Source organism: Phyllostomus discolor, chromosome 1 (genome assembly GCF_004126475.2).
Source record: "Phyllostomus discolor isolate MPI-MPIP mPhyDis1 chromosome 1, mPhyDis1.pri.v3, whole genome shotgun sequence".
In the NCBI taxonomy this organism is placed as follows: Eukaryota; Metazoa; Chordata; class Mammalia; order Chiroptera; family Phyllostomidae; genus Phyllostomus; species Phyllostomus discolor.
Window position 1 is genome coordinate 74,094,062 of NC_040903.2, and position 71,331 is coordinate 74,165,392.

At 41.1% G+C, this 71,331-nt stretch overlaps 2 protein-coding genes across 5 annotated transcripts; one reads left to right on the forward strand and one right to left on the reverse strand.

The window, feature by feature from the left end:
• The first annotated feature begins 1,636 nt into the window (after window positions 1-1,636).
• UCMA (upper zone of growth plate and cartilage matrix associated) lies at window positions 1,637-10,822 on the forward strand. Of its 3 annotated transcripts, none has more exons than XM_028508060.2 (5): window positions 1,638-1,827; window positions 2,144-2,209; window positions 2,312-2,407; window positions 6,401-6,499; window positions 10,345-10,822. In XM_028508060.2, the coding sequence occupies exons 1-5, from the start codon at window positions 1,767-1,769 to the stop codon at window positions 10,440-10,442; spliced, it is 420 nt and encodes a 139-aa protein (XP_028363861.1). In that variant the 5' UTR covers window positions 1,638-1,766; the 3' UTR covers window positions 10,443-10,822. The 3 variants fall into 3 exon arrangements, with proteins under 3 accessions (XP_035880764.1, XP_028363861.1, XP_035880759.1); XM_036024866.1 differs by lacking the exon at window positions 1,638-1,827 and adding an exon at window positions 1,828-1,864; XM_036024871.1 differs by lacking the exon at window positions 2,144-2,209 and having other exon boundaries at window positions 1,637-1,827.
• An 11,899-nt stretch (window positions 10,823-22,721) lies between these two features.
• Window positions 22,722-56,677, reverse strand: MCM10 (minichromosome maintenance 10 replication initiation factor). 2 transcript variants are annotated; one of them, XM_028506229.2, is made up of 20 exons: window positions 56,616-56,677; window positions 54,921-55,007; window positions 46,870-47,211; window positions 45,969-46,073; window positions 45,684-45,821; window positions 44,473-44,644; window positions 42,506-42,671; window positions 40,248-40,415; window positions 38,947-39,063; window positions 37,486-37,685; window positions 36,045-36,145; window positions 35,271-35,381; window positions 35,067-35,184; window positions 33,319-33,547; window positions 32,083-32,227; window positions 31,351-31,469; window positions 29,307-29,420; window positions 27,263-27,408; window positions 24,623-24,665; window positions 22,722-24,537 (listed from the first exon to the last, which is right to left on the reverse strand). In XM_028506229.2, exons 2-20 carry the CDS (start codon window positions 54,925-54,927, stop codon window positions 24,454-24,456), a joined length of 2,625 nt encoding a protein of 874 aa, XP_028362030.1. In that variant the 5' UTR covers window positions 54,928-55,007; window positions 56,616-56,677; the 3' UTR covers window positions 22,722-24,453. The 2 variants fall into 2 exon arrangements, with proteins under 2 accessions (XP_028362030.1, XP_035880779.1); XM_036024886.1 differs by lacking the exon at window positions 56,616-56,677 and adding an exon at window positions 56,562-56,580.
• Window positions 56,678-71,331: the final 14,654 nt, after the last annotated feature.

The following is a 71,331-nucleotide window of genomic DNA, read 5'->3' on the forward strand; positions in this document are numbered from 1 at the left end:
AATGTCTTGTCTCACCCATAATGCCGTGGACACCACGGGCCACTCTCCACAGCACATAGTCATCACAAAGGTGGAGGCCAAATTCTTTTCTGTGACCTAGGCCCTGCCTAACTCAGCTTCTCCATGTTTCTTATGCTCTGGTATTACAAAACTACCTGCATTTCCTCAAATGGGCCTCACTCCTCTGGGCCCTTGGATAATGCCTTCCCTTCTAATGGGGCTCTGGAAACCCTTGTCCTTCAAGACTTGTCTTTGGAGATGTTGGATAGGTTTACCCAAAGCTGGTTGGCTAGTGATGAGCACAGGTGTCTGCCTTAAAATAGGTGTTCAGTAAATACATGTGATTGAAATAAATGGAACTGAAAACAGCAGCAAGAGGAATTAGTACATCAAGAATGTCACAGGTATTTCACATACCACTTTCTCACCAAAGATTTCCACCGAAACCACCCTGTCCTGTGGCCCTTCCCTCTCCCATGTGACAGACAGTTACTCTGACAGATACATCCTTGTTGTGTCCTCTTGCATGTTGCTCCTCCTGGGTCAATCATGCAGAGCCCACCCCTGTTAAGTGGGGTCAGCCAATGTGGAAGGGGAGCCCTGCATGGACGCTCAGCCACCAGGAGCCTGGACAGGTGTCAGTGGCACTTTCCTCCACTGGAAACCAACTCATATATTTTGTTTACTCAGCCTCAGTTATGTTCCTGCCATTAACATTTCTTTTCTGGGCAGTGGTCTAAGTACACAAAGATGATGCTGTGTAAACCTCCGGAAAGGGGAACTCCAGGAGGGTGTGTGGGTTGTGCCCCAGGTCTGGGCATGATCACCATTAGGGAAATTGTAAAGAATGCCCAAAGTCAACGCTGCAGCTGGTAGCAAAGCATTGAAGATAGTTTGTAATAGATGATGGTATCAAGGCATCTCCAAAGACACTGTGCTCTGATGACCCCATAGAACTCTGATGCCGTCGGCACCCCTATGTCTGGGAACCCATTTTCTCCCCTATGTAGGGTGAGCCTTTGTTTCCGTCTAGAGGAATATGCCAAGCTGGGCGCTCTGCCCACACTGCACACTCTGCCCCCACAGAGGAAGGTTGACTCTGCTCTCTTCCTCAACATCTTGAAGGGGCTCTGGGGCCACAGGCCAAAGGGTCCATGCTTTGCTTGACAGTGGGTGTCAGCTGGGGAGGCAAGTGTCAAGTCAAGGGGTACTCTGGCTATCTTCAGAGTGTCCTACCTGTCTGTGCAAGCATCACCCCGATGGGGGTCTTCCCGCCTTTCTGGCCCCTCCTTGCTTCACTTCTGAGTCAAAGTCCCCCTTGAGCCCCTCTCCCTCCCTTGCACAGGCTGCAGCCTCCAGGACAAGAGTCCCCACCTCCTCTGCGGCAGATGCCAGGAGCCCTTTGAAACTTGCCCTTGGTCTCTGGAATCCTGACTCTGAGGCCGGGCATTCCGACAGCGACTCCTTGGGTGCGGATCTTGGAAAGGTCACTTCAGAACTGTCTCAGCCCAGGCCCCAAGGACAGGCTCTGCTTCTGTGAGGTTTGCAAGGTGCCAAAAACATCTCTGGTGCTCCGGCAGGAGTAGCCAATGGAAGCCAGGACCGGGACCCCTCCCACCCCTCCGCTCAATGGCATCCCAGCCTCCTGAATCTCTCCTCCCTCTCTCCTGACCTGACACCGAAGTGAGGACCCAGAGGCCTCAGGGTCTGCAGAACCCTCTCTGCCTGCCCTGTGGTTCCCAGACAGAGCCTCATCCTCTCTAAGGATGGCCTGGAAACAGCTGCTCCTTGTCTCCTGTTTCTCCACCGCTGTGCTTCTCCTGTCCAGTGAGTATGGGGACGCTCCAGAAGGGATAGATGTTAGGTGAGGCTGCTCAGATGGCTAGCCCAGAGACAAAGGGGGGTATTTATCTATAAGATGGCTGTGCTAAGGGGGGTGGTGTGTGTAACATAATACGACACAGAGAAAACAGCTTGCCTGGTGGTTTCCTAGGGGGATCAGCTCTGGGCTGGTGTGTGTGGGACCCAGGATGCCACACTGGGGCCTGGCAAGTCACAGAGTCTGGGAAAGACTGTCCTGGCCTGGCTGGGGTGAGGGTCCCTTGGGTGTGCTGCAGCCCTCACTCTGTGCTGTTGTCCACAGTGCTGCAGGAGGGGACAGGTGCATCCGTGGGCACCAGGCAGGTGGCTGGACAGGAGGCCCAGGAAGGTCAGTGCTGGGGCCACCCCATGGTGCAGGGTGGGTGTGCCAGCCCCTGCGGTGGCTCTGGTGGGCCCGAGCTGGTTATGACTGGCCTCTTTTGGGTTTCAGGTATGGAACAGAAGATATTCATGCAGGAATCAGATGCCTCGAATTTCCTCAAGAAGCGCAGCAAGCGGTCTTCCAAATCCCGAGACGAGGTCAATGGTAAGCATGCAGGTGACCCACCTTCTGCTGGTCCCTCTGGTTCTTTCTCTCTCCCAGGCAACTGAACTATGGGGACCACCGCAAGAGACTGAGGGCTCAACCTAGGTCCTCGGGCATCAAAGTGGCTACAGCTCTTAATTCGAAATTCCACATTTACTTGATGGCAGGTCACAACTTTTTTGACTGACTATACTGTCAGGGTAAGGAACAAAAAGGGGCAGTGCCACATGAACTTCACAGTGATGAGACACACCCAGGTTTCAGAAAGTTAAAAACATAAAAGGGAGAAACTATGTTCTACGAGCACAGTATGTCAGTGTGTGCTTTTCGGAGTATTGCGAAGTGAGCCAATATATGCAAGAGCAAGAGTATTGTGAGCAGGGAGGGGGCAAATTGGGACTTGGAACTGGGATTGTGGGTTTGGTGACAGTTTTACTGCTAAGTGGCCTTGGCCACTTCCTCTCCCGGGGCCCAAGTTTCCTTATTTACAAGCACCTGAAAGTGTGATGTTCAGTTAGCAATGTTTTTTTAAAGTTTTTGTTTTCGATGCATTCGGGAGGCCTTTGGGCTTGGAGGCCTGTCTCCTTCTCTGCCTGAATGATTCCTGGTGTCACCTGCCTAGCAGGGGCCTCATTTCCATGATCTGCCAATTTTCAAAGGCTTTTGAGTTTTCTGCCCTTGAACTAGATTCTTCCAAGGACTCTGAGCGCTGACTGTCTCTGAGTCTACGGCTTGATTCATTACTTGTGTGTGTGTCTGAATAAACCCTTTGTATTACTCAGCACACTCAGTAAGGTAACTTGTTCCATAAAAATAACAGGAGGGTTTTCAAATGATGGGGAAGAGAAGAGCAGAAAATATCAGGAGATACAATTCCTTTTAAAAATGGATAAATATTAACCACACTGGGAAAATTTCCAGGCCTCACACAATTTGGGATTTAAAAGTTAGCAAATGTCAAGAAACACTAAAAGGACTAATGGAGGTTAGGTAGTTCTTGATAGAAATCTGAGAAGCAACTTTTTGGCAGACTTTCAGTGGGGAACAGGCATGAATTTTAGAGGTAATTAGTTTCCATCCTCGGAAGTTGAGCCAAACAAAGAGGTGCATGACTAATCCAGAGGTTCCTCACCTTAAATACAACCTCAGTAAGTCAGTTGTGGGGGGCCAGGACAGCCTGGAGAATACCTAGGATGCACTTGAGTGAGTGCATCTCTTGTCACCTGGTCAATTTCTATGGATGGGCAGGAGATCAATGCCCACTTATGTCTCAGGTTGAGTAAAAGGCAAGTGATGAACTTGAGTTTGAAACCAGAAAACAAGCATCTGACATCTCTAAGCTTCTGGGTGAAGATGCAGACCACTTTAGGGTGAAAGGAGGAGCCAATCCAATGAAATGCATGTTTCTGAGAAGACTTGTGCACAATGCACAGTGGAAGAATAGCATCCGGTCCCAATAATTTAAATTGTTTTTATTCATTGCCAAGTCAAAGGTTTGATTTGTGGCACCTCCATAAAGGCATTTTGGGAAGATGGTTGTTTTTCTGGAGTAATGCTTCTTTAGGAATTGGTGGTGGCTCATGAAGCACCTGCTTAAAATCTAAACCCCCTGTCCCACTCTCCTTACCTCACCCCTACCACCCTGGCAGCTTATTGGTACCTGAAGCATCATCGGGGCATGTGTGGGTTGTAAGGGCACTCTGCCATGCACAGTGTGGTCTACCCAGCATTGAAGTGTGGGTGCCTGGAGCTCTGGCCCCAGTCCCAGCTCTGCTTTGACCAGCTGTGTGACCTTGCTTAAATCACTTCACTTCTCTGTGTTTGAATCCCCTCCTCAGAAGTGTGTAGATGTGGGGCAAGAAGCAAGGCATGGGGAAGGGCAGGTGTACCAGTCCCTTCTGCTGGACTGAGGATCACTGCAACTATGCAGGTGAAGGGACAAGTGTGGGAAAAGCATGGGATTTACCTAAGGAACCTGCACTGAGACCAATTCAAGTAACTTGATTTTCATCTGAGTTAAGTTAAACAATATAAACCTAATATAAATAACTAATATTTAATCAATTTACTTATTTCCAGGAGGATTTGAGATGGTTTACAGTATAATCATTTCACAAAAACATACCACTTGTTTCTCCCAGCACGCTCATACTGTGGGGTGGGACAGAAACCTAACGGCTTTCCTCAGTTTTCTGCTTCCATCATAAACCCCTACTTCCTCTTGTACTTCCAAGCTGGTGGAAGCAACAGGACCTCAGTCTCCCCACCTTTGAGGTGATGGGAATCATACCTCACATCATGGGGGGGAGTTGAGCCGTACCAAGGAACTGGTTCCCACTGCACCAGACATGGCCTTATTGCTACCATGGATTTTTCCAGCTGACGCCCAGACAAAAGAAATATTTTGAAGTATCTGAGTGTGCTTTAAATGATTTCCACCGGACAACTATACCTCTCACACCAAAGAGGTCAAGGTGAAGATTTGAGGGAAGAAGTGGATGAACTTTGAAACTAATTTATTTTTACATTTAAAAATCTAAAATATGGAGAGATTTTTCCCCCCAGGCTAAATTAGAACAGGTGAGAAATAGTTGTACCTATGATGAGGTGGGATGTGGGTGTTCAGGTAAGATTCTCTTTGGGGTTCAAGGTATTGTTGATGAGCTTCATTGCTCAACCACCAAGGAACAGTCACCATATTTATGTGTTCTCAGGGACAGTTTCAGTTTTCACTGGGAGCATTTCTTCTAACCATAGAGGTGTATCTCCAATTTTATAACGTGGAACTCAGATTCCTCATAAAAAGGTTGACAGCCAGCTTTACTGGAATAATTGGCATACAGAATAAGGCATACCTGTGGTTAGTATTTTCATCAGGAAGTTTGCCTGACCACCTCATATCCTGCACTAGTTATCTGTTGCTGTATAACAATTGACTCCCAATCTACCAGCTTAAGCAAATCGCCCCCCCCCCCAAATTTAGCAGCTTAAAACAACAAACATTTATTGTTTCACATTTGCTAGAGTCAGAAATTTAGGTCTAATTAATTGGTAGCCTCTGGCTCAGGGTTTCTCAATAGGCTGCAGTCATCTCAAAGCCTGATGGCGAGAAGGTTGGTTTTCAAGCTCATTCACATGGCTGTCGGCAAACCTCAGATCCTTGCTATTGGTTAAGGACACCAGTCCCTTGCCATGAGTAGACCTCTTCATAAGACAGGGTACAACATGGCAGCTGGCATTTCTGAGTGAGAGCAAAACTGCGAGAGAGGCTGACCAACCCAAGACAGAAGCCACAGTCTTGTTTGTAACCTATCTGGGAAGTCACGTTCCATCACTTTTGCCACATTCTGTTCATTAGCACCAAGTCACTAGGCCGGCACCACATGAGGGGAGGGAACTACCATACCTATGGGTATGAGTATCAGGAATCATCTTAGATTCCCTACCACAGGCCACTGCTGTATAGATTCCTATCATAACAGCCATAATGCCTCTTAGTAGTGAGACAGAATCTCTCTTCCTTGCTTCTTTAATCCCAGCGCATACCATACATTCTGGCCATGATAGGTGCTCAAGGATGTTGCATGGACTTGAAAGTATTAATTAATGTGAAATGAACTGTAAGTTGGATGACTCACTCTTATAATTTATTTCTGATCACTGGACTTCGTTTCTAAGTGGCCTAGTGTACCTGGACACACCCTAATCTCTAATCTTCACTAATCTTATGAGTGAAGCTAAATTACTTCACCTTCTGGGGTCTCAGTTCTTTTATTTGCACAAAGTGGTGTTGACTGAGAAGATCTCCTAGGTCCTTCAAGTTTGAAAGTCTGTAAGGAATAAACCATTTCAGTGAAGCCCCCCTCCTTAGCCCTTTCAAACAACCCCTTCCCAACCAGATTAAGTTCCTTAGGCAAAATGACTGGTGTTCCCCTAAACATCTGCAGATGCCCCTATTCTAGGGGGCAACTCTCACTTCTTGCCCTTTCACAGCGGAGGACAGGCAGAGGCTGCGGGCTGATGAGCTACGAAGAGAGTATCATGAGGAACAAAGAAACGAGTTTGAAAACTTTGTGGAGGAGCAAAATGATGGTAAGAGCTCTCAGCCAGCATCTCTGGGGAGTGGGGCTTTGTGGGAAAATCATGAGGTGCCTCTACTTCTTCTGCTAAAATTTTAAGTATAGAGTAGAAAGAGAATCTCTACTCTCATGTCTATAGGAATCTTGAAAATAAGGGAGAAAGTCATAAAATGGCCATAGAACTGGAGAAGGGATCGAAAATAATGGTAACCCCTTGGTTACCATGAGCTCAGGGACAGTGGGGCTGGGGGAATTGGGGGCTGACTGCATTTCCCCCTACTTGGGTATCACTGTGGTGGCCAGTGTTCTCTGGCTTAGCACTAGTAGAGTGGGGCTGGGAGGATTTCAAACTCAGTTTCAAGTGTCTTGGATTTATATCAGTGGGATGGCTCTAGGAACTACTCATCCTGGAAAACCAAGGCCTTTGTTTACCTATACACTATAATCAGCATCTTATCTGATTGGTAGAAGCAAACCAGGAAAACTCAGAAAGCACTGGTCACTGGTGCCCTGCCTTGAGCCCCTCCCCACCTCTGACACCAATGTCTACAGATGATACGAGGGCTCCAACACACCCACAGCATCAGGCATCTGCATGTTTCTACATGGCTTGCTTGTGCCCTTACCCCTGCTGTTAGTGTCTTCCCTGCTAAGTGTCTTCTTTGACTCAGTGTGTCTCACCAGGCAATCCACACTTCTCATTCCTGCCCTCAATCCTAGGGCAGACAGGGCTCCTGCCTCTCTCAGGAGTGCTGATTTCATTAAGACCTCAGTGGAGGCAGTGGGGTGAGGGTGTGGGTGAGCGGAAAGGGAGGCCAACTAAGTCTGCGAGGCTCATGTTCTTGTAAATGAAGAGTGATCAAATGCATAGAGGTCTGGAGACCATTGATGCAGAAACTGGCCCGTGAGGATGAGCTAAGAAGGGTAAAACTGAGGGCTCCAGAGGAGGGTCTTCCCACAGCTTCATGAAGGAGGCAGAGAGGTGGAGCAGGCAGCACCCTAAGGGTAAATGTTGACAAAGGGGAACCTTGATCTGATTTTTCTCCTCTTTCCTGGCCTCTGCCTGAGGACATTGACTGGAGCCCTGTGGCCAGGTTGCGGACACCTGCACCAGTGTGGGGGCAGTGCTCAGAGCTCTTCCCGGGGGCCCCCACTTCCCAGCCGCCCACACCCACCATGGGACTCTGGTTTCAGTTAGCTATCTTTATCTGACAATGTAACCAATTCTCAGAATTGGGAGCAGTTGGATATTCGTCCTTTCCCCAAGATTCTTGCTTCAGAAAAGCAAATGTTGAGGGATTGATTAGCACCGGTCACCAGAAAGACTTAGATTTCCAAGGAAGGAACTATAGGCAGGTGGTCTGGAGGGAATTCTCCCTCTGGTCAAGAGTGGCCTCCCTGAGGACCTGCAAAGTCCTCCCAAAGACCTCTGTATCAACCTACCCAGCACATGGTCCTGGTTTGGGGAAGGTGGATAGGAAAGGTTAGAGCCTCGCTCGGCTCTGCCATGGCTGCCCATTGCAACTCTACTCAAAACCACCAGCTTCACAGGGCAAAAATAACAGTTCTGCCTCCGAAAGCTCGGGGATAAACAGTGTGCTGAGCTCCCACTTCTAAGGCCTCAGTGGTAGCATACATCTGCGTCCACCTGCAAAGCCAAAAGCTTAAGTCAGGCCATCCCAGGTTGGCTGCATAACAAAGGATGCCTGGCCACAAGTGGTCCTACAGGAAAGCCACATGGTCAAGGTCTCTGGTCTTTACTAAGCAGGCCTACCCTTTGTCTAAGTTAAAATGGTCTAAGAAGAGTCTGGCATGGCCTGGGGGTAGAATCATACTCTCAAGATTGGCAAAGAGTAGCTGGTCTACCCAGCCTGAGGAAGGTTGGCACGGCCAATAGCTACCCAAAGCTCCAGTCTGGCCTCGACTCTGTGAACTTGATCTCTGGGGTACCAAGTCCCTAAGGGGATTTTCAGCATCTGGAGTAGCACCAATGAGAAGCTCCCATAGGAAGGAAACATTCTCAGCAGCCCCATTGCCTGCACTACCAGAGGTAACAAGGGGCCCTTTCTGTTGAGGTCATCTGGCTCTCACAGGAGCTAAGGGGAATTTTCTCCCCTGCTGAAGCCACCAGGCTGTGCTGTTAGCTGAATGCACAGAGGGTGCATTTCACTGGCACTAAAGTCAATTTCATAGGCTTTTTGACCCTTGATCTTACCTTCTTTTGTTAGGACTTCCCATTCTCCCAACAACATTTTTCAAAAATACTTTAAAATTGTGACAAAATACATAACATTTGCCACCTTAATTAATTTTACGTGTATAATTAATTCAATGGCATTTAGTACGTTCACCATGTTCTGCAACTATCACTGTTTCCAATACCCTTTCATCATCTCAGGATGAAGCTCTGTACCCAATTATGCAATAACTCTCCATTCTACACAGCCTCAGGTAACCTCTGATATATTTTCTGTCTCTATGAATCTGCCTAATCTAGATATTTCACAGAAGTGGACTCACACAATATGTCTTTTTGTGTCTGGCATATTTCACTTAGTATGTTTCAAGGTTCATTGCTGTTGTAGTGTGTATCAGAAGGTAATCCCTTTTTATTGCTGAATAATACTTGCATACATATATGTGTGTGTGTATATATATATATATCTCACTTTAAAAAATTATTTATTTATTTTTTAGGAAGGGGAAGGGAGGGAGACAGAGAGGGAGAGAAACATGAGTATGTGGTTGCCTCTCCTGCACTGCCTACTGGGGACCTGGCTTGCAACCCAGGCATGTGCCCTGACTGGGAATCGAACAGGTGACCCTTTGGTTTGCAGAATGGCACTCAATCCACTGAACTACACCAGCCAGGGCATATCTTACATTTTGTTTATTCACTTATTGGGTCTTGTTTTCTTTTAGATATTTCCTAAGTATATACCTAGTTCTTTTAGGTATATTCTTAGGAGTGGAACTGTTGGCTCACATGGTAATTGCTTAACCTTTTGAGGAGCTGCACACATGATTTTAAACATGGAAGGCCTTGTGCTATCGAGCTTTAATGGTACCTAACAAGAGCAGGCAGGCTTGAAATGGCTTTAGGAGCCTATTTCTACCATTGAACATAGGTGTTCTTCAGAAATAGGTCTTATCAAATACAGTAAAATCAGAACTTTTGGACTCATTAAAAACTCCCTCCTGATCTTTTAACCTTTTCTTATGAAAAATGTCAAATATATGTAGAAGTATAAATAGTATAATAAACCTCCATCAAATAACACCCAGAATCAACAATTATCAAGATTTCCCCACACTTGCTTCATCCATCCCTTTATTTGATTAGTTTTAAAAGCATTTTTAAAGCTTAGAAAACAGAACATGGTAGAGAAAGTAGTTACTCATAATCCCATTATTCGAATTTGACAATTGTTTCCTTCCTTGATTTTTTCAATGGTATGGCTTACAGACTATTTTTATTACTATTTTGTTACCTTGGTATTTTATGTCTTAAGTATTATAACTCTGGGCTGGTTTCTGCACGAGGCTCTTCCCCCTTTGCTGGTTGTGTAAGGAAAGATCCCTGACATGGGATGCCAGAGCTTGCTCTCTGCAATCTTGGCAGCCGACGCTGTTACCGTCCTGTCTGGGCCTGATTCTTACAGTATGACCTTTGGATTCTCAGTTCTCTCAGGTCCCACCACCTCCAACATTCGATGTTCGTCACTGATACACACAGGAGCAGTTGGCTCATGGCACTATGGCATGGGCAGTTGGGTTGACACCTGACAAGACAGCTTGGTGACTCTCTTCAGGTCAGAGTCCTTTCCATACTAACACAATTTTCTCTCTCCTCCCCAGAACAGGAAGAGAGAGGCCGGGAGGCTATTGAGCAATGGCGCCAGTGGCATTACGATGGCCTATACCCGCCATACCTCTATAACCGCCACCACATCTGACCTCATTGTCACAAACCCAGAAGACAGAGCTTGAAATGCATGTACTCACCCCAGGTGTTCCGTCCCAGGTGTTTGAGCAACTCTCTCTCACACAAACAAGTCCCTTCAAAGGGTCTCAACTTGGGGTGTGTGGTGGTAAACACGTAAGGCCTTTCTTTCTGGTGGATTAAAATGCCCTGGCTGTGGCTTCCTTACAGATGAATTCTGAGGTAAGCAATGCCCATGGGGCCGCCTAGCATCAAACCTAAAGTGGTTTCCCTTGCTTAGCCATTGTTCCCAAAGTGAGAGTCCCCTTTGATAGAAGAATGAAAAGAATCACAGTAGAGAGAGAACATTCCATATTTGCTTATAGCTTACAAATAAAAATGCTGAGCGAACAATGCATTATCTTCTCGAATCTCAAACTAAAGGGTGCCAACCTACCTTCCCTGAAGTACAAGATCTCCACACTGACTTGAGCATTTGAAAGCTTGAACTCAGGAGTACTGTTCACTATTTTCTCACTATGTCTCAGTGGTCACATGAAAAAACAATGCTAAAACAATTGTTTTGGCAAAAGCATTCTCTGAGGTGGTTACAGAGCCCAGGTGCTTCTCTCTGAAGAGTGTTAAGGTTCAACTGTAAGGTTTTTTTTTTTTTTGTGAAGTCACTTTTTTATTTGTTGCAGATGTTATTTTTTTAAGATTCTTATTTTTGTATTGTTGTTCAAGTACAATTTTCTGCCTTTCCCCCCGCCTGCCTCCCCACCATTCCAGCCCTCCCTACCTCCTTCCTCTGTTTCCAGCCCCCTCCTTTGTTATTGTCCATATATACTTTATAATTATTCCTGCAAACCCTTCACCTTTTCCCCCCCATTATCTCCTCCCCTCTCACCTCTGGTCACTGTCAGTCTGTTCTCAATTTCAATGTCTTTGGTTATATTTTTCTTGCTTGTTAGTTTTGTTCATTAGGTTCCAATTAAAGGTGAGATCATACGGCATTTGTCTTTCACTGCCTGGATTATTTCACTTAGCATAATGCTCTCCAGTTCCATCCATGCTGTTGCAAAAAGTAGGAATCCTTCTTTCTCTCTGCTGTGTAGAATTCCATTGTGTAAATGTACCATAGTTTTTTTGATACATTCATTTACTGGTGGGCACTTAGGTTGCTTCCAGCACTTGGCTATTGTACATTGTGCTGCTATGAACATTAGGGTGCATAGGTTCTTTTGGATTGGTGTTTCAGGATTCTTAGGATATAATCCTAGTAGTGAAATTGCTGGGTCAAAAGGCAGTTCCATTTTTAGTTTTCTGAGGAAATTCCATACTGTTTTCCATAGTGGTTGCATCAGTCTGCAATTCCACCAACAGTGCACTAGGGTCCCCTTTTCTCCACAACCTCTCCAACACTTGTTGTTTGTTGCTTTGTTTATGATGGCCATTCTCACTGGTGGGAAGTGGTATCTCATTGTAGTTTTAATTTGCATCTCTCTGTTGGCTAACAATAAATACCGAGCATCTTTTCACATGTCTCTGGACCCTCTGTATGTCCTGCTTGGAGAAGTGTCTGTTTAAGTCCTTTGCCCATTTTTTAATTGGGTTGTTTGCCTTCCTGGAGTGAAGTCATGTAAGTTCTTTATATATTTTGGAGATCAAACCCTTGTCTGAACATCAGTGGCAAATATGTTTTCCCATATGGTTGGTTCTCTTTTCATTTTAATGCTGCTTTCTTTAGCCATGCAGAAACTTTTTATTTTGATGAGGTCCCATTTGTTTATTTTTTCCTTTATGTCCCTTTCTCTAGGGAACATATCAGTGAAAATACGGCTGTGTGAAATATCTGAGATTTTCCTGCCTATGTTCTTCTCTAGGACTTAATGGTGTCACATTTTATATTTAATCTTTTATCCACCTTGAATTTATTTTTGTGTATGGTGTAAGTTGGTGATCAAGTTTTATTTTTTTGCATGTAGCTGTTTAGCTCTCCCAACACCATTTGTTGAAGAGGCTATTTTTACTCCATTTTATGCTGCTGTCCCCTTCGTCGAATATTAATTGACCATAGAGACATGGGTTTATTTCTGGGCTCTCTATTTTGTTCCATTGGTCCATGTGTCTGTTCTTATGCCAGTACCAGACTCTTCTGATTACAGTGGCCTTGTAATACAGTTTGATATCAGGTATTGTGATCCTTCCTACTTTGCTCTTCTTTCTCAAAATTGCTGCAGCTATTTGGGCTCGTTTATGGTTCCATATACATTTTTGAAGTATTTGTTCTGTGTCTGTGAAATATGCCATTGGTTCTTTAATAGGTATTGCATTGAATCTCTAAATTGCTTTGGGTAGTATGGACATTTTGATGATGTTAATTCTTCCAATTCATGAACACGGTATATGTTTCCATTTGTTTGTGTCTTCTTTGATTTCTTACTTCAGTGTTTTGTAGTTTTCTGAGTACAGGTCTTTTACCTCCTTGGTTAGGTTTATTCCTAGGTATTTTATTGTTCTTGTTGCTATGTCAAATGGGATTTTTTTCCTGATTTCTGTTTCTGATATTTCATTACTGGTGTACAAAAATGCCTTCAATTTCTGAATATTGACTTTGTATTCCATTGTTTTGCCAAATTCATTTATTAGGTTGAGCAGTTTTTTGGTGGAGTGTATAGGATTTTCTGTGTACACTATCATGCCATCTGCAAACAATGACAGTTGTTTCCTCTTTTCCAGTTTGGATGCCTTTTATTTCCTTTTCTTGTCTGATTGCTGTGGCTAGGACTTCCAATACTATGTTGAATAGAAGTGGTGAAAGTGGACAACCTTGTCTTGTTCCTGATCCTGGTGGGAAAGCTTTTAGTTTTGCCCATTGAGTATGATGTTGGCTGTAGGCCTCTCATATATGGCCTTTATTATGTTGAGGAATGCTCCCTCTATTCCCACTTTGCTGAATGTTATCATAAATGGGTGCTGTACCTTATCAAATGCTTTTTCTGTATCTATTGATATGATCATGTGATTTTTGTCTTTGCTTTTGTTTATGTGATGTACTATGTTTATTGATTTGAGAATATTGTACCATCCTTGCATCCCTGGGATGAATCCCACTTGATCATGGTGTATGATCTTTTTAATGTATTGCTGGATGAGGTTTGCCAATATTTTGCTGAGGATTTTAGTGTCTATGTTCATCAGTGATACTGGCCTGAAGTTTTCTTTCTTTGTTGTGTCTTTATCTGGTTTTAGGATTAGGATGATGCTGGCTTCATAAAAAGAGTTTGGGAGTCTTCCATCTTCTTGGATTTTTTTGGAATTGTTTGTCAATGATAGGGGTTAGCTCTTCCTTAAATGCTTTGTGGAATTCTCCTGTGAAACTGGCCAGTCCTGGGCATTTTTGTGTTGGGAGTTTTTTGATTATTGCTTAAATTTTGTCAGCTGTTATTGGTCTGTTGAGGCCTTCTGCTTCTTCTTCATTGAGTTTGGGAAGATTCTATTTTCCTAGAAATTTGTCCATTTTGCCCAGGTTTTCAAATTTCTTGGCATATAGTTCTTCGTAATAATGCCTTACAATCCTTTGTATTTCTGTGGTATTAGTTGTAATCTCTCCTCTTTCATTTATGTCCTCACTTAAACGTTTGTTGATTTTGTTTATCTTTTCAAAGAACCAGCTCCTGGATTTATTGATCCTTAGAATTGTGCTTTTAGTCTCTATGTCATTTAATTCTGCTTTGATTTTGGTTATTTCCTTCCTTATACTTGCTCTGTGCTGTCTTTGTTGTTGTTCTTCGAGTTCTTGTAGATGTAGGGTTAGGTTGTTTATTTGAAATGTTTCTATCTTTTTTAGATAGGCCTGTATGGCTATGAACTTCCCTCTCATGACTGCCTTTGCCTGTCCCATTAGTTTTGGGTTGTTGCGAGTTACTTTCATTTTCAACTGTGGTTTTTTTAACTGCATTAATCCGAAGCCAGGGTTATATAGCAAGGCCAGTTGTAAGCCAAACTAAAAAAAGATAAAATTGAGTTTTGGAATCATCTCCTTTTTCATAGTGTCTGTATTATTTAGTTACGGCTGCCATAACAAAGTACCACAAACTGGTGGCTTAAAACAATAAAACTTCATTCTCTCACAGTTCTGGAGGCTACAAGTCTGAAATCAACGTGTTGTCAGAGCCACACTCCATTATAGGAGAGGATCCTTCCTGGCCTCTTCCAGCTTCTGGTGGCTCAGGCTTCTTTGGCTTGTGGCAGCATCACTCCATTGTCATGTGACCTTTGCTGCCCATGTCTTCACATCATCGTCTCTCTGTCTTTTTGTGTTTCTTTTCTTCTTCTTATATGGACACCAGTCATATTGAATTAAGAGTCCACCCCACTAACTTCATCTTCACCTGATTCTATCTGCAAGGCCCCTACTTCCAAACAAGGTCACATTCACAGGTACCAGAGGTTAGGACTTCAGCCTCTCCTTTGAGGGGACACAGTTCAATGCTAGCAGTGCCCCTTTCTTCTCTCCCAACCACTCTGCCTTCCTGCCCCAGACTGAGTATCTGTCCTTCTTTAATCCTTGCTCTCAACTGTTTTCAGGAATTCTACACTAAGAATGCAGAAGACTCCAGAACAGCTTACACAGGCATCTCTGTGCAGTAACAGCACTCTGGAGAATAGACAACTCTAGATGAAAAATTAGCAGCCACTCTGGGCCACTTCCTTGTCCTCACCGTTGTACCCTCTGTTTCCTCCATGGCCTGGGTCCCTGGCCCACTAGTCCAGCCTGCTTTCGAGGTTGGCTTCCAGGGCACTATAGGGCTGCTCCCCTTCAAGGCAAAGCTGCTCAACTGTGGTGAACACTCCACCAGGGGTGGGCTATCTGTTAGATCAGGATACTTTGCAATAAACACATGTTTTTTAAAGCAATTTTTAAAAGACTGATAGAAACTTTAAAAACATTCTAGGGATGAAGCAATTAAGTATTTTCTAAATCACCTCATCTATAGTCAGCACTTTATTTTCTCACACAAACTCCAAGCAGGAGCTGAACTGGCTCTGGGAAGGTAGCAAGGACATGGGGTTAACCTCACCATTGTTCCCAGGGCGGGAAGTACAGAGGGGCCATTCTCCTCCTAGCAGACTGGGATTCATAATCTGGAGACTCAGGCTTGGGCACAAGTCAAGTCCTGTCACAACAAGTCAAAGTAGTGCCCCATTTTCCAGTGACATGACATGTTTGTGTTAAATGTGCCCTAAGTGACAAGATCAGGAGCCAAGACCCCGACTATTTTGATTATATTCTTTTGGAGATCACTGAGGTATCTGCTCTAAAATTATGTTGCTAATACACATTTTAGGTATCTGTGGGTGTATAAATTGGATCAATTTCTGGCTGGGTGGCTCATTTGGTTGAAATGTTGTCCCGTACACCAAAGGTCATGGGTTCCATCCCCGGTCAGGGCACATGCCTAGGTTGCAGGTTCAATGCCTGGTCAGGGCATGTACAGTAGGCAACAGAACAATGCTTCTCTTTCACATTGATGTCTTTCTCTCTCTCTCTTTCTCATCAATGAACTCATCCTCAGGTTAGAATTAAAGAAAACAAAAAAGAGAAAGAGCTCATGGATACAAACAACAATGTGGTGATTTGGTGGGGAGGGAGTGGGTGCAGGCATAAGAAGATATGGGGGGGATAAATTGTGATGCAAAAGATTTTTTTAATACTTTAAAAATTAACAAAAAAGAATGCTTCCAAAGGAAGTGAGAGTAATGAAGTTTCCTCAGGATTGGAAAATATGCATAAAATAACTGAAAACTGCATTTCACCACTTAAAATATTCTCTACATTTTTATTCACCTTTACCCAACCTTTTTGTTGTTGTTGTTGTTGTTACAATAAGAGCTCAGAGTAGCACATTTAAGTTATATAGAAATCCATGCACAAAGGGGGAGGAGCCCTTCTCTGTGCTTCTTCAATTCTACCATGAGGGGAGCCCAAAGTGACCCTTCCACTTTTGGTGTGTACTCTTCCACTTTTCTGTTTATATGCACACACTTCATTTCTCATAATGGCAACACAGTATGTAATTGTGTGCGTCTGGACAGTCCCACTCTCAGGAGTGCAGGAAGGGGCTACTTAGTAGACCTGAATTGGCTAAACAGGAGTGTCTAACACCAGCTGAGCTCTAAAAGCTCCCTCTTTCTAACAAGGTCTAACATGAGAATTTACTCAACCCAATAGCTCTGTTATTATAATGTCACCATGTTCCTTGCTTCTTTCTATTAAGCATGGGGGGCCCTTTTACTGTAACTTTTTATGGTGGATCTGTTACAGCCATGCCGTTTAAGCACACTTCTCTATGGGTAATGGGTGCTCAGGACATTGTCTGTGTGCTGAAGCTGTCCCTCAATAAGCCCTACTTTATGTTTTCAAGGCACTAGTGGGGTATATGTGTGTGTGTGTTCTCCCTTTGCATATCAGTGAATATGCTAGAGTTTATTTACCAGTTCCTCTCTTAGTGAGATTCCTGGAAAAATGCTGGGTCACAACATCACATATTATATCAGATTTCTCTTCAAAGAGGTTAAGTGCTTAGCATTACTGAACATCTTTTCCAGTCCTTTCTTAAACCAAGGAAAGGGAGAACACTGGCAGAAAGTCAAGGAGAGGGAACCCTTGTAATACACAGTCTTCATGGTATCCCTTTAGTCAGCATGTCTCACCTTCAGCTCAGTTCTCCAAATCAGCTCTCACCAAGTGATTGGCACACACACATCCACACAGTTCATTATCTCCACAGGCTTCCCCACTGACTTTGGGCCCATTTTCCTCAGAAAGGCTCTGCAAAAACTGCGGCTCTCCACAGGCTTTACTGAAAGTACTGAGAGCTTTAAATTAGAATGCAAAAGCAGTGGGAGAAACTGGCATAAAATAAGAACTTTTCAAATGGCTCGACATTTCATTGCTTTTTTTACTTATTACCTGATGAGACTGAAATTATTTGGGAGGAATGGGTATTTCAAAGTAATGAAGTACAAAATCTCAACAGAAAGGCATGGAGTTCTGCTGGTTGCCTTCCATCTCCAGGCTGTGATCAAGAAAGGAGAAATCAGTTAGCTCGAGGTGAACAAAGGTCAGGGATGTTCCTTCTGGAATTACTGGGCAGGACGCACATGCACAGATCCCTTCTGCTTCCTACCACTCCCCCCAAAGTTGCAGAACAGGGAGTCTTAGCAAAGTGGCCAGATATACACCTTGGCTCCAGATCTGTGCTCTTGGAGATGGGCTTCCTCATAGCATTTAACCCCAGAGGTAGAGTAGAAATTCTTGCTAATAGGCAGTAGGGAAAACACATACCTAACCTTAGCTCGGTTACCAAGTAGAGTGAGATGAGGAGCCAACATGGGGCAGCCATGAAAGTTTCGCCCACTGTGAACTCAGACCTGAGTCAGGACTCCGGGCTGTTGGGCCAGGGACACAAGTGAGCTTGCACTCTACCCACATGAAACTGCCCTCCCGGCTGGCCAGGGCCCAGATGCTAAGCCAGGCCCAGAGGGCCAGACCCAGTCCCTGACCCTTTAGGTGGGTAACCCCAACTTACAAAAGGTGTCTGTGTTTTCATACACCCGGTTGGGAAGTAGAGAAAAGACAATGTGTTGCTCTCTCCCCTCAGCCAGGAAATAGGAGCCACAACCTGGTCTGTCACAGGTAATGAGAACACATCCAAAAGCCTTTTCGAAAGGCCAGCAACCAGGTAGACGGGTGGCTAAAGCGTTCTGACTCTGTCCACTCCCCACAGCCACCATCTCAAAGGCCTGCCCTGTCCACTGGGGCCATACAGACATCAACAACCAAGAATGGTCTGGGTGTATGGCCAGCTTAAAAGAACAAAACAGTCTGTCCTTGCCTCTTCAATGACCACTCTCAGAGCGCTGGCTCCAGATAAACAACTCTGGCAGAAATAAGAATTGTATTACCTTGTTTTACCCCTGTCCTTAACAAGGACTGCATTATACTTCAGAATTTTCAAATTCTGCCCAGAATTCCTTCACTAAAAGCCAATCACAGTCATTGCCTGGGCTGAGGGAGGCATGCCAAAGGTAACAGGACCGGGATCTGGGCAGCTGCATTTCATAGGAAATGAGTAATGGAGCAATTTGTATTTTTAGAGACTGGCCTTGTCAAGTGTCATCCCTGGGACATTCTTTTAACTAACTCTTCTCTGTTTTTACATTGCTATCCCCTAGTCCTTTAGGGGTGGCAGGTAAGTGGCCAAAAACAAAGTTGTTCAAAGATGGGCTGATGAAAACTCATTATTTTTTATTCACTTTTTTTTGAGTGTGTGTACTCCTGAGGAGATATTGCCAACTGATTATCATGTGCCTTCATTTATTTAGATTTTTTGGGAAGTGCTAATTTTCATGAGCCTGAGAATGATTTTTAAACATTTAAAAAACTCGTTACATACTTTTTATCAGTTTCATTCGGTTGGGTTATTTCACTTCTAATTCATTTTCAACCAGTTATGTTCTAATTTCTTTTTTAAAAAAATATTTATTTATTTTTAGAGAGAGGGGAAGGGAGGGGGAAGAGGGAAAGAAACATCAATGTGTGGTTGCCTCTTGCATGCCCCCAACTGGGGACCTGGCCTATAGCCCAGGCATGTGCCCTGACTAGGAATCGAACCAGTGACCCTTTGGTTCATAGGCCAGCACTCAATCTACTGAGCTACACCAGACAGGGCCAATTATGTTCTAATTCTTTGGTAAGTTTTTCACCATTTGAAAGTTCTTAAGGAATTTGTCCAAAAACAAGTTGGTTAAATATGGAAGATCTAATTCACAACTGATAACTCCAATATACTCTGTGATCTTAAAAAGGTTTGTCCACTTTCCACACTGTTTTGATTTTTTAAATTAAGGACATTTTAAATGTATATACAAAGTTAAATCTAAAGGACAAAAAGTGTCCCTCTCCTGTCTCCCAAAGGAAAGTCATTCCCAAGCTTTGAGTACCCTTCAAGTGATCTGTGCATATCTAACTAGTTATCATTTTTCCATTTATTTGTAATCCTCACCTGGTGATATATTTATTGATTTTAGAGAGGGAGAAGAGAAACATCAATCGGCTGCCTCCCACATGAGCCCTGAGAGGGGGTCAAACTGTCAACCTGGGAACGTACCTACTATCTTTTGGCACAAGGGATGTATTTTGTATGATTCCATTCCTATGAAACTGGAAAGACAGACCTAAATCAGTAACAGAAAACAGGCCAGCGAGGACTGGGCTGTGGAGTGCGGGCTGACCGGACAGTGGCTTGGGCAGCATTTTGGGATGATGGAAATGTCCTCTAATCTTGCTTATGGCGGTGGTTCCATGGATATACACATTCGTCAACACTTATTGAACTATATACTTAAGATGTATGTTTTTACTGTGTGAAATTTAGACTTTTTTTTTACACTTTAAGAGTATTTACTTTGAAAATACCACATCTGATAAGTCTAAATTATATAGTTGGTTCACAAACAGGGTCCCCTAACACTAACTCTATAAAGGCCACATACTACATTTACACATACAAATGCATGAAGCACTAGAAAAATATTAATGAAACACACACACACACACACATAAAGGTATACGGGCAAGCGATTACATAGACAGATGCATATACCTTTATAAGCACTTTTAATTTTGGTTAGATGTGGTTCTTTTTTACTTTTATTTATTTATTTATTTTTTTAAAATTTAGACCTTAATAACATTGATTTTTAAAACGTTTCATTAGAGAAGTCTTTGCTTGAGCAACATTACTATAGACTTGGTTCCAATCTTAGTTTCAACCCATAATTTTCAAATCACTTAGCCAATTTCTTAATCTGCAAAATGGGGACACCCTCAGGCTGGTCCTGTTTTGGGAACCACTGTACAGTTGCTCCTAATTATTGTCGATCTCCCTAATTGCTAATACTTACTCATAACTCCAAAATCACTACCTGTGGTGCTTTTGTGGTCATTGACAGAAATGTACCTAACACACGTGCTGGCTGAAGTCAAAGCATCACTCTCATTCAACTGAATCTGACACCTAAAACGAATACCATTTTTGTGCCATGTTTCTCACATTTTTGTGGTTTTTGGTGATTTTGCTATTTAAAGTGGCCCTCAAGCATGGCATTGAAGTGCTGTGGAGTGGTCCTAAGCACAAGAAGGCAGTGGTGTGCCTCAAGGAGAAAGCACGTCTGTTAGGACAAGCTTCATTTAGTCATGACTTACAGTGCTGTGGCCGTGCATTCCATGTTAATAAATCAACAATATAAACAAGGTGCATTTAAACAGAAAACACATGATCAAGGTTTTATATTGATCTGTTGACAAATATACCTCATCCTGTTTCTCCCTAGGGAGTAGTGATTAAGTATCTGCTGATTAGTGGTGATTTTTATAAAAGATGACCACAGCCCTGGGTGCTATGGTTCAGTGGACTGAGTGCTGGCCTGAGAACCACAGGGTTGCCGGTTCGATTCCCAGTCAGGGCACATGCCTGGGTTGCTAGCTAGGTCTCCAGTAGTGGGTGAGCAAGAAACAACCACACATTGATGTTTCTCTCCCTCTCTAAAAATAAATAAATAAATCTTTTAAAAAATTTACTATCATGAGTAACAAAAATAAACTGTATATATTTCTAATTCCTTCTGTCCTTTCTTGGGTGAAATGGCTTTGAGTTTTCACCATCTTGATTACCATTGTCCAGCTTTTCTCCAAAATGTAAGTCAATACTGCAGATATGGCCTGGCTGACACAGGCTACCGGGGCACTCCTGCCCACTTGATTTGCATAACTCAGCAATGTGGCTGTATTCTGGCTCCTTGTATCTTTTACAAATTCCACAGCTTTTACACAAATTTCTGTCACAACTTGAGCCAAATGATTTCTTCCATCTTTTGTGTCTCTGCATTATTGTCTTTAAGTACAGTACTCTTTCCTCACTATTGGCAAATCGAGAATTTCATCTTCTGAGCCGCCCGTCCTTCGTGAGAGCTGCATTGTTTCCAAGTCTCAGCTCACGCACTCAGAGATGTCTATATTACTCACAGAAGCTTTCTCTGGTGGGCTGCTGTGATATAATTAGACAGATTTACTCTCTTCATTTAAAAAAATTAATGGTATCAGACACATTAATCTGTTTTAAACATCAAGCTGTACTTCCATCACCATCTACTTCTACACAAAACCTTAATTTATGCAAAAACTTTGTGGTACACATCCATCAACTTGAAATGATTTTAATAGTTGAAAACTTGAAATTTTGTTTTAGAGAGGGAAACATCAATATGTGGTTGTCTCTCTCTCACCCACTACTGGGGACCTGGCCTGCAACCCAGGCATGTGCCCTGACTGGGAATCGAACTGATGACCCTTTGGTTTGCAGGCCGATGTTCAATCCACTAAGCTATACCAACTAGGGCTAAAACTTGAACATTTTTAAAAGTTGTTTTAAGTTCCCTTTGGGGAAAATTGTACACCAATAGTTCTGAAGTTACTTATTTAGTATTCTGGATCATTGTTAACTAAATTACTAGCTTTCCTTTTGTGGTTCAGAAGAGAAAATATATCTCATTCATTTCAACAAAACTCAAAAGAAAGGTGATTTTCCTTAAAAAGTCACTTATTTTCTGCAGAGAAAGAGGAAGGAAGGAAGGAAGGAAGGAGAAAAGGGTGGGAGAAACGGGATGGGGGAGGGAGGGAGGGCCTATTTACAAAGACCAGAACAGAACATTCTCAGGCAGGACACAGCCAGTTTTTGTTTTGTGTACTTAACCTGTTCTGAAGGTCTGTGATTCCACAATAAGCCCTACATTGCCAACAACAAGGTAAAAATTAAACACATTTTGGTTTTATATGACAACATTCAATACACATTGATAGACAGTGGGATTAAAAGACCGATCTCATTGATGAGCCCTACTTTCAATGCAAACAAGTCACCCTTCCAGCCTACCCACCCCTTCTCATCCCTGAATATTTTAAGCAGGTGTGCAGACACAAAGCACCTCAAATGAAAACAGCCTGAGATATAGAGTAACTGAGTAGCCATTAAATTATAGTTTAAAATTATTTTAAAATTTAAAGTCAAATTTTATTTTTTACTTTTTAAAAAGATTCTATTTATTTATTTTTAGAGGGGAAGGGAGAAAGGGAAAAAAAACACTGATGTGTGAGAGATACATGGATCCAGTTGCCTCTCACACACTCCCAACTGGGCACCCGGCCTGCAACCTAGGTGTGTGCCCTGACTGGGAATCGAACTGGCAACCCTGCCCTTCAAAGGCCGGCACTCAATCCACTGAGCCACACCAGCCAGGGATAGTCACTTTTTAAAAAGGCATCTAGATTCAGCTCACCATCGATCTTTACAAGAATATTACACTACTTACATATAATATACAAGTGAATATGGACTCGGATGCTCTTGGTTCAAACAAAAACATGTTCTCACTACTCAGAGCAACCTGGAGTTCAATTTCTAGGCAGCTGCTCAGTCGTGACCTACTTCAAATACATAGCTATTTTAAATCTATGGGACAAATAATGTACTCTATGTGAGCCATTAATATCATAGTTTCAAGTGCTTTTGGTTCTTACTAAGTATTAAACACTTTATTCTTCGTTAGTTAAAAAAACTGAAAACCCAGTATCTCCTGGAAAGTAAAATATTCCTAAAAATATAGTTATTAGAATATGACCTTGGGGGAGACGCAAGGGTCAGACCAGCACCTTTTACCATACAGAGAAGAATTTGACAAAATTTAAGGCACTTGAATTTTATTTCTGGCTCCTTATACACCTAAATATCTCCCACAACCACCTCCCATAATTGTGATGTTCTTACCATGACACCTTCTTGGGGAAACCTAATCTACCTCTAGCCAGAGTTTAACTCCCAGTACAATAATCCTACCAATTTACCCAGCCTTTAGGTGACACCAGCATTCACTTGGGTCCAACAGTATTTGGAAAGGCAGGTTGCACAGGAAGAGGAATACCCCAAATGGGACTTGATGGTCATTTGCCTGGAGCTTAAACTATAATTCTTGATGTTGATAATAAAGTGTATGTGCAAATCCCAAACTCCATTCTTTATGGACTGTTTCTGTTTTTTCAGTCATGCTTCATAGCTTCTCAAATGTTGCATTCATTTTGGTTAAAAGTTTCAGTTTCTTTAAACCGTATTTTAAAATGATGAGGTTTTTAGGTATTTTCATTCAAAGTTCCACAATATTATATGGGTACTGAGAACCATAGATATGAATTAAAATGCCAGTGGTTCGGTGACTTAATCAATTTTTTAAAAAGAAAATAAAACAACCCAACGCCCGCAAACAAAACAGATAATGCAACAGAAAAAAGAAACCTGGCTTATAATACCAACACATCGAAACTGTGTGAAGGGCAGCCCTGGCTGGTGTGGCTCAGTGGATGGAGGGCCTGCCTGCCAACTCACATCTATAACAAGAGCAATGATCATAACGATCTAGATAAAAAAGTTACATGTTTATAGAATTTGAGTGCTAAAAGACACATTTCAGGATCACTGTTACACCTTTCCTCACTTTACAGATAAGGAAATTGAATCCCAGAGGTTAAGCAATTTTTCTGGGGTGAGCTAAATTAATTCTTTTGTCTCTGTGACACCACGTAAACACTAGACTAGAACCTTATTGAGATAAAGAAGCAACATTACACACCCTATGATCCAAGAGATACAGAAACACAGCTCTCAATTTACCTTCCAGTTTTGGGGCAAAAAAATCTGTGTGACTAAAACTATTGTAAAGACAATGGCATATTGACTTTCTGCTTAAAGATCAATGTTAAATTTGGTGTCAAATTAGCACAGTGGAGGGAAGTCCATAAGCAAAGCTTGTAGGCTTAACAAGCATTTGTTTGACTGTGCCCATCAGGAATACGGGCTACACAGAACCAATCCCGGCTTTCCAGAACCACAAGAAGCAGTGTAGGTTGTGCGTATCTTGGTAAGTTGCGGCTATTTAAGGCTATTCAGAAATTTGGCATGTTCTTCTCCTCTTGGTAACAGGGTTTCTCCTCCTATCTTTGGACCCGTCTTTTCCTAGAAAAATGAAAATAGTTTAATAAGAAATGGGTCAACATTTTTGCCTGGGTCACTAAAATGAGTCACCTTGCAAATGCCATACCTTTAGCATTCCGTCCCGTTCCCACTTGAAGAGGCCACAGTTACTGAAACACAAAGGATGAGATTCACTCAGCAGTGAGATGCAGGCCCAGCACGTACAGACACCAAAAGAGTGTCCCCCATTCAAGCAGAAGGTGATCGAGGTGACACGCAGATTACAGGCTATGCTCGAATGCTACTGAAAATACACAATCCAGTGATCTGAGGAATGGTCTTCAACTCTGCAGTAAGCCAGATACATCACGGATGGAATTTCTAATAATAGTGTGACAGAGCTGTGCACGTGGTAGGTAATGGATGCAACCTGATTCTTACTGAAAGTCACTGGGATGACACTCAGGTTTAGAAAGCAAGCCCTCTGACACCATGTAGCCTTAGTCTTGCACCCTTTCTCTTTTTTGCAACTAAAAGGTTGAGATAAAGGATTAATCTTTTTTCTGGTCTGAATAATCTTTCTTCCCTTTTCATAACCTAAATACATCTACTCTCTTACTATTCGCTCTTCAAAGGGGCAGAGATGTTTGTTCTCCTTTTTTAAATTAGTAGGTGAGTCCCAGCTCTGAGAAGCGATGTGGCTACTATGGGGAAAGCTTATCTTCTACTATGTTTCCTCGGAGCGAGAAGAGAAACAGAAAAGAAACGCAGGGAAGACACTGAAATATGTCTTACCCTTGGATCTGAGAGGGTCTGGGGCACAGCGGACTGCCCTATCTGCCTGCCTCCTCCTTCTTCCCTTTCTGGTTTTATAGTGCACGTCCTGATGGTTGTCTTTTTCTTTTTGTAATGCAAGTGCCAGACTTAAGCTTTGATTGCTGAGGCATCTTCTTCAAATACACAGCCTGCTGGCCACAAGACTAGATTCCCCAGCCCCCTCCCATTAAGAGTCCTTTGTTTTAGAGATCTCTGTTAATTTCGACAACTGACCATTTGGACTACTTGTTTTCTCTTCATGTGATTTAAATTCCCCCTCTTATGTTTTAAATTCACCAATAAAGAATGAGCCTTGGAAACCCTAGGCTCCACCCTCAACCCCAGTAAAAGCAGAAGCAGCCAGGCCAGCATGCTCTGGCTCTCAGGCTCTCTACAGGGACCTCACTGTGCGGCTCAAGGTGTGCTGTGTGATCTCCAGGCCTCCTAAGTAATAAACCTGTATCTCTTCAGAGTTCCCCAATGGCTGCTGCTGAAGGGTGTCTTGCAGTCACAGTTAAGAATAACTAGGGCTGATCCAGCCACAACATGGGTTATTGATAGGCTAAGACCAATACAAAACAAAGGGAGACTCTCCCCCTGCCCTGAGAGTCAGCATGCCCGTGGCCTTGGCCATACGCGGCTCTGTCACCTTCTCTGTCTACAGACTGTTCAGTATCTACTGAGGGAACTTTTGTAGCCTACTAGTAGATCAGCGGAGGCATCATTAAAAATTTTTTTAAATAAATAAATAAATAAATAAATAAATCAGTGTGCTAGATGTCAGGGGTTGGCAAAAAAAAAAAAAAAAGCAACCTGTGGGCCAAATGCACCCTGTCCCAGTTTTTGTAAATAAAGTTTTATTTGAACACAGCACATCCATTTGTTGTGTATTACCTATAAGAGCTTTCAAGCTACACAAGCTGGGTAGCTGTGAAACAGACCATGGACTTGAAAAACCTCATATATTTACTATCTGTCTTTTTTACAGAAAAAATTTGCTTACTTCTGCTCTAGATCAAGAATTGAAAAACCAGAGAAAGCAGCTGTTCTTACAAAAACAAGAGCGCCACCTGGAGGCCAAAGACGCACCATGCTCTTCCATTTGTGAGCTGTACTTCACTGCTCATCTTTAATGAACAGATTTTCTCTGATACTCAAGGTGTTTTACAGAAGCTGTTTTCACAATATTTTGGAGGAAAGTCAAGTGTCAATATTCACATAGCCACTTGAAACAATCACCCAGATTGTGAAAAAGTCCCAAATCAGCTCCCGACAAGGTGATGAAGACGGGAGGAGTGCCCTGCTTGACGGCAAGACGGCTACGGCACTGCAACAGACGCCACCCCCCCAACAGCTGTGTCATCACTAGGTGACAGGAATTTTTCGACTCCATTATAATCTTATGGGGCTACCATGCTCTGTATGGTCTGTCACTGACCAACACATTGTTACGGAGCACGTGACTGTACATAAATGAGGAGAGCACTGGACGGACCTGTGGTGGTGTATAAGCGGCCTGTGGTCGGCCACCCCGAACTCCACGGGGTGTCATCTGCATTGTGTTCTATGTAAATAACGCTCAACACAGCAGCTCTGCCTCTATATCTGAAGCCACACCCCAAAAGTAAAAAGAAAACTTAAGAGTGGAGAAAAAAATCCTAACTCCTAGCCCTCACAAATACACGTATTCCCCAACCCACCTTACCCATATTTCATTTATTAACTCCACAATCTTGAGGACATACTATGCGCCAGGCACTATATCAAGTATCGGGGATAAAGCAGTGAAGAGGGTAGGGTCCCTTTTCTCCAAGAGCTGGAAGAAGGCACAGAAATAAGGCTGGACCCTCACAAAGAACTGTCCATGTTTCAATGGAACAGCATCATGCAGGAACTGAAAGAGGGTTCAAGAAGTCCAGATGGGACATGGAATCCCAGGCAGTTCTCATACCTGCAGTGCTTTCTGGGTAGCCTGTCAAGGGAGATACATCTGCTTCCACAGGGGCACTTGAAAAACCTTTTCAACGCGTCGTGCCAATGGTAGTCATGCTGCTCACTGATGCAGGTCTCCAAAGGCTTGAAGTGGGTGTAGGCACACTGCACAAACCGACAAGGACACACATGTGGTAAAGAGCTCTGAAGGAGAACCTGGTTAGCTACTGAGACAGTAATCTGTCCTCTCATGACCCAGGGGCTTGCTAGTGGAGTGACCACCTTAACTTCTAGCTACGGTGAGCCGTGTGATTTCGTGGGCCCCTCATACTGATACGACTCTTTCTCATGTTTGCCTCATTTTCTGGTCAGGCATGAAGTACGCAGTAATCTTCTGTAACATCAAGACAACAGAAAGGGCAGAGGAAGAACAACAGTGGAAACCTCTAAATCGCCTGGTAGGGCTGTCCTATATTCCTTGCAGTCCCCTGGTTACAGGACACTGAGGTGCGGGGTCCATTTAGGAAGTTGTTCAGCACCTCGTTCACTTTCTCTTACAAGGCCTCTGAAAGGGATAAACTTCTTACTACTCCTATTTTTCTTAAGTAGGAAAGCCAAGACAAAGGTATTAAATAATTCACTTAATTTTGATTTTCAAAAGGACTAAAGAGAATAAGAAATGGTGGGTGAAGCTTGGAAAAAGGGTGTGATGTTGATTTCTGCTAATTACACTGAGTTTACATAAATAACTCCTGATTCTGGCAACCTCAAAAAGTGCAGGGCCGAGTGATATGCCGGCTGTGGTTGGCAGAATGCCCTCCTCCCCCGAAGATGTACGCACCCTATTCCCTGGGACCTATGAGTACATCAGGGTCTAAAGGGGATACAGGTGGCTAATTAGTTGACTTTAAGATAGGGAGATTGTCCTGTATTTTGTGGGCAGGACCAATGGAATCACAAAATGTCCTTAAAAGCGGACGTGGGACAAAGGGGAGGAGGACAGAGTGGTGTTATGAGGGGGCTCAACCCGCCATTGCTGGCTCTGAAGAAGGAGGAAGGGGTCCCTCGTCAAAGTGTGTGGGGTGGGATCTAGAAGCCAGAAATGGAAAGGAAATCTTTCCTCCTCCTGAGTCTCCAGAAAGGAATACGACCTTCAAGGACACATGGTTTTTAGCCCTGTTAGACCCACACAGACTTCTGACCTACAGAACTGTAGGGTAATCAAGCGGTGTTGTTTTAAGTTCCCCATCAGTGATCATTTGTTAGAGCAGCAGCAGGAAGATAATACACCAGCTATGTCCATAGGCTTGCCACTTTGTCAGAGTAAAAGTCGCCATCTGAGGTAAAACCTTTATTTATTCACCAAGGTCTGAATTTTCCTAAGGAAGTCCTTTTGGTTGTGGCTGGTTCAGGGCCACTCCCTAAATATAAAGGAGAACCTAAGGTTGTAGAAACAATACAGCAAATTGTACTTGGTAAGCTAAGTCTCTTCCCCTTCTTATATGCAAATATAAGGCTGGCCAGCCAGGCAGCTATAAAATGAGGGGGAATGGAAGGAATACTGCTCAGCAGGAGCTTTATGGGGACCATTTAAAAATTAATGTTGAGGAATAGGAAACTATTTTCTAACAGACTTAGGATAAAAATTCTGCTAACACAGACAATAATACAATTCACACTCTACCCTAGGATTCAATTTAGCAAGGTCCCAGGAGCTGTGAACTGAGGGTGTGCTAGAAACTTCACAAAGACGAAAGAGTAACTTGGTTTCAATGGGCAAAGGGGAAGAGCCATTAGAGGCAGGCTTGTCTGTAGAACTGGGAGCTGAGGTCAAATGAGAGGAAAACCTCACCACAAATGCTCCACGTCAGAGTCCATTGGACAGGTCAACATGGAGCCAGATCTGGCCTATTGTAAGCTGTCTTATTTCCAGTGTAAATAAATGACCTAAGCATAACTCTGGTCATGAGATATGGCCTGCCACCCTGTAGATTCTCCATATTTTGCTGAGTCACAATAGCACAAAATAGGGCCCAGGGTCACAGCCGCCTTCCTACACTCACCGTCTTGCATGTCACCACTCGGCATTTCACTTCTTTGATGTTTCTCATCTTTTCTTCCATTTGTTCTTTCTTCACCAATGGCTCAAAATAGAGTTCCTGCAGCTCAGCCTCAGCCTGCAATGACAAGGCATATGGGAGGCTTGGACCAATCCCATACACACTCAGACCACAGTTCGATACCAGAACTGAAGAGACAAGCTTCCTGTTGATGAGGACACTTGGCAATGGCTTGGTAAATGCAAATCAAAAGATGATAATAAGTAGACACACTTTCTTAACATGAAAAAAAGGGTATGAGAACACGTAATTTTTAAAACATTAAATACAGACTTAAAATGCTACCATTACTGACAAGGTCACTATGTCAAGTGTGCACCCAAAGGGAAACTGTCCTCCTATCCCACTACAGACTCCAGTGATAGAAGGTATTCAATGCCCCACCAGCAATGGCAGCCCCGGTCTGTTCTACACTCTTCTCCAGACCTTGACAGGAGCAATCCTGTTTGTGCGGAACACAGGGCGGAGACGAGGGCAGTGAGATATTTACAGCAGAATGTGGCTACAGGCCTGGCGTTAATGCAGCTACACAAGACATAAGGATCACTTTGGTGGCCACAAAAGAGAAGCAGCTCAGCTCTAGTCTTCTGAGCATCTCTCCTGATTTCGAGTTCAGTAAAAAGATATGATATATAATGTTCTCATTAGTCATTTGCTAATCAAAAGCAGAGCAGAAGCAATACTGCCCCGAGTGGGCATTTTGAAACCTTGTGGGAGCACTGCCCTGACCTGTGTGCCACAGTGGGTTGGGCATCGGTCTGCAAAGTGAAAGGTCACAGGTGGATTCCCGTTCAGGGCACATCCTGGGTTGCCAGTTCAGTCCCCAGTTGGGGTGCAAGAGGCAATGGATTGATGTTCTCTCTCACACGGTATTCCTCTCCCTCTGTCTCCAGCCCTTCTTCTCCCTCCTAAAAAAAATGTGTGGGAGTTTGTTGTCTCAATGATTTGCTACCCTTGCTACTGCCCACAACCAGGGATGCCACACTATCTGCAATGCACAGAACAGCCCCACACAACAAAGGGTTTTATCCACATGTCTTTGGGACATGTGGATAAAAAACCCAATTATAACCCTCGAACCTAACCACTTTATACACAACCCTACAATATTTGTGCATGGTTTTAATATACACTAAATATTCTAAGAGTGCAACTAGGCAACTCCTGTGTACAGGGCAATGAAGACACTGCACTTTGGTGTCTTCAAAAGTTTCCCAAGATTATTCACTGCTTAAAAAAAAAAACAAACCACATTTTGAAAGAAACAGGTCCATGGTATTTAAGTTACCAAGTAAACAAACCTCAATGAGTCTTCCCTTCTAACTGTCTCAAATATTTACAACACATATAAATCCAATACTCTGACTACTTCATTATTTCTTCTAGGGTAGTTGTGCCCATGTACTTACATAATAAAATACATATTTTTAATATAAATATTTCCCTTTTTCTTCTTTATATTATAGTTAGGATATTACATTATCATTTTCAATATAATTCAACTAGTTAGGTGATTATATCATCATGAATTCTACTTCAGAATAATAAGGGAACAATACAAAATATCTGTTATTAGGAAGGGGCATTTGGGAGTGTTGGATTGATAACTACTGATTTACAGCATTTGAAATGCCAATATAAAAGTATTTAAATGGAAAAATCTCTTCTCACATTACAAGGCAGAACATAGTAGATAGTGGTGAGCCATTTATCATTAGGTTCACACCCATAATTACATGCAATCATTTTTATAACACTGAAGTCTATTTAAACAGTGTTAACTGATATTCTTCAATGCAAAGGCAAAGGCAAGACTGCAATCTATGGGGAATATTCCTGTGCTACGAAGTATACCCAAACCAGCTGACATATAGCTACATCCTACTCGGGGTAAAAGAAACAAATTTTAGTCCCACAACAAAGCACTGAGAGTCTGAAGGGCATCATTGCCCTTCAGGGTACCATCTTTGATCTTTCAAGCTCTTACCTCTTTTAGGATCCCTGTGTGCTTTGATTTTGCTTTTAGAATTTTCTGAAATTCCTCAGATTCCAGGTAGGCAAGCTGTTCTCTCCTTTTTTTCCTGGCAGGCTCCAATTCATCCTCAGCTAGAGCAAAAAGAAAAAGCACCAGCTGGTACAGCCAAACTACTATTGTCTCATGGACTCAGTTTCCCCCATTCTCTCTGTCTCTGCCCACCAGGCCCTTCAAACTGACCTTGCTCCACTAGGCGCCAGCAGAGAAAGGCTCCTAAGAAGTGGACTGAGAAATAGAAACTAGACTATGGAAGGCAGCACATTTGACCACTGCATTAGAATCTCTTTTCACTTTAAAACAGGAGCTGATTATGATAAAAGATAATAAATATCCTATTTACAAACTGATATTAAAATGATGTTGCCAACTTTGAGTTTTAAAAATTAAAATAGGGCAATTCTAAACAAAGGAATTCTACTTCTTTCAAAGTACAACTTATACTAATATATAGGTACAAAGATCCAATAAGTAACCCTTTTCTCAAGTTTTCAAATTGTACATAATTTCAATTTAATGTGATTATAAAAAACAAACAGTTCCCATTGCGGAAATTCTATTTGGGGATTCTACCTCGAGGTGCAGTGAAGTAAAATTATGACCTGATGTCAGGGACACTGGCTGTGGCTTAAATGTTTCCTTTATAAAGTTTTTCTTTTCTACTGTGAACTTTGGAATCTGTAGTACCTTCAGGAGACAAAGTGGTATTCTTTTCTACGCGTTTCTTCACTTCCAGGACATCCTGGGGGTCGTTTTGCTTCTTTTTAATGCTGTTTGGGTCTGTCTTTGAAAGAATTTGGCCTTTTGCCTTTAATTTGGTTATAGCAGCTAACTAGAAGAAAGAGTAGAGAGGGAGATAAAAATCTAAAAACGAGATAGGCATCTGTAGCTCTGCCCCCTGTCCAGTTATTAACCAGTGAATTCCGGTTGCTCTCAAATATAAACTGGTAAAATCTATCTTCATTTTACTTAGCATTATTATACTTATTAAAATTTAAAAGCATGGGTAAACAGGTCTATAATTTAGTAAATAAAGCCTCAGCTTACTTAAATATCCTAAGTTTAACATCAGCTAGTCTGTTGGCTCCTAGACCCATAGAGGAATGACATAAACATTTGGAAGGTTGTTTTAGAATCACACAGATTTAGGGTAAAATTCCAACTCTGCCGCTTACTGATTTGTAACCTTAGTTACTTCATCGTTCAGCCTCAGTTGCTACATTTACAGGACAATAGCATTTCCTTATCTTTTAGGGTTGTTGTGAATGAAACGAGATAATGTAGGCAACGCATGCACCTGGACACTGAAAACAGCATGTACACACCTATCACAGGTACCGAGTAATAGTGACAAGTGTGTGCAATTATTATTACTACTGTAGGCACGGCTCTGGCTTGTAGCTCGCCCTTGCCTTCCATGGGGTTATAGTTGCTACTGGAACAAAGTGAGGACAGCTCAAGACAGGGCGACGCAGGCAGTGGTAGAACGTGCAGAGCAGTGGGGTTCTGAGCAGCTCAGCGCCTGCTTCGATCAGAGCAACTCAGCTTCTATGCCCACAGACTGGGCTGCTGTGTAAGATTTCTTCTAAAGGAGTCCTTAAACCACTATTTTACAGTCTTGCCTCAACAATTCCAAGAACTTTTTCCCTAAGGCCAATGTCTCCAATTGTGAAATAGTATTTTCTTCTAAGCTATGTCCTTCAGACTGACAAGAAAAGTGTTGAGGTAATGGCTAATTTTCTTGAACTAAATTAATGGCATTATGTTGACACCATTATCATTTAAAATTGACTCTAATTACCACAATCAAGGAATAGCTATTAGGTGTCTGTCATTACTGATCATAGGTATATAAAGTATGAAACTCCAGATATGTCTTACAGAAAGCAAATTCAAAAGCTGAAGAAAACAAATACCAGTTACCTTTTTGGCTTCTGCTAAAGCACTCAGCTTTGGTTTTGGAGGTGGTGATTCATCAAAAGAGAGAACATCATCTCCTTCTGAGATGCCTCGCCCCAGCTTGGGCGCCTGTATGCCCGGGGTTCCTTGAAGCCCGGGGAACTCAGCCCCTGTTGGTGGCGACTGAGAAGGGGGCTGTCCAGAAGATGATGGCATCGCTGGGCTCGAGACCTCACTTGAGCTTTGCAAAAATCTTTAGAGAAATATGCAGTCACAAACTATGCAAGTAGCAAATAATAGACTGGGGGACTGCAGGGAGGCCACCAATCAATAAGAAATTGTTAGTAAAAGAGTTTCCCCTCCTAGGCTAATAATTCAGATTAGCATGCAATAAGGAGAATGCTAGCTTCACTAACTCTTCAGTTGACTGATTTTTTTTCATTGAAAATGCTAATTGTTTTGCCAATTTAGAACTAATTATTATTTTTAGCAATTGGCTTTTCAGTGGGTGCTGTCTACAGAACACAGCCCTGAATGTGAGCTATGGACTACATTCCCAGCTCCCTGGTTAGTCTAAGGCCTTTAAGAATTCACTGAATCTCTCTGTATTTTAGTTTACTCTTTTGGGAACAGAGAACTCCTGTGATAAATCTGGAAACCCTTATCAGAAAGGTTCTATAATTCACACACTGGCTATTTTACATACAGTTTTCAAGGCTATTTAAAAACAACAAACATCAGAAATCATCTAGTCCAAACCTCTTACTTTATAGTTGAAGGAACTGGGTCCCGAGACCTAAACGTTCACAGTGACAGGCTTGGGACTAGTACCAGGTAATCCCAGGCCGGCATTCTTTTCACTACCACATGCCCACTTCTGCCAGCTCCAGGCCGAGTTTATAAACTGCCCATCACACCCTGCCCAAAGATATGTTTAACTTCTTTAGCAAATTCTGAAAAACTAAAAATTATAATCCCTTTAAATTGACAGGTGCTCTTATTTCACACAAGGTCCACAGCTTCACATATATTTTTATATTTATATGTATATAGATCCTTGTGTAATTTGTTGGCACATGAATACCTTTACAGACCAAATGAGACAATGTATCAATATAGTGCATAACACGGTGCTTGATAGTAGCTCTTATTACAGTGCTATTCAGATAATTTGAGCTCAAGAATCTTTGGCATAATCACTTAGTAAGTTATATAATGTCTAATCACTAGGTCGCACATGTAAAACTATTACAATATTTTATGCCAACTTTAATTTTAAAAGTATATTAATGTAAAAAAAAGAATCTTTGATTTGTTTACCTTCCATATCCATTTCCACTTTATTTTGCCTCTAAAATGACTCTCCATTTTCAGTGCCTCATTTTTATCATTTACCAGAACAACTGCAAAATCTACTCATTGGCTCAGTCCCTAATTAAAAACCTAATTTTGGCAAATGAAGAAATAGGCACCAAACAGGTCAACATGTGCTTTCCTCTTTCCCCAAATCCTTTTCAGATTGCCCCTCTCTTCCACGGCAATATCAACTACTGTATCCTGCACCACTCGGTCCCAGGGTTCACTAACCATAAGTCAGAAATATATAACTTTAAATGCTATCTATTTAGGTTATGTTCAAATTATTTTAACACCTTCAAAGTTAAAGACCCAACCACCTAAAATGTAAAGCTGCAGTTTTGAAATCTATGAAGACATTCTGGGGATTGCCCGAGATGAGTTAACCAAGCAGGGATGTTAAATATTACTCTTACCGTTTCGTGATTTCTTCTGATTTCTTTTTCCTCATCTCCAACATATGCTGTTTCTGTTGCTTCAGGAGAGCTGATGCTGAGATAGACTGGAAAGCAGGTTTCGGGCTCCCCATGATCCCTAAAAGACAAACCACAGACTGAGGGGTTTCTGAGAGGCAGCAGGAACTCAGGCATGAACACTAGACAGGTGCAAGCTGACTCTACCTGATGACTTGGCTTTGGCTAAATGTTGTTTCAAGTTTCTGGCTCCAAACGTAGGCAAGTCCATTAATTCCCTGAATTCCTCAGAGCAAGACAAGCTCTTTTGGGCTATTCCTGAAATATACAAACACCAGCTTTAGAGGATTAGAAATTTAGACTATTTGATGTCATGTGGCTTATCACTTTTAAACTGTCTTCATAACTTAGTCATTTGTAAATGAAGTAGACGAAACACCAAGAGAAAAAGAAAGGATCCTCAACCTCTTACACGAGACCAGTAGGAGTGCAAGGGTATGACAAATAACTTATTTGAAGTAATGATTAGAATACTCATATCTGTGGGGTCACTTCATATACTAAGTCTGGAATACGTACTATGCATAAAGTCCATTCTAGGCTCTGACCAGTTATGAATAAAGCCCCTAGTATAGGGTGAAGGCAGCATTCTCTGACTTAGACCTGTTTTAACAAAAAATAATGGATGGGTTTGACCTGCAATGTGATACTACTAATTCTAATACAATAAGAGTTAGGCCCAGATACATCAAGAAATTTTAAAAAGCATACTAAACTAAGATACAGCCAAGATTAATATGCTGTTTTTTTTCTTAAGATGCTGCCAACTGAGCTTGATTCTTTCAGCATAGGCCATATTACTAAGATAATGATGAATAGCTATTTATAATTCATTTAGAGTACAAACTCTGACCACTTTCAGTCCTAAAGACTACACATTTATGCCGGAGAAAGAAAGGTACTCTTGAGAAACAAAGTTACCGAGTTTTTGTTGAGTCTCCTGAATGATCAAATCTGTGCCCTTCATGACCAGATTAGTCAGAGTGGTTTGAATCTTCTTTTTAGGAGCACCAGCTGCTGCACTGTAATGACAAGTCACCCCAAGAAAGGAAAATCACTGAACTTGAGTGTTCTGATGAAGTAAAAATGAAGCACTCATTCATTACAAACTGTCAATTTCTCAAAACAGCACTTAACTAGACTTTCTGACTACCATGGCCCTACAGCATAACTGGGGAAAGCAGGAAGTCACAGATGCAAGACAGCACAACCTGCACATCTGCCTGAGGTCTACGGGGAGGATATCTTGGCAAAAGAAATAAAAAAATACGCCAACACTTGAATCAAGTAGTGTAGGAATTTATCTTAAAATAACTAAGGGCTATGCAAAAAATAGGGTATTAACAAAAGCTTTGTTTATAATGTTAAAAATTAGAAACAGCCTTAAGGTTTAGCCATAGGGAATTGTTTAAATTATCACAGAGCCATGTAAAAGAATACTATGGAGCCATTAAAAATAATGCCACAAGTACATATTTGATAAGGAAAACATAATTATTTTACGTTAAAAAAAGGTTCTAAAGTATAGGCACAGTATGATTTCATCTTAAAATACTAAAAATTTATATATATATGGAAAAATAAAAACCACCTAGAAACATATATAACAAAGAACTAACATATACATACATATATGTTTTTAAATAAAGTATGTGTATTGCTTTTACAGTTTGGAAAAACATAGAAATCATTTTAAATTTAAAAATGTGCTCAATATTACAAAATAGGCAAGCAGTGAGAGTCCCTTGTCCAATTTCTGTTGGACATGGGACAAAAATCAATGCTTTGTCCTTGGACCAACTGTAGCTCCCTTGTGCAAGGTACGCCCTCAGATGTGCTTTCATAATAAGGGACAAGGTCATCAATCACCTACGTCAGGGACTCTGTGGATAGACTGAGATCACAAGAGGCCACAAAGGCCTGTGTCCCACAACCCTTTCTAAAGCTGCACTGCATGTTTGTTCACTGAGTTAAACATGGATTTCAAGAGGTCTGCAACCTTACTCTAACCACGGTGAGGGAAATGATTTAGAAGATGTTAACACAATGATCAAAACTCTTTTAATGGCCAAGCAATCAGTCCCAACAAAGTTCCAATATTCACATTAGAACCAAAATAGGAAGCATGAGCTGGCTGTTAAAGACCATCATGACATGACTCAATTTCTCCCCATTCAGTAGGTTTTCCTCTCTACCTGGGAATAAAAGAGGCCCTCATCTACCTTGTTCTAGGCAGTGAGTTATTAAAGATAAAATCTGTACAAGTCTTCTTAGGACCATTGACAGAAATGTACAGTTACTGGGTTTATTCTTATAAGACAAGCAAGATCCTGGTCCCAAAAGCAGCCCAAGAATGTCTTACACCGAGGCTGCATATGATGCTGAAGAAACCCCTCCATAGTAAAAACCATCCTGACACAGCCGTTCTCTCAGGCCGATGCCTTTGCGGGCAAACTTCTTTGGAATGCGTCCTCCGGAGAAGGTGGACTGCAGGTCAGCTCGCTTGGCACTGAGCTTCTTATACTGGGCCTGGACGTGGTACTGACAGTACTCACAGTCCTTCTGCAAAAAAGAAGAGAGGCTGCCTCAGGATTAGGGTAACAGGCCAAGAGACAAAATAAATGCACACGGTCCCTTTCTCCCAGTTTTGCGGGACACCATTCTGTGCACAGAGTTTGCCCTACTGACCTCCAAGGCCATTCACAAGGTGCAGCCATGCAGTGACTAAGGGGAAAGGTCTTTCCTTAAATTCCAATTAAAGCGCTAGTTGGGTGGAAGAAAAAGTGATATAGTTCACTCCCTTTGCAGTCTTTCTACACTCAGAATAAAAACCAGGTTCTAGGAGAAACCTCAAAAACATTACACTAAGTGAAAGTCAGACACAAAAGACCACAAACTGTGTGATTCCATTATATCTGCAATTTTCAACTGGTATACCGCAAGAAGTTTTAAAACATGCAACCCCCAACTATTTAGTCAGGGGCACTGACCTCTTTTCTTTTAGATTGTCAAATAAAAAAATTATAACAGCCAATACAATAGCCTTTTGGCATGAATGAATCAAAATTTTCTGTGACTTTGTCAGGTTGGTAAAAATGCACCTTTTTGGTGTGCTGCAGAATTTCAGTAGTTTATGTGTGCCATGAGATGACAAAGGCTGAACATCGCTGCACTATATGAAATGACCAGAACAGGTAAATCCAGAGATAGAAGATTAGAGTTCACCAGGGGCTGGGGAAGAGGGGAATGGGAAGTGGATGCTAATGGGTATTGGTTTTTTGGGGGAGAGGGGTAGATATTGAAAATGTTCTGAAATTACAGTGATGAAGGTTATATGACTCTATGACTATATCATTAAATTGTACCGTTTTAAAAAGTGAATTGTGTCATATGCGAATTATATCTAAACGAAGTTATTTTTTTAAGTTCTAAGAGAACATATAATGAAGTTAAAGGAGAGACAAAAATAAGGTTTTCTGTGTATTTCATCATAGTGTTTGATCTTTGGTACTACAAAAAAAATGGATAAAAGAATGGTTGGTGGTTGGTGAGAATTTATAAACAAGGGTAAACTAAAATTATATCTTATAGCTCCTAGTCAGCTGGCAATTAAAGATCACTTTCCTAAGAGGTTAATTCCTTCCCCTATTCTCAGCTTTTCAAACTGGCAATTATTGTCCACAGATTTAACTTTCTCACTCTGAAGCTTCCAGTTATGTAGGAAACTCAGTTCCAAAGTGGTTGTTACCACTAAAGTACCTACAATTTATTCCAATTAATTCCTTTCTTTAGCAGAAACCACCCTAATAAGGCTGAAACCAACCAAATTAACAGTCTGTGTACACGGCTCTCCATTCTTCTTTTTTGCTTTACAGGTTCCCAGGTCAAGAGCTTCACCCATAATTAAGACCTTTTGAGGATGATCAATTGATAAGCACACCTGTGGAAAAGAAGTGAATGGGAGTTAAAAGCAGATGAAGGTATGATTTTCTATCAGCCAGAGTGGATAAAAGCATGGTTGGTGTGAGTTAAAAAGGCTGTATCAGTCTAAAGGAACTTGAAGCCAGTGTTCTATAAAACATTGTTAGGAATGGGAGGTGTAGAAGACATTTCATTCTCTACCCAACACCTCTCCTCTGTGTCTTTGCTCTAAGGATCTTGATTTTACTTAGATTGGCAAATGCTGAACACAAGGTAATGGATGGATCCCGTTCCCAGTTTTCCCAGCACTCCTATAGTTAGCAGGGGTCATGTGACTATATTCTGAGCAATGAGACTGAAGCTGGGAAGCTTTTGCTTTATTGATAAAAGCAGGTAGAAGAGCAGCCTCAAGAGCTGGCTCACTTCCTTCCTTGAATGGAGGGGTGATGTCGAGAGCTTCAAAGCATCTCATGATCAAGAAGAAAAGGCTGAGAGACTCACAGACACTGGTGCTGACATCAACACATTGCCTTTGTCTGGAATATTTTTTTAATGCGAGAAAAACAAACCCCACTGTTTACTGTTAAAAGGAAACTATAGCGAAGTTTTTCTGTTACTTGTAGCCAAACACATTGGAACCAATAGGTGAAGATTTGTTGCCATTTTCTAGTGAAAACAAGGAATGAAAAAACTGTCTTTCACTCCTCCTGATAATAATAATCTGTCTACAACAAAGTGTAGCTTCTTGCTGGGTCAGATGAAGAAATGGTATGTCCTATTCACACTGTATTTAAATTTACGATTTATTAGAGATGTGGTAGGTAACACAAAAACTCTACTGATGCTTAAGAAGAAAAACTCACTTCAATTCTAAGTTGCAGCTATGGCTGTACTAATCAATGCGGCAAAGTCCTCTCAACTATAAAACTGTAAAACTTTGCCTTCTTAATGCACCATGGAAATTTATGGAGAACTAAGGAGACCTAAGCATTAGAGTTCAAAAACTCCAGGAACCTTGGAACTAATTTGAAGATACAATGAAAGACGATGATACAAAACATGGGATGAACAAGCAAAAAACCAGATTAATGGCAGTATAATAATATAAAAGCATGGTTTATTACCTGGACATAGATCAATACAAATATTTTTGACTAAGTTGCAAAGGCCCTCCCACCAATAATCACGGAAACCGATTCTCACCTCCTCTGAACCATCCTTGGGCTTCATGGGGTTAGCATTGAGCAGCCCTATGACAGTACCCTGCTCAGTCTTCCAGAGTTCTTTGTGAACCTCTCCAAACAAGAACAACGACACATACCGTGTCAGGTCACGAAGATCATTCAGTCGCCAGATGCTAAATGTTTTCCCCTGGAACAAATATTTATTCATTTTAATGATTTCTGAACGGGTTATACTGTCTCCATTTACAGTTTGTGGAAAAATATATACACAATCCACCCTTAATATATAGTCATCAGAACATCTGTTAATTATAAATTAATCCTTTCTCTAGGCTTTAGTACTATCTTTCTTGTTTTAGAGATGAGGTGAAGTTAAGGCAAGCCAGAGCAAACTTGTCAGTAGAGTCTTTAATTCTCAGGTCTACGTAGCAAACGGATAGCATTGCCTTTCCAATCTCTCCCTCTCTCTCTCTCTCTCTCTCACACACACACACACACACACACACACTCATGCGTGAACAATGGTTAAAAGGACAGGAGGAAGCTGTAACACTACCACTTAATAATGTACTGACATAAATTTATTATTTATCACTGACTAATTATATTATTCATATTAATAAGTTTTCAGCTTGATGATTCTAAGTCTTTGCTTAGCTTAGAAGAAAAAGAAAAGCATCATTAAAGAAAACTGGTTGCATTTAACTGCAAAATTTTGTATTACTAAATATCTGAAGAAATGCAATTCCAAATGCTGACCCATTATAATATGAAGAACTATGAACCTCCATGATTACAGATTACAAAAAAAGATCAATAATATTATTTTTAAAAGATTTTATGTATTTATTTTTTTAGAGAGAGGAGAAAGGAAGGAGAAAGAGAGAGAGAAACATCAATGTGTGGTTGCCTATTGCGTGCCCCCTACTGGGGGCCTGGCCCACAACCTAGGCATATGCCCTAACTGGGAATCAAACCGGTGACCCTTTGGTTTGCAGGCCAGTACTCAATGCACTGAGCCACACCAGGGAGGGCAGATCAATAATACTGAATCAAGCTATTTCACAGAGGAATCCCAGAGGGGGTATAATGATAGGTTATGGTGAGCTATTGCCTGGACTCAGGTATTATAATTATTCTTCCATGGATTTATAAAATTCCTTTCTTGGAAGAGTTCATATAAAATTTCTCACCTATTATTTCAAATGTCATTAGACTCAGTTGTGATACAATTAAAAACTTAAATAAAAGCCAACTTAATCACATTTATCTAGAACAGGGCTAGAATGTAAAACTCAATTTCTGGTGTCAGAGCTCACTAAAAAAAAAAAATCTAAAGTTGGCAATATCTAAATTGAAGAATGAAATCAGTATTGAGTGTGACAAATCATTGTATCTGAGCAATAGGAGGGACTTTGCACATAATTAAAAGCCAGTTCCTTCATTTCACAGATAAGGAAATGGAGGTGCTTAAAGAAAGATTAAGGGTCACCCACAGGCTACATAGCTAGTTAAAGGAAGAATGAGGGTTAGAACCCAGGTTTTCTGACTTGACAGGACACAAAATAATTTTCTTGTTATGCCTCAGCCAACTGCAATTTTAAAACTTGTTAGATCTTTTGTAATATGCATCATATTAAATGTACCACACTGTGGGGGCAGAGGTCAGCAATCTGAGAACTTCTGCAATTGACACCTTACATCTAGTAAGTTCTCAAAGGATCTGAAAAGTCAGCCTCTTTGATGACCTGCTCCTGTCCTCCGTAAAAGGGACCATAGCATCATGGGGACAACCACGTGTCAACAAAACAATGACAAATGAAATGCAATTAAGAATTATGTGGGAGCCCTGGCTGGTGTGGCTCAGTGGATTGAGTGCCAGCCTGTGAACTGAAATGTTGCGGTTCAATTCCCAGTCTAGGGCACATGCTGGGATTGTGGGCCAGGTCCTCAGATGGGGGGTGCACAAGACGCAACCATACATTGACGTTTCTCTCCCTCTCGTCCCCTCTCTCTAAAAGTAAATAAAATCTTTAAAAAAAAGTTATATGGGCAATGAGAAGCCCAAGTAATATATACACCCAGATCTTCTTTAAGTTGAGCATTCTTTACATATAACCCCTTGGATACCAACTCAATAATGGTGTGGCAACTTGAGAACCTACTAAGAATTATTTCAAAATGAAATGCTGATGGGCTCTGGTTAACAAATCAAGAGCATGAGTCCCCACTGCCAGTTTGTGACGAAGCGGCTAAGAAAGCAATAAAATGGCTCACACTGTTACAGCTCTGCGGAGTGACTTTCTTCAATATAACCCCAAATGTCACCCAGTCTATGTCTTCTAGCTTCTCGCTTGCCATCTTTTCCTTGAGCTGAGACAGCCTGATCAGTTTTCGACCGGTCATTTTCTTGTTCATTTCCATGGAAGACACTCGAGGCCGTCTGGGTCAAGAAACCAGCAATTGAAATTAGGGGACTATTAGTCTAAGAAAAGATTACCTGGCACTGTAGTAAGATGGTTAAAAGAGGTATTACAGGGAGAAATCTCTAAAGAACCTGTTTTCAGAAGGTTTAGTTATATAGTATGGGCTAGGTGGACATTTTTACAGCAGATAAAAAAATATATAATTTTTAAAGCTAAGTTTGTGCTTCCTTGAATATAAACTGGGGCTTATAGAAAATAAAAAGATTACAAACTCTTTCAGTTCTTATCAATTTTAAGTTATAAAACCATTTAAAAATAATGTCTTTTGACTTTAATACAATATCATGAATGGATATAAGTAAATAAGATATTTAAATCTTATCAGTTCTACAAGAATTGTACTGGTTCTGTTTCTAATTAGATTTTTTTAAGCCAACATTTTCACATAATAAATGAAGGCCTTGACTCTAGCTTTAATTAATATATCCTTGTTCCTAATGACTGGCCAAAACGTGGTAGATTTGCAAATTGTTTTTCTCTAGTAGAATATTAACATCTGTTCCATGTTTGATATATATTAAAGGACAAGATAAAGCACAAATAAACATGACTTTGACGCTTTCAGAAGTCTTCTGGATACAAAGTCCTAGAGCTAATCTGAACAATGAAAAATGTTAATAGGTTATCATCTGATCATTAGTCCTTAGAATGTTTTTAGGTTCTGAGGTTCAGGTACTCAAATAATTCTGCAACCCCCTAAATTTGTAGGCCACTGAGAAGCTCTGGCTGAGCAGTTTCAACTTGGTCTACCTCCATTCAATTCACACATGTGGTACACTTGCATCAGCAACATCTTTCAGTATCCAAGGGGAGTGTCAACTGGGAACTGGTTAGGAGCAGGCAGTATCCCCCCAGGAAGGACATGTTCACCTTGAAAAAGAATACTGAAGCTCCTCAGAGAGCTTTTATTGCATTCCACCCCTCAGACTCTTGTCTCAAACATAATTAAGACACTGAATTTTTCATTTTGGAGTACTGAGTCTTCACAATGCACGTCTATTCCATTACTCTATGTACAGTACCATACTGTAGAATGGCAGCTACTTGTTCTCCCCCTGCTTAATAATATATAATTTAAGAGCTTGGCAGTTTTAGCTTAGATTGATAAGGTTTAAGTGTTCTAGAGGGCATGCACTTGGCTATACAGATGGACCGTACTAAAAGCAATTTGGTCTCAGAGTAAAGATTACAAGTCTGCCCTGGGCTTCAAGAGAAGTAACGAGGGAGACGCAGTGGAGCAGTGGTACAGAGCACAGAGAATTTTTAAAAGTATAGGCTTTTCACTGAACTGATCCTGGAATTTATTCCCATTTTAACTGAATATCTTAGTTTTTCCACATAACAGATGCAAAGAATATAAATTTGCCTTAAAAGTTATTAAGAAAAAAAGAATACAGTTATTTTTCTTAACACCAATTACAAGATACTATTATCCTGGTTAAATTGTATATACTTTTATTATTTAAAAAGTCTCTATTATTGTTTCTACCTGTCAGTTTCTGATTAAATATACTATCTGCCAATTTCATACATCTATATAAATGTGTGTATGTATGTACACACACACACACACACACACACACACGCAAGTCTTCCTTAAATATTTCATTTGCAATTGTATTGAGTCATACCAGGTACTCAATGCCAGGTTTCATCAAGTTCCACAGCTACTGGTGTGTGGATCTGCTGTACTATTTCTGAAAGGCTCAGCCCTCAGGAAGGAGGAAAAGGTTTCTGGAGGGGCTGTTGGTTACTGACCTGAGCCTCAGGCCGGAGAAAGCTTCCATGGAGACTGGCTCTGCCGTTTTCTCAGAGCTCTTGGGGGTCCCTGCACCCAGATCTCTAGTCATCCCACTAGGTTTGTTCCCAGGAGTCATTTGGAGTGGTTGGGAGGGTGTACTTGTCATCCATGAAAGTGAGTTTTTGGGTTCTGGAAAATTAAAATAAAAATTAAGTGGGAAAAAGAACACCACACTGATAACTACAACATTTTTAATGGAATTGTTGCTTTTTTCATCAACACATGCAATAACCAAATCTTGATGGAAAAAAGGAAGCCCATGAAATCATTTCTGTACTACCCTCAAAGTCTCTGCAGTATAGTCTCAAAGAACTTTCTGTAGTGATGAAAATGTTTTACACGAGTGCTGTCCAATACGGTAGCCAGTGATCACTTATAACTGACTATTGTTTCTAATGAAATGAATGTCTTATTCAATGTAATCTAATTTAAACAGCCACTATTCTCTATTATTGTGCCATATGTCAATACTACTCAAAACAGCCTTTTGAATACACATAGTAAAAAAAAAAAATGCTACTTACTCTAAGCTATGTTATCTACAGACCATTTTGTCTTCCATCTTTCAAAGGATAATCACTTTGGGCAAATTGGTGCAAATACGACAAAATCAATAGAGCTTACAAATTTTTTTCATTTCATTTTGTGTTATACGTGTGTGCTGAAATACGCTTTTATTTGTGTACTATTCTAGACTCCTGAAAGAGAAGCCTTTTCTAAAGACTAGACCTGGTTTAATACAAGCTAACTTCAAAAAAAACCCTGATCATTTTATAAGGACTCTGTGCCTCAGTCTCACAAGCCCAAAAATTAAACCTCTACATTCCTAGTATGAGAATGCAATCCAGTGTTTATATTTACTACAGTTCAAATCAATTAGAATACAGAGTTAAAAAAATTTCAACCCTTTAAGTATTTAGTAAATACCTTCTAAATAATAAATTTCTAAGCACTTTGAGATGTAGAGAAATTTCTTCTACACAATATAGCATATGGTTTCCATTCCCAAGAAACTTCTTTTTCTTAATGAGCAGACCAGCACACTCGCACGCTTTCTCTCTCTCTCTCTCTCTCTCTCGCACACACACATACACACACATGATAATGCCAAAATATATTTTCAACAGCATCAGAGCAGCGAGAAACCAGGCGGCCTTGAGTACTACACCTGCAGGGGAAACTTGCGGTGTCCGAGCCACCCGCTTGGGTTTTGGTAGAGCAGGGACATCAAGTTCTGCAGAAAAGCATGTTGACTCCTGAATTCTCTGAACTTTCTTTTCCTTAAGAGGGGGACGAGGAGACTTATCTAAAGATTAAAAGTAAAAAAAAAATTAGTAAAGGAAGTTTAGAAAGGGGCTCAAAAGGTGTTTTACTAGGAACTGGATGAAGAAATAGTGTTATAATTTCTTAGCAACAGAAATGTATACTAGTCCTAGAATTACAGTCTGATTACCAGGGGGTTTATGTGGACGGGCTGGACTTATAGGCTGTTTAATTGTAGCCATTTTTAGCTGTTCTTGTAAGGACTTCATTTGCTCTTGCAACTTCTTTAATTCATCTATGGAGAAAAAAAATATTGATTTAAGAACCAAACCAGAAGAAATATTATACATGATTAAAGTGCTAGAATTATATTTGGTGTCTACCCACCTTCCCCCAAAACCTCCAGACCCACAATATAGTCACATATGGAGAACTCACAATTAAATTTTGCACTTCAGAGGGGTTCCTTTAGAGAAATAAACTTATTTCTAGTAATCAATCCTCCAATACCAAAGCTAATTATGAATCTGTATTGCTGACACATACAGATATTTATCTATAGCAAGTTTTTAGGAATCAAGACATAACTACATTTAATTCACAAATTGAATATCATAATCAATAAAAAAATGCTTGGTCCTATAACAGAAAAACCTGCCAACTACTGTATTTTCTTATAATTTGAAAATATAAGAGAAGATGCCAGGAATAAGAAAAGGGCACTCCTCAAAGCTTCCTTCAGAATGGTCTCTGGCTCAAACAGAATGTGCAGTAGCTTTTATAGTCTTGTCTCTGGCTCCATGTGCATATAAATTTCAGAGTTACATATATGTTTTTTATAATAAGGATGAAAAGTATTAGAGGCACCTGTGAAGGGTCAGTTACAACGGGCTGTCCCTGATACATATATATGTCACTGGCTGTCTGTTACTTTGCATGCTGAAATGTTGGCCTTAAGTGTTTGATGTACTAACTCAGACAATTTTTTTTTTACAAAGTCATTTATCTCCACCCTTGACTGAAGAGCTATCTTGATGAAAACATCAGACTCGTCTTCATCTAGTCATCTAGAAAGCAAGTAGTGAGGGCACCTTGTAACTCTTGATTAGTTTTCCCTTGACTGGGAGCAGGAGCAGGAAGGACTCTGTTTTTAGCTGAATGCAATGTAGGAGTTTCTTCTTCATCAGATAAGTCCCCCATATCTCCAAAGAGAGTAGCCAAATTTTCCTTTTGGTCTTGAGTCTTTTCCGCTTCATCATCATCAGCCTCCTCTGTGTAAGATTCACCATCGCCATCAGCATCGAAGAGCTCATCAAATGCATCAGGTTTACCATCATCCTCGGTCAAGTTGTGGCTCTCCTGTGAATTACAATCCAAGGCTGACTCGTTCTCCTCTAGCAGTGCGGTCAGCAGAGACAATTCATCTTCCTCTGCTAGGGAAAAAAGAGAAAATAAGCCTACCTGAGAAAAACTGCTAATGACAAGCATAGTTAATTAAAACACTCAACATTAGCCCTGGCAGGTGTGGCTCTGTGGATTGAGTGCTGACCTGTGAACCAAAAGGTCACTCACTGGTTCAATTCCCAGCCAGGGCACATGCCTGGGTTGAGGACTAGGTCCCTAGTTGGGGGCATGTAAGGCAACCAAAAGATACTTTTCTCATACATCAATGTTTCTCTCCCTCCCTTCCCCTCTCTAAAAATAAATATAGAATCTTAAAAAAATTCAACATTAATATAGCAATTAAAGCATCTCTACAAATTTACCATTTTGCTTGGTATAATTATTGGTTTTATCTCTACCTTCCCTTTCCAAGTCTTCTTGAAGGGCTCTGGGCTAAGAAGAGGCCAATTATCTGCTTAATGACTATACTGGGCCAGTCACTAGGCTAGATCTTTTTCTCTAAATTACATAAGCTAATGAGACAACTTCCTGCATACCAACTTCAACCCACAAAGAATAACTGGAAAACACACTAAACATATATTTAGGCCCTAGATGTATATATTCCTCCAGTTTTTAATTGTCTGTGCAATTTTTAAAAATATATAGAAAGGTACACGCAATTACATAAAAAGTATTCATATCCCATTACCCAAGAATTAGCCACACACTAACATTTTGTCAGGTTTGTTTTTGGTCATTATATTAGTTTTTTAAACAACTTAAAAAAAACCTTACCATGCCAAATGTTTGTTTGTTTGGTTGGTTTAAAAAGAGAGGGGGAAGGAGGGAGAAAACAAGGAAAGAAACATCAATGTGCAAGAGAAACATCAATCAGTTGCCTCTGGTGCATCCCCATCGGAGGGCCTGGCCCACAACTGAGGCATGTGCCCTGCCCAGGAAGCAAACCAGTGACGTTTTAGTTCACAGGCCAGGCGCTCAGTCCACTGAGCCACACCAGCCAGGGCTATCCTGCCAAATTTTACCCCAAACTCCTTACCACTACCTTCAGGCCCCGCTGCAATTGCTATCATAATTTTGTTATATCATTCTAGTCCATTTTTCATGCTTTTAGCATAAATATATAGGTATGTATAATGAATACAGTGTCTGGATGTTTTAAAACTATTTACACAGATTGTTTCACACTGTGTGTATTATTCAGTATTCTGTTTTCACTCAACATTACATGTAAGATTGCCCAAATCAAAACATACACTTCATTTATTTCTTTCAATTGTTGTTTAGTAGTTCACGGTAAGACTATATCACATTTCATTATTAATCCACTTTCCAATAAACAGCATATAGACTATTTCCAATTTTTTCACACTCTAAACTATACTACAATCAAGTATACACCTTCTTGCTCATGTGTGAAAGTTTCTTGGAAACACATATCCAAAGCGAAATCCCTGGACTGCCAGGTACGCACCTTTTTCAACTTCACGAGATACTGCCAAGTTGTTCTCACAGTGGTTGTACTCTTCCTAGCACTGCACTCAAGTACCATTCCTCCCTACCACATCACCAGTACCTGAGAGGTCACCTAAGATGTTTTGCCAATCTGCTGGATGATTCAAAAAGGCAGCTCATGGTTTTGACCTGTATTTCCAGGCTTACTAGTGAGATAAAGAATTTGCTTATGTATATTGGCCAGTGGATTTCTTCTCTTTTGATTTGTCTATTTTCTTTGCTCACTTCCCCCCTTTTCAGGCATTATTTCTTCATGAAATCAGAGGCATTTAAAGCAAAAATGTTAAAGATATTTGACTCATCCCCTCACTGGAAAGACAGGAGGTGAAGTCCAGACAGGGCAGAGGCCTGTCCAGGGTCACATAGTGAAACAGGGCAATACGGGAGCTGGGGTTAGGATGGAGGGCTTAGATCAAGAAACCAGTGTCCTTTCCACTACTCTGCACTGCCATACTAGATGGGAAAGAGCCAACAGCCAAACCTAAGGTCTACCACTTAATGAAAGGTCTAAGGCTTAAAGTCAGAAGTTACATATTAATTAGTTTTGAATGCTTAGTCCACGAAGACTGTAAGACTGCAGGGTACAGCAAGAGAGGAGTCATTCTGGCTCTCCATGCTCCAAGTGACATGGCCACGTGCTGGCAAGGGGCCAAGAAGCCCTCTGCTCTCTCGTTCCCAGCTGCTACAGAGAACACCCCCCAAGAAGAGGCCTTGGCCCACACCACCAGGAGTCACAGGTGAAAAATGTTATCCCGTGGCTCCATACTCTTGGCCTTGAAAGCAGTTGGGCTAATCCATGATGCCTAACATCCCAGTTTATCTCGGTCACCAGCAAAAATCATGTTTTCCCATGGATATCCTTACTTGCAAACCCATAGAATCTGCTATCTGGTGCTGGGAACCACCCTGCTGGTTCAGAAGGTATAACCTCCCAATGGCTAAGGCTGAGTGAGTGACCTTCAGACCAGAAGCCACTAAGGAGACAAAGCTTATCTCCCTGGCAGGAGCACCACTTCTGCTCCTTTTTCTTCACCCTGCCTGGACACCAATGCTTGATTGGTTAGTGAATGATGGGTAAGATTCCCCAAGGGGGGAACAATCTAAGACAGGCATGATCACAGGGAGGCCCCAGGGAAGGACTGGGAAGCTATAGCAAAAGGGGGTGATGGACCATCGGCCCTTGGCTTTGACAAAGCCTGAGTCCTCATTTTGTCTGCGGGAAGTCTCCTAATCTCTTGGCTGCCTTACTTCCCATGCCTGACTTAATCCTAAAACAATGACAGAGGGTGGTGCAGCCCTGTGCTGGAAAGGGCGGGTTCCCTGGGTGATCAGGCCTAAGAAAGAATATGTAAAATCCTGTGAAACCTGCTTTGCCAAGAATGCTCTCAATTAAATGATAAGGGTCCAAGCAGAAAATGAGTTTGTTTCCCAAAGTTTTGTAGCCCTTTAGCTCACAGACCCTGACTCAGAATAAGCCCTCGTAGTTCTTTGTATACTGTCTATTGTTTGATCCTTACTGCCTAAAAATAACTAATGAGCTTTACCTGTGTTCTTCTGCAAAATGAACCCAATAAAAGCCCACTGAGGATAAGGCTCTTGGCCCTTCTCCTCTGAGACATTGGCCACTTTTCCTCCCCAAGCAGATCATGTCTTGGTAGACTTATTCTCATCCCTGGTGGCCAGGGCAGGGCCTGTGGGTGGAGCCCCCCAACAATCTGGAACTAGAATCTACTACCAGCAAGTTTTCCTGTATCCTCAGTGGCTATTACAACAGAAACCTGGCAGCCCCATGAGTGGAATGTGTTTAATTGTTCATATCTTGTACGGTAAGTGCTAGAATAGTGGCCGGCATGCAATCAACTTTTGGTAATCAACTCCAGGGCCCTGATTATCTTCTTGCTTATCACCGTCACTTTGGAGCTATTAACCTTTCTTCAAGAACACAGAACATGGACTTCTGGCCAAGATAGAGGCATAGGTAGACACACTGTGCCTCCTCATACAAACAAGATAGGGACAACAACAACTTAGAAACAGAATAACAAGCAGAACTGACAGAAAACTGAACTGTACCGAAGTCGGAAAACCAAGGAGTTAAAATAGACACATTCATCCAGACCAGTAGGAGGGGCGGAGTTGGGCAGCCGAGGGGAGAGGGGTCTAGGCACAAAGAACGGTGGGACTGGACACGGAAGGCCGACGTACAAGACCACAGTGGGTGGACCCTGGGTGCACAGGCAGTGGCTGGCAGACCCAGCAAGGCGGTGATTGTGAAGCAAGGCACTGGGCACAACCCAGGATCCCAGCCACAGGAAACAGAGCCACGGGGCACTGACTGAAAACACCTGTGGGGGTTCAGGCACACAGAGAGACTCCCAGCCTCACAGGACAGTTCATTGGAGAGACCCATGGGGTCCTAGAATGTGCACAAGCCCATCCACATGGGAATTAGTACCAGAAAGGCCCAGTTTGCTTGGGGGAAGTGGTGGAAGGGACTGAAATCCAGCAGAGGGCGGAGCAAGTGCCATTGTTCCCTCTTGGACCTTGCCCCCTCATACAACCTCAAAACCCAGTGCCCTGGGTTGCCCCGCCCCAGTGAATATCTGAGGCTCTGCCTCTTACTACCTAACAGATGCGATAAGACAAAAAAAAAAAAAAAAAAAAAAGAAAGGCCCAAATAGAACAGATCAAAGCTCCAGAGCAAATACAACTAAGCAACCAAGAGATAGCCAACCTATTAGATGCATAGCACAGTTCAAAACATTGGTGATCAGGATGCTCACAAAATTGGTTGATTTTGGTTGCAAATTAGATGAACAAATGAAGGCTACGCTAAGTGAAATGAAGGAAAATGCACAGGAAACCAAGAGTGATGGGAAGGAAACTGGGTCTCAAATCAATGGAGTGGACCAGAAGGAAAAAACAACCAAACAGAAAAGAATGAAGAAATAAGAATTCAAAAAAAATGAGGAGAGGCTTAGGAACCTCCAGGACAACTTTAAATGTTCTAACATCCAAATTATAGGGGTACCAGGAGGGGAAGAGGAAGAGCAACAAGTCGAAAAGTTATTTGAATAATAAAGGAGAACTTCCCCATTCTGGCAAAGGAAACAGACTTCCAGGAAGTCCAAGAAGCTCAGAGAGTTCCAAAGAAGTTGGACCCAAGGAGAAACACACCAAGGCACATAATGATTACATTAGCCAAGGTAAAAACGAAGGAGAGAATCCTAGAAGCAGCAAGAGATAAGGAGACAGTAACCTACAAAGGAGTTCCTATCAGACTGTCAGCTGATTTCTCAAAAGAGACCCTGCAGGCAAGAAGGGGCTGGCAAGAAGTATTCCAAGTCGTGAAAGGCAAGGACCTACATCCAAGATTGCTCTATCCAGCAAAGCTTTCATTTAGAATGGAAGGGCAGATAAAGTGCTTCTCAGATGAGGTCAGGTTGAAGGAGTTCATCATCACCAAGCCCTTATTTTATGAAATGTTAAAGGGACTTATCTAAGAACAAGAAGATAAAAAACATGTATAATAAAATGACAGCAAACTCACAATCATTAACAACCACACCTAAAACAAAAACAAAAACAAAAAGAAACTAAGCAAACAACTAGAACAGGAAGAGAACCACAGAAATGGAGATCACCACAGAAATGGAGGGTTAGCAACAGAGGAGTGGGAGGAGGAGAGAGGGGGAAAGGTACGGAGTATAAGTCGCATAAATGGTAGGTAGAAAATAGACAGGGGGAGGGCAAGAATAGTATGGGAAATGTAGAAGCTAAAGAACTTATGACACATGGACATGAATTAAAGTGGGGGAATGTGGATGGGAGAGGGTGTGCAGGGTGGAGGGGAATGAAGGGGGGTATGGGACACTTGTAATAGCACGGTCAATAAAATATATAGATTAAAAAAGTGATTACGTAAAATCAAAAAGAAAAAAAAAGAACACAGAACATGACAACAGATTTTTTTTCATCAAGAACCCCTCCTGATTGCTGTAATCTATTGAAGTCCCTTAGGATGCCTTCCTCTTCCCCTCCATCTTTCTTAAGAATTCCAATCTGCTGACCCTCCTATGACATTTTTCACCATCCGTCATTCCCCATTCCTCTAGTCTTCACTTTGGATCCATGTTCCATCATTATAATCACTGCCTTTTAACAACTCTTCACTCCCTTGCTGCTCTCTCATGCCCTTAGGTTCCTTGACAAAATCTTTTCTTTTTCATAGTGGCATGTGTTGTTATTAAATAAATAAAAAGTAAAATTTAAAATATATACAAAGTGATACAAAAAGTATACTTCACGTCTAATTCAGTTCTAAAGGTGTGTGGTAACCTAATAATAAAAGTGTCATATTCTACTCCAAGAATAGATTATTTTTTCCATATTCATCTTACAGCCAATTTTATCATTCAGAATTCACTGTGAATATTTTCTATTAACTTGTCTTTATAAAATTTCTAAAATTTTATGAATGTTGACCTTGACCAAAAACATTAACCCTGATTAAATCCAACATACTTCCACCTCCATGCCTGTACCCAACTGGTGAACTCTCCCTGGAGAAAGGCCACCATACTGCTTGGTTTAACTTTAAATACATACCGGCCAAGAACAAACAGGCATTTAACAGTGCTTAAAAATCCCACACTTCCCTAAGACATTTGCTTTCCTGTTCTCTAACCACTTGAGTCTCTTCTCAGACCTGATGCCTCTCCTCCCTTTTCACTCTTATCTGACAATCTTGTCTCACACTTAAAAAAAAAAAAAAAAAAAAAAAGGGAAAGCATCAGATTTCATCATCTTTTACTACTAAACCTGAATATATATTCTCTGCTTTTCCTCCTATGACAATGGATGAAGTGTCTAGTCCTATTTATGGCCAGCTGGTTCTTCCACTCATTAACTGGAGCACATGCCTCTCAGCTCCCTAAGGACTTCAGCTGGCAATCACCAGCTCTCTCTTCTCCACATGACCAATTTTCCCATATTCTGGAGCATTTCTCTCAGCATACAAACTCATTCCAGTGTCTCCCATCCTACCATCTACCAGGTATTTTCCTACTTATTTATCTTGTTCTCCTTACTAGAAGGTAAGCAGGAATGTTGTTCAACACTAACCAGCACCAGGAAACATTTGATTTCATCTATACTGGACCAAATTGTGAGGCCATGCCAACCAAATGAGATTTATTAGGTACAACCTTCTCATAGCAAAAAGTTAAACTTTCAATTACATAAAGTGACCTGTAGGTAATTTGATGATTTTAGGAAATAGGAAACTATCATTATACTAAAAGTGCAATCGATTTCACATAATATCACAGTGTGATGAATTTCAATATTTAATTCTATTTTTTAAGGCAATGTATAATAATCTTGGATTTTTAAAAACACAGTTTCAGAAAATGAACTCAATTATACAACCAGAAAAATAATTTGTTAGTATCTCTTCACAGTCAGCACAATAAATTTTATGCTTCTCCCTGGCGAAGCTCTGCTAATTATAGTAATATTTCTTTAAAAAGTAAATGCTTTGCATACATTCCTACAAAATGAACAAATCTATAAAAATTTAAGCCCTGGCTGGTATGGCTCAGTGGCTGACTGTCAGCCTGAGAATCAAAGGGTTGCCTGTTCAATTCCCAGTCAGGGCCCATGCCTGGGTTGTGGGCCAGGTCCCCAGTAGGGGGTGCACGAAAGGCAACCACACATTGATGCTTCTCTCCCTCTTTTCCTCCCTTTCCCTCTATAAAAAAATAAAAATAAAAAATAAAAATTTAAGACAGAGCTAGACTAAAATGACTTCAACAGATGTCAATATAAAATGTGAAGTCTGAAGTCAGACTGCCTGGGTTCAAATCCTTGCTCTGAGTTTCACCTATGAAAAGTTTCTAAACATTGTTTTTTCTGTCTATAAAATACAGTTACTCAATGGGTTAAGTTAGTTTATATAATTAAGGACCTTAGAGCAGTGTTTGGCACATTGTAAGCACATGCCAGCTATCGTTCTTATGAAAGACAATTAGTATGGCCAGGAGGAGAAATCCCACCTGATTAAAAGAAGTAACATTCAGTGACTGAAGTGAACTACTCATACAATATTTGAGGGTGGGACAGCCATTTTCACTATTTTGCAAGCAGGAGAGACAACAAATCCATAGACAAAAGGGTGATTTTCTGAAAGCAAAAGAAAATTGAGAATGCTGTCAGGACTTACCATCCATGCTGTCTAGGGAACAGAGGTGACAGTGAACTTCGAAGAAGGGTCAGGTGTCCAGGAGACAGCAGCAATGCAGAATCCTAGCTGTGTGAAATTATCATTAGAGAAGTCATCCTTGATTCTCTTGCTCACACTGCATAACCCAAAATCCAGAATCCTACACATCCTAGGGGCTCTAGCCATAGACTTCATCCAGATGCCAACCATTTCTCACTCCCACCACCACCACCATCTTCCTCCTAGGATGGAAGCAGTTTACTTTTTATGTTTTGCAAACTATCTTTATAGAAACTCAGGTAAGGTACAGAGGAGTTAATATGATACTAGATTACATGAACCAGACAAATTGTAAACAGTATTACTATTGTATCTACTGGGGAAGTCTGCTGGATTACAGGTTCCTTGAGGGTCTAGAAGGAGAAAACTGTCTTGTTCATTTCTATAACCAACCACCCTTTGGGCCCAAACCCATACCCTTTCCTCACCCTCATACCTAGGGCCATCCGACAAGTGTCATGGGTTCTATTCCACACTATTGGGCAAAACTCTCACTTCTCCCCAACTTTACCACCAAAAGCCTAGTCCAAGCTACCACCAATCTTTTGCCCCAACTACTGACTGCATTAGCTTCCTGTATTGGTTTCCTCAGTCTATTCTCTATACAACAGCCACAGTAATCTTTTCTTTCCTTAGTAATCTTTTAGGAACACAAATCCAGTAGCAGTAGTCCTTTAATTAAAAATTCTTTAATGATCTTCCATTGCCCTTAGAACAAAATTTACAAAGCCTATGAGGCAATGGATACTCTGTCTTTTGCCTACTTCTGTTTCTTTATCTTTTCTGTGAGTCCACTCTACCCACCCCCAAACACGTTCCAGCAAGACTAGACTGCATTCTGCCCTGGATGGTGTGGCTCAGTTGGTTGGGCATCCGCCTGCAAACTGAAAGTTCCCTGGTCCAATTTCGGTCAGGGCACATGCCTGGGTTGTGAGTTTGGTCCCCGGTTGGGGTGAGTATGGGAAGAAACCGATCAAAATGTTCTCTCTCACACTGATGTTTCCCTCCCTTCCCCTCTAAAATCAAAAATTAAAAAAAAAAAAAAGACTAGACTGCATTCAACTTCTTGAACACACTGTGTACTTTCAGGCATCAGGCTACTTGGAAAGTTCTTCTAGCTCCTTCTCACGTTTCAGTCTCCGCTTAACTATCATTTTTTCCTAAGCCTTTCCAGACCACCCTCTCAATTCACCCTTTTCATTACAATACTGCACTATTCTGCACTTCTGTCGTCCTCTTTAGATTGTAAGCGTCGCAGGTCCTAAGTAGTGAGTGTTTGGAGCCCCGTACATGATAAGTAGTCATTATTTTCAAATCATGACTTCTAAAAAATGAGTAAGAAAAGTCCAAAAGGCATGCACCCGGCAAGCGTTTTAAAGGTTACTTTTAAAAAGAAAAAACTGGTCCCTTAAATAAAGTAAACGGCACGGCACGATACTTTTCCTAAGTGCCCCGCAACTTCTGAGCCACCGAATCTCCCGGTCGCGCCTGCCCGGCGCTCTCCCAAGGCCGCCCCGCTTCCAGTCTTGCCCACCCGAGTGCCCGCAGGCTCGGCGCCTCTCACTCCCAGAGCTCTCTAACCTTTCCCGCAGATGCGCGTGACAGATCTCTCTCCCGCCGCAAGCAGCTTCTTACCCAGCGCCGCACCCTCTCTTTTCCACAGCCAGACCCGCCAAAATTCCAACTTGACTCCACCCTGTCTCTGACGTTTGACGCACGCCGGCTTGGAATCGCGCTGATTGGCTGCGTCAGAGCTCTGGGAGGGAAAGACCTGGAGGCGGCGCAAAAATGATCCTTGCGTAGAGCAAGCTGATTGGCTCACGTGACCAGGGGCCCTCCTTATGGAGGGCAAGGGAACTTCCGGTAGGTGAAGACCTAGGCACCTTTAGGTAAAATGAAGTGTTCTGGTGCCCTCCAGCGCCGCGAAACTTAAGTGTTATTAATACGTGGTATTTTTACATGAGATCAAAACTCAATTCCTGACACTCTCTGGGACTATTATCCATTCCTGAGCCTCAGGTATGAAAGGTGTTGGATAGGGACGTAATCCATATTCTAGGAATTTACTGTCTGATTTGGTAGATGTGATATATGCGTAGTTTACAGAAGATGACTGCTAAAGAACACCAGTCTTGCTGGAGTGAAGGCAAAAAAGGAGACGAGCAAGAAACATTAAAATAAGTAGGTAAAATGTGTGGACTATGATGAACTCTGGGTCAGGAACTTTCTTCCATAAGGAATAAAAAGACCATCTTTGAGCAGGTGGGGGAGGAAGGTAGATTGTGTAGAGAAAAAGTGTGGCTACGAGCTTAGACTCTGGAGTTAAGAATATTGGCTTTGCTGCAAGGTTTTTAACTGATACATACTAACGGCAACTTTGGGTAAATTCTTAAGTGCCTTAACTTATCTGCAAAATGGATAGTAATAGTTATTTCATAGGGCAGTGTGAGAGTTGAAAAAACCTTGAAAACACACAGACTGTGCCCAGCACATGTAAACATTACATGTGTATTACCTTATATTCTTACTACTTTACAAGGCGTTGCTTAGGGATATAAGCTAACAAAGAGGTTCTCAGGAACTGAATGTACCCCAAACTGGAGGCAGAGCAGCACATTGGAAAATTGTGATAGTCCCAGAATGTGAGTTGAAGGGAAGGGACAAACAGGAAACATGAAGGAAAACCTGTCTGCTTTGGTAACTGACCAAAGGAAAGTTACCTTTGGCAGGAAAAGGAGAGGAGAGTGGCCATACTGGCAATACCTGGAAGAAACTGGCAGAATTATAGAAGTGGGCTAGAAATCTAAAGGAGGAGCTCTTTCTGGACAGGAGAAGCAATGATGAGTTCAGGCTGAGGGGATGCTGTGGAGATTTGGCAGGTACCTTTAGATTTGTGTTTGTAGCCAGGGGGTCATATCAGGGCTTCAAGTGTAGGGCTTGGGATGTAGTTTAGTCAATACAGTTGAGTTCTCTAAAGTAGAGACTGTAGAAGCAAAATATCTGAGTATGTTTACCTGGTTAATGCACCAGAGTCTTAAATCAGTTCTTCCATCTTAGGCCCAGCAGGAGGCAATGCCACTCAAAATCAGAACAGACCTTCTATTGAGAGAAATGGCCAGTTTCCATGGTCCCACCCTACCCCACACCTCCCTGTATAAATCCCTTTATATCTGTCTTCACATCTTCCAAGCTGCACAGTACAGAACTCTAGAATTTCATCCCAAATTGAACTTGTCCAATAAACTTGACAAAGACCCCGTACTGAGAAAAATGTTATCCTTGTTCAGAGGCAACCATCTACTTAGAGAGGAATAGCCCTGCTAAGAAAGAGGAAAACCCAAGCTACTGATCTTCATAACAGAATATTTTCTTTGCTGCCTAAATAAATGTCTATTGCTTTTCAACCAATCTACAGGGTACTATAAACAACAGACTATGTTCCTCCATCTACTTACCTCAACTGATGTTTTCCAAAGGTAAGTCAATAAACAATTCTAGCATTGGTGGTTTCAACTAATTCATTAAAATATTCACATTTCTTCTTGGTTGTGCTGGGTTAGTAACAATAAATATTTTATATATTTACTCATGATTATGGCTCCATATATTTAAAGGACAAAATTGCTACATAAAGCTCTCAGCTCATTGAGAGTCCCTGAATCAGTATATTTGTATTATACTTCACATCTTCGCAATTAGTTAGCTAGAAAAAAATAATTACCAATGACCAAATTTTCATAGTAAGAGTACAGAATGTTATTCCAATAATTATTTAAATGACACTCTGTGTAAGTCAAAGGATGGCAAAGAAGATTATTATTTCCACTTTTTATTTGCCATTCATAGCAAAGCATTTTGGGTAACTTTTGCTGTTCTAAAATATTTGAATCAGTATATGGTTCATATACTTGATTTTTGGTGATGGCATAATGAATTTGATATTCCATTTTAAAATATATTTTATTGATTATGCTATTAGTTATCCCAATTTTTCCCCTTTGCCCCTCTCCACTCAGTACCCCACATTCCTTCCAGCAATCCCCCCTTAGATCATGTCCATAGGTCACTGGCTACTCCATTTCCTATACCATTTTTTAAAATATATTTAATTGATTATGCTATTATAGTTGTCCCATTTCCCCCCTTCACTTCCCTCCACCCTGCACACCTTCTCCCACCCGCATTCCCCCACTTTAGTTCATGCCAGGTGTCATAAGTTCTTTAGCTTCTATATTTCCCCTGTCTATTCTTGCCCTCCCGCTATTTTCTACCTACCATCTATGCTACTTATTCTCTGTACCTTTTCCCCCTCTCTCCTCCTCCCACTCCCCTGTTGCTAACCCTCCATGTGATCTCCGTTTCTATGCTTCTGTTCCTGTTCTAGTTGTTTGCTTAGTTTTGTTTTTGCTTTAGGTGTGGTTGTTAATGATTGTGAGTTTGCTGTCATTTTACTATACATGCTTTTTTTTAATCTTCTTTTCTTAGATAAGTCCCTTTAACATTTCATAAAATAAGGGCTTGGTGATGATGAATTCCTTTAACTTGACCTTATCTGAGAAACACTTTATCTGCCCTTCCATTCTAAATGAAAGCTTTGCTGGATAGAGCAATCTTGGATGTAGGTCCTTGCCTTTCACGACTTGGAATACTTCTTGCCAGCCCCTTCTTGCCTGCAGGGTCTCTTTTGAGAAATCAGCTGACAGTCTGATGGGAACTCCTTTGTAGGTTACTATCTCCTTATCTCTTGTTGCTTCTAGGATTCTCTCCTTCATTTTAATCTTGGGTAAAATAATTATGATGTGCCTTGGTGTGTTTCTCCTTGGGTCCAACTTCCTTGGGACTCTTTGAGCTTCCTGAACTTCCTGGAAGTCTATTTCCTTTGCCAGAATGGGGAAGTTCTCCTTTATTATTTGTTCAAATAACTTTTTGACTTGTTGCTCTTCCTCTTCTCCTTCTGGTACCCCTATAATTTGGATGTTAGAACATTTAAAGATGTCCTGAAGGTTCCGAACCCTCTCTGCATTTTTTTTTGAATTCTTATTTCTTCATTCTTTTCTGGTTGAATATTTATTTCTTCCTTCTGGTCCACTCTATTGTTTTGAGTCCCAGTTTCCTTCCCATCACTCTTGGTTCCCTGTGTGTTTTCTTCCTTTCACTTAGCTTAGTCTTCATTTTTTCATCTAATTTGCGACCAAATTCAACCAATTCTATGAGCGTCCTGATCACCAGTGCTTTGAACTATGCATCTGATAGGTTGGCTATTTCTTGGTTGCTTAGTTGTATTTGCTCTGGAGCTTTGATCTGTTCTGTTTGAGTCATTTTTTTCTTTTTTGGTCTTGTCGCGTCTGTTAGGTAGTGAGGGGAGGAGCCTTAGGTATTCACCAGGGTGGGGCAACCCAGGTTGCTGGGTAGTGATGCTGTTTGTGGTGGAGGGGTCCGAGAGGCAACAATGGTGCTTGCTCCACTCTCTGCTGGGTTTCAGTCCCTTCTGCTGCTTCCTCCAAGCAAACTGGGCCTTTCTGGTACTAATTCCCATGTGGATGGGTTTGTGCACATTCTAGGACCCCATGGGTCTCTCCAATGCACTCTCCTATAAAGCTGGGAGTCTCTCCCGACACCTCAACTCCCACAGGTGTTTTCAATCGGTGTTTTGAGGCTTTATTTCCCAGCGCTGGGACCCTGGGTTGCATAGTCTTTCTTGCCCCCTAGTTTCGCCTAGTTTATCTGCATGCAAACGTAGGACCGCCTGGTCAACCAGCTGCCTTGTGTGCCTCACCTGTCCACAATCTGCCACCTGGCTGGGTCCGCCCACTGCCACCCTGCGCCTGGGGTCTGCCAGCCACTGCTTTTTTGCCTTGACTCCTGTCCACCCACCCAACTCTGCCCCTCCTACTGGTCTGAATGAATGTATCTATTTTAACTCCTTGGTTGTCATACTCCCATACAGTTCAATTTTCTGTCAGTACTGGTTGGTTTTTTGTTTCTAAATTTTTGTTGTCCTTAATTTGGTTGTGTGAGGAGGTACACTGTGTCTACCTACGCCTCCATCTTGGCCGGAAGTCCTACTATACTATTCTTAACATCCCCCTGAGTATTTTGTACATACCCATTTGTACTTCTTAACCCCTGCACCTTTCCCATCATTCTTCTCCTTTACCTCCCAACTGATAATCCTGCAAATGATCTCCATATCTATGATTCTGGTTCTGTTCTGCTTGTTTGCTTAGTTTGTTTCTTAGATTCAATTGTTGATAGTTGTGAATTTTTTGCCATTTTAATGTTCATAGTTTTGATATTCTTTTCTTAAATAAATCCCTTTAACATTTCATATAATAATGGCTTGGTGATGATGAACTCCTTTAGCTTTATCTTGTGTGGGAAGCACTTAATGTGCCCTTCGATTCTAAACAATAGCTTTGCTGGATAAGCTAGGTTATAGGCCCTTACTTTCCCTCACTTGGAATATTTCTTGCCAGTCCCTTCTATAGGAGACCATTATGTGTGGCATGGGCCCAGACAGGACCCACATCCATGGATAGGTTCTCCCGTGGGGAATCAGGCCTGCATTGTACCTAGACTGCCATGAGACTTGCTTTTGCTAAAACTTCCTCACCCTGAATTGAGGCGGCAAACATTTACTGCATATCTTTAAATTCACTTCCTAAAATCGGTGCTAAACCTTCCAAGGATGAGCGTAACCAGTTCAACTAGTTTTCCCTTTGCATTTGCAAATATCCTCCTTCTGTGATGTGATTAGTGGCATCATCTCCTTTGTTTTCTGTAAACGGTAACCAACTAAAGTGAACCTGTGCATAGTAAATGAGGACCATCATGAAATGTGCCCAGAAAAGCAATAAAAGCCTGTCAAGGTGAGGGTTGAGGTGCTCTCCCCTTGAGAGAGTGGCCGTGCCATCCCTTTTTCTCCACAGGACTCAGTAGTCTGTGTGAATTTGTCGTGTCCCATCCACAATGTGGCAGATACTGTTTGCTAGTGCTGGCATCAATCTTTAACCTTTGGTGTTTGAATTAAGATGTGTTTGGTGTGGTTCTATGTGGCTCCATCTTGTTTGGGACTCTCTCTGCTTCCCGGACATACAGACATACAGACTTGTATGTCTGTTTCCTGCATCAAATTAGGGAAGGTTTCTTTCATTGTTTTTTTCAAAGAGGTTTTTGATTTCTTGCTCTTTCTCTCCTCCTTCTGGCATACCTATGATTCAAATGTTGGTATGTTTGAAGATGTCCCAGAGGCTCCTTAGCCTATCCTTGTTTTTCTTTCTTTTTTTATTCTTTTTTCTTCTTAGTTTTCTTATTGAATGTTTTTCCTTCCTTATATTCCAAATCATTGATTTAATTCTCAGCGTCATCCACTACACTGTTGGTTGCCTGTGAACTTTTATTTCACGTAGTGCAACCTTCATTTCTGTCTGAGTCTTCTTTATGCTATGAATTACCCAGTGAGTTCCTCGAGTATCCTAATAACCAGTGTTTTGAACTTTGCATCTGTTAGATTGCTTATCTCCATTTTGTTTAGCTCTTTTTCTGGAATTTGTTCTGTTGTTTTATTTGGGCCATATTTCTTTGTCTCCTCAATTTGGCAGCCTCCTTGTGTTTGTTTCTATGCACTAGGTAACGCCACGTAGGCTCTCTTAGTAGCATGGCCTATTGTAGAAAAGTGAATCTGTAAGTTGGAGGGGACAGAGCCTTAGGTAATTGTCTGGATGGGGCAACCCATGTGAATCAATCTCCGATATGGTGTTGCTGCTTTGTGTAGGGGCGGCTCAGAAAGAGGACAGTACCACTGTCTTGCCTCTGGAGTTTTGTCCAAGAGGAAGCTGTCCCCCAACACTTTCCCTGATGCCAGACACTTCAATTCATTCCCATATGTCACTGGCACCCTTCCAGCTGCTGTCCCAGTGCTGGAGCCCAGAGGGAGTGAGTCTGTGTGAGTCCAGGTCCATTGCATGCCCTTTAAGAGGAGACTTCTGAGAATCCTGCAGTTTCTTCTGCTGCCTGAATCCCACGGATTTTTACAGCCAGAAGGTATAGGGACTTACCTTCCCGGCACTAGAACCCTGGGCTTGGTGATCTGGTGTTGGGCTGGGATCCCTCACTCCCGAGGTATCCTCCCAATTTTTATTTACCACTCATGGGTGAGGGACTGCCCATTCCACATCTCTGTGCATCTCAGCATATCCACCCCTCCTACCTGTCAGGATGAACATGACTTCTTTAATGACTTGTTGTTGAACTTCCATATAGCTCGATTTTTTTATAATTCTGGGTGACGGTTTCATAGTCTAGTTGTAATTTTTGCTGTGGTTGCACAAGTAGGTTGTGCTGTGTTTACTGAAGTCTCCATCTTGACCAGAAACCTAAATTTAACATTTCATTAAAGGCAATTCCAAATTAGCCTTTTCATTATGGGTCAAATGGAAGTGTTAGCCAATCTTCAGAAGAATCTTGATTTCATGAGGCACACAATGCATTTTATGTGTTCATATTATATTATCTTATAGTTCAGTTATTTTGCTCCTTTTAAAGAAAATAATACACTTTATTTTTTAGAGCAATTAGAGGATTACAGAAAAAATTGAGTGGGAAGAACAGAGAGTTCACATATAGCCCGTTCAACACATAATTTCCTCTATTGTTAACATCTTGCATTGATATGGGACACATTATGACTGATGAGCCAATATTGATACATTGTTAACTAAAGTTCCTAGTTGACATTAGGGTTCACTCTATATGTAATACATTCATGCAGGACAGTTTCACTGCCCTAAAAGTCCTTTGTGCTCTTACCTATTCATCCCATCTGCCCCCTCCCCCAACTCCTGGAAAGCCCTAGTTCTTTTACTGTCTCCATAGTTTTGTCTTTTCCAAAGTGTCATATAGCTGGAATCATACAGTATGTAGCCTTTTCAGATTAGCTTCTTTCATTAACAATATGCATGTATGTTTCCTTCTTACTATGTATTTTCATGGTTTGATAGCTCATTCCTTATTAGTGCTGAATAATATTCCATCACCTGGCTGTACCACAGTTTGTTTACCCATTTTCCTATTGAAAGGCATTTTGGCTGCTTTCAAGTTTGGGCAATTACTAATATTATAAACACTTGTGCAGGTTTTGTGTGGATGTAAGTTTTCAATTCATTTGGGTAAATTCCAAGGATTGCATTTGGTTTTGCAAGAAACTGCCAAACTGTCTTCCAAAGGATTATTTTGCATTTCCACCAGAAATAAATGAGATTTCCTGTTGTTCCATACCCTTGCCAGCAATTGGTGTTACTACTAGTTTGGATTTTAGCTATTTAATAAGTGTGTGGTGGTGTCTCATTTTAACTTGTACTTCCCTAATGACATATAATGTTGACATCTTTTTATATGCTTATTTGCCATCTGTATATTTGTTTTAGTGAGGTACCTGATTTCCCCCATTTTTATCATTTTTTATTGTTGCTCAAGTATAGTTTTATGCCTTTCCCTGCCATCCCAGCCCAATACCCCAACCCTCCCTATCTCCCTCCCATTTCCACCTCCCCCCATTATTGTCCATGTGTCCTTTATAATTGTTCCTGCAAACCCTTCACCCTTTTCCCCTGAAATTCCCTCCCTTCTCTTCTCTGGTCACTGTCAGCCTGTTCTCAATTTCAGTGCCTTTGGTTATATTTTTGCTTGTTTGTTTTGTTGATTAGGATCCTGTTAAAGGTGAGATCATATGTTATTTGTCTTTCACTGCCTGGCTTATTTCACTTAGCATAATGCTTTCCAGTTCCATCTATGCTGTTGCAAAGGGTAGGGGCTCCTTCTTTCTTTCTGCTGTGTAGTAAGTATTCCATAGTGTAAATGTACCATCGTTTTTGATACATTCATTTACTGATGGGCACTTAGGTTGCTTCCAGCACTTGGCTATTGTAAATTGTGCTGCTATGAACATTGGGGTGCATAGGTTCTTTTGGATTGGTGTTTCGGGATACTTAGGATATAATCCTAGCAGTGGAATTTCTGAGTCAAAAGGCTGTTGCATTTTTAATTTTCTGAGGAAATTCCACACTGTTTTCCATAGTGCTTGCATCAGTCTGCAATTCCACCAACAGTGCACTAGGATTCCCTTTTCTCCACAACCTCTCCAACACTTGTTGTTTGTTGATTTGTTTATGATGGCCATTCTGATTGGTGTGAGATGGTATTTCGTTGTGGTTTTAATTTGCATCTCTCTGATGGCTAGCAATACTGAGCATCTTTTCACATGTCTCTGGACCCTCTGTATGTCCTTCTTGGAGAAGTGTCTGTTTAAGTCCCTTGCCCATTTTTAAATTCAGTAGCTTGTCTTCTTAGAGTGGAGTCATGTAAGTTCTTTATATATTTTGGAGATTAAACCCTTGTCGGAGGTATCATTGGCAAATATGTTTTCCCATATGGTTGGTTCTCTTTTCATTTTAATGCTGTTTTCTTTAGCTATGCAGAAGCTTTTTATTTTAATGAGATCCCATTTGTTTATTCTTTCCTTTATGTTCCTTGCTCTAGGGAACATATCAGTGAAAATACTGCTGTGTGAAATATCTGGGATTTTCCTACCTACGCTCTCCTCTAGGACTTTAATGATGTCACGTTTTATATTTAATCTTTTATCCACCTTGAATTTATTTTTGTGTATGGTGTAAGTTGGTGGTCAAGTTTCATTTTTTTGCATGTAGTTGTCCAGCTCTTTCAACACCATTTGTTGAAGAGGCTATTTTTACTCCATTTTATGCTGCTGTCCCCTTTGTTGAAAATTAATTGACCATAAAGACTTGGGTTTATTTCTGGGCTCTCTGTCATGTTCCATTGCTCTATCTGTCTGTTTTTATGCAAGTACCATGTTGTTTTGATTACAGTGGCCTTGTAATAGTTTGATATTAGGTATTGTGATCCCTCCTACTTTGCCCTTCTTTCTCAAAATTGCTGCAGCTATTCAGGCTCATATATGGTTTTATATACATTTTTGAAGTGTTTGTTCAGTATCTGTGAAATATGCCATTGGTACTTTAATAGGTATTGCATTGAATGTATAAATTGCTTGGGGTAGTATGGACATTTTGATGATGTTAATTCTTCCAATCCATGAACACAGTATATGTTTCCATTTGTTTCTGTCTTCCTTGATTTCTTTCTTCAGTGTTATGTAGTTTTCTGCATACAGGTCTTTTACCTCCTTGGTTAGGTTTATTCCTGGGTATTTTATTTTTCTTGTTGCTATATCAAATGGGATTTTTTCCTTGATTTCTGTTCCTGATATTTCATTATTGGTGTACAAAAATGCCTTCAATTTCTGAATATTGACTTTGTATCCCACTGTTACACCAAATTCATTTATTAGGTTGAGCAGTTTTTTGGTGGAGTGTATAGGATTTTCTGTGTACACTATCATGTCATCTGCAAACAATGACAGTTGTTTCCTCATTTCCAGTTTGGATGCCTTTTATTTCCTTTTTTTGTCTGATTGCTGTGGCTAGGACTTCCAATACTATGTTGAATAGAAGTGATGAAAGTGGACAACCTTGTCTTGTTCCTGATCCTGGTGGGAAAGCTTTTAGTTTTGCCCATTGAGTATGATGTTGGCTGTAGGCCTCTCGTATATGGCCTTTATTATGTTGAGGAATGCTCTCTGTATTCCAACTCTGCTTAGTGATTTTATCATAAGTGGGTGCTGTACCTTATCAAATGCTTTTTCTGCATCTATTAATATGATCATGTTACTTTTGTCTTTCCTTTTGTTTATGTGATATATTACATTTATTGATTTGTGAATATCGTACCATCCTTACATCCTTGGGATGAATCCCACTTGGTCATGGTGTATGATCTTTTTAATGTATTGGTGGATGAGGTTTGCCAATATTTTGTTGAGGACTTTAGCATCTATGTTCATCAGCAATATTGGCCTGAAGTTTTCTTTCTTTGTTGTGTCTTTATCTGGTTTTGGAATTAGGATGATGCTGGCTTCGTAAAAAGAGTTTGGGAGTCTTCCATCTTCTTGGATTTTTTAGAATAATCTGTGAAGGATAGGGGTTGGCTCTTCCTTAAATGCTTTGTAGAATTTTCCTGTGAAACCATCCATTCCAGGGCTTTTGTGCGTCGGGAGTTTTTTGATTACTATTTCAATTTCATCTGCTGTCACTGGTCTGTTGAGGCTTTCTGCTGCTTCTTCATTCAGTTTTGGAAGATTATATTTTTCTAGAAGTTTGTCCATTTTTCCCAGGTTTTCAAATTTCTTGGCATATAGTTCTTCGTAGTAATGTCGTACAATCCTCTGTATGTTTGTGGTGTCAGTTGTAATCTCTCCTCTTTCATTTCTGATTGTGATTATTTGTGTCTTCTCTTTTTTTCTTGATGAGCCTGCTTAAAGGCTTGTCAAGTTTGTTTATCTTTTCAAAGAACCAGCTCCTAGATTCATTGATCCTTAGAATTGTGCTTTTAGTCTCTATGTCATTTAATTCTGCTGTGATCTTGGTTATTTTCTTCCTTCTACTTGCTCCGGGTCGTCTGTGTTGTTATTCTTTCGGTTCTTGTAGGTGTAGGGTTAGGATGTTCATTTGAAATGTTTCTATCTTTTTTAGGTAGGCCTTTATGGCTATGAACTTCCTTCTCAGGACTGCCTTCGATGTGTCCCGTAAGTTTTGGGTTGTTGCGGGTTTATGTTCCTTTGTTTCCAGAAATGTTTTGAGTTTTTCCCTAATCTCATTCTTGACCCATTCATTGTTTAATAGCATGCTATTGAATCTCCATGATATTGAGTATCCCCCGCCACCTTGGGGTTGGCTTCTAGTTTCAGTCCCTCGTGGTTGGAGAAAATGCTTGATATGATCTCAATTTTCTTGAATTTGTTGAGGCTTGTTTTGTGTCCTATCATGTGGTCTATGTTTGAAAATGTTCATGTGCATTTGGAAAGAATGTTTATTTTGCTTCTTTGGGATGAAAGGCTCTATATATATCAGATAAGTCCATTTCATCTAGGGCATTGTTCAATGCCACAACATCCTTGTTGATATTTTGTTTGGAAGATCTGTCCGTTTTTGACAGTGTGGTGTTAAAATCCCCTACTATGATTGTGTTGCTGTCAATATCTTTCTTGAAGTCCTCCAAGATTTTCTTTATGTATTTGGATGCTCCTCTGTTGGGTGCATATATATTTACAATGTTTATGTCTTCTTGGTGGATTATTTCCTTAAGTATTATGAAGTGACCTTCTGGGTCTCTCTTTATGGCCCCTTTTTTGAAGTCTATTTTGTCTGATATGACTATTGCTACCTCAGCTTTTTTTCCCTGTCCATGTGTTTGGAAAATTTGTTTCTAGCCCTTCACTTTTAGTCTGTGTCTTTTGTCCTGAGGTGGGTCTGTTGTAGGGAGCATATGTATGGGTCATGCTTTCTTATCCATTCAGCTATTCTGTGTCTTTGATTGGAGCGTTTAATCCATTTACATTTAAGGTTATTATTGATAGGTACTTATTCATTGCCATTTTTTGTACCTGTGTTCCTCTCTCTCTCTCTTTTCCTTCCTTTTCTTAAAGCAGTCCCTTTAGCATCTCTTGCAGAGCTGGTTTGTAGGAGGTGTATTCTTTTAGACTTCTTTTGTCTGGGAAGCTCCTTATCTGGCCTTCTATCTTGATTGAGAGCCTTGCAAGGTAAAGTAGCCTTGGTTACAGGCCTCTGGTTCTCATTACTTGGAATATTTCTTGCCGTTCTCTTCTGGCTTGGAGTGTTTCCATTGAGAAGTCAGCTGTTAACCTTATCGAGGCTCCCTTGTTCCTTCCTGTTACTTCCTGTTTCTCCCATGCTACCTTTAAAATTCTTTGTCTTGGAATTTTGCCATTTTAATTATGATGTGTCTTGAAGTGGGCCTTTTTGGGTTCCTCTTGATTGGGACTCTCTGTATTTCCTGGATTTGTGTGACTTTTTCCCTCACCAAATTAGGGAAGTTTTCCATCATTACTTTTTCAAACAGGTTTTCTACCCCTTGCTCTTCTTCTCCTTCTGGTATCCCTATTATATGGATATGATTACATTTTATGTTGTCCTGCATTTCCCTTAATCCCTCTTCATTCTTTCTGAGCTTCTTTTCCTTTTCTTGCTCTTTCTGGGTGTTTTTTTCTACCTTGTCCTCCAGCTCACTGATCCGTTCCTCTGCTTCATTGAGCCTGCTTTTGATTCCTTCTAATCTGTTCTTCAGTTCAGAAATTGTATTCTTCATTTCCTCTTGGCCCTTGTTGATAGTTTCTATTTCCTTTTTCATGTTCATATAGTTTGCAGTGAGTTCATTGTAGTTTCCCTGTAGTTTCTGATAATTCTCTGTGAGCTCATTGAGCTTCCTGATAACCGTTGCTTCGAACTCCATATCTGATAGTTGACTTGCCTCTATTTCATTTAGCATTCATTCTGAGGCTTCCTCCTTTCCTTTCATTTAGGGATTGTTTCTTTGTCTTCCCCACTGTTTGTGAGGCTCTTCTTGTTAGCCTCTGCTTAAATTGATCTGTTCTGACTCCCTGGGCTTCTGGTGTGAACTTCTGTGGTAGAAGATCTGTGAGATTCAGTGGCACAGTCTCCTTAATTTCCTGAGCTCGCTGGTCTTGGGTTGTCATTTATGTTGGCTCTCTGTATGGGTTTTGATTGTTGTTGGGTCCTTCTTTGATAGGTCCTTCCCTCCAGCTGGTTAACTGAGGGTCACTCTGTCCACTACGTCTTGTATTCTGTTGGGCAGGTGTGGACAGGTTGTATTGAAGCTGATTCTTCTGTGTGTACAAGGTTTTGAGGTTTCTTCCTTGCTCTTGTTCAGTTGTTTGTTGTGGGTAATTTCTCCACCTTTTAGTTGTATTTGCAGATCAGTCCCTGATTGAAGTTAGTGTGGCTTCCATTTCCTCTTTCACCTTCTGTTGTTATCTGCTGGTAGTCCCTTTGTTGGTGGGTTTCCTCTTCCAGCAGGTGTACTGGTGTTCACCACTCCTACCTTGCAAGTTCTCTGGAGTAGCAAAGTGAAATTTGTCTCAAGGTCTCAGTTGTTGGGATGACCCCTCTTTGGATCTAACTCTGGTCTTTTTACAGGTCCAGGTTTTATTGTCTCACCATCTGATTTTTCAGTGTCCTCGACAGTTTTTGGTCTCCAATCTTCATATATACTGATATATTGTTGGCTATTTGCTCTATTCCTCAGAAGATTGGCTAGGTGTTTCCTGTTTTTGCCCATTTTTAAATTATTTTCTTTATTTTATTTTATTTTTTGCCTACTGTTGTCTTGAGAGTAGCTTATATATTTTGCATACTAGTTCTTCATCAGATATCTCTTTTGTATAGATCTATTCCCAATCTGTGGTTAGTTTTTGTGAAAGGTGTAAGGTCTGTGTCTTGATTCATTTTTTAGTTAGTTTGTTTTTGTATGTGGACATCCAGTTGTGCCAGCACTGTTTGTTAAAATACTATCCTTTTTCCATCAAACTGCTTTTTCTCCTTTGTCAAAGATCAGTTGACTCTCTGGGTCTATATCTGGGCTGTCTATTCTGTTCCATTGATATATTTGTCCATTTTTTCACCAATACCATGCTGTCTTGATTATTGTTGCTTTACAGTAATTCTTGAAGTCAGGTGGTGTCCTCTATTTGTATTCTCTTGCAGTATTGTGTTGGCCATTCTGAGTCTTTTGTCTCTCTATATAAATTTTAGAATCAGTTTGTTGATATCCCCAGAATAACTCATCAGGATTTTAATTGGGATCATGGACTCTATAAATTAGAGTGGGAAGAACTGACTTCTTGACAGAACTGAGTCTCCCTGTACATGAACGTGGAATATCTCTCCATTTATTTAGTTCTTTTGAGTTCTTTCATCAGATCTTGTATATATTTTAATAGGTTTATATCTGAATGTTTCATGTTTCGGTGCTCATGAATATTATTGTGTTGTTTAGTTTCAAATTCCAATTTCACTGCTGGTGATACCAGTGTCTTCTATTTTCAGTTAACCTGGCTAGGGGTTTACCAATTTTACTGGTCATTCCAAGAACCAGTTTTTGGTTTTACTGATTTTCTCTATTGATTGGTTTCAATTTAATTGATTTCTTCTCTAATTTTTATCATTCAATATTCTTCTGCTTATTTTATGTTTAATTGGCATTCTTTTTGTAGTTTCTTAAAGTGGAAGCTTAGATTGTTGATTTTAGATCTTTCTTTTCTACATATGTATTCAATGCTACAGATTTCTTGTTAAGCACTTCTTTTGCGTCATCCCCAAATTTTGTTATATTTTCATTTGTTTAAAATATTTGTAAATTTCTCTTGAGACTTCTTCTTTAACCCATGTACTACTATTTA

Coding starts and splice junctions, on each gene's coding strand:
- UCMA (XM_028508060.2), top strand. CDS start 1,767: ATGGCCTGGAAACAGCTGCTCCTTGTCTCCTGTTTCTCCACCGCTGTG. Junction 1,828..2,143: donor CGCTGTGCTTCTCCTGTCCA/GTGAGTATGGGG, acceptor TGTTGTCCACAG/TGCTGCAGGAGGGGACAGGT. Junction 2,210..2,311: donor TGGACAGGAGGCCCAGGAAG/GTCAGTGCTGGG, acceptor TTTGGGTTTCAG/GTATGGAACAGAAGATATTC.
- MCM10 (XM_028506229.2), bottom strand. Junction 45,822..45,968: donor CCGTCCACATAAACCCCCTG/GTAATCAGACTG, acceptor TTTAATCTTTAG/ATAAGTCTCCTCGTCCCCCT. Junction 44,645..45,683: donor ACCGCAAGTTTCCCCTGCAG/GTGTAGTACTCA, acceptor TTAATTTTCCAG/AACCCAAAAACTCACTTTCA.